The 72,089-nt window shown below is 30.7% G+C and overlaps 2 protein-coding genes across 8 annotated transcripts; one reads left to right on the top strand and one right to left on the bottom strand.

The window, feature by feature from the left end:
* Positions 1-13,498: 13,498 nt before the first annotated feature.
* Positions 13,499-41,805, bottom strand: LOC143048192 (coiled-coil domain-containing protein 81-like). 6 transcript variants are annotated; one of them, XM_076221725.1, is made up of 17 exons: positions 41,601-41,805; positions 40,172-40,233; positions 38,695-38,851; positions 32,482-32,738; positions 32,040-32,119; positions 31,324-31,610; positions 30,810-30,839; positions 27,107-27,281; positions 26,607-26,675; positions 24,965-25,238; positions 22,943-23,050; positions 22,509-22,592; positions 22,134-22,219; positions 21,930-22,008; positions 19,171-19,404; positions 15,263-15,483; positions 13,499-14,857 (listed from the first exon to the last, which is right to left on the bottom strand). In XM_076221725.1, exons 1-17 carry the CDS (start codon positions 41,674-41,676, stop codon positions 14,593-14,595), a joined length of 2,544 nt encoding a protein of 847 aa, XP_076077840.1. In that variant the 5' UTR covers positions 41,677-41,805; the 3' UTR covers positions 13,499-14,592. The 6 variants fall into 6 exon arrangements, with proteins under 6 accessions (XP_076077840.1, XP_076077841.1, XP_076077844.1 ...); XM_076221726.1 differs by lacking the exon at positions 30,810-30,839; XM_076221729.1 differs by lacking the exon at positions 19,171-19,404 and having other exon boundaries at positions 41,601-41,804.
* A 189-nt stretch (positions 41,806-41,994) lies between these two features.
* On the top strand, positions 41,995-62,272 carry LOC143048193 (pre-mRNA-splicing factor syf2-like). Of its 2 annotated transcripts, none has more exons than XM_076221731.1 (7): positions 41,995-42,117; positions 52,855-52,952; positions 57,846-57,971; positions 58,177-58,294; positions 58,609-58,699; positions 59,857-59,955; positions 61,291-62,272. In XM_076221731.1, exons 2-7 carry the CDS (start codon positions 52,869-52,871, stop codon positions 61,454-61,456), a joined length of 684 nt encoding a protein of 227 aa, XP_076077846.1. In that variant the 5' UTR covers positions 41,995-42,117; positions 52,855-52,868; the 3' UTR covers positions 61,457-62,272. The 2 variants fall into 2 exon arrangements, with proteins under 2 accessions (XP_076077846.1, XP_076077847.1); XM_076221732.1 differs by lacking the exon at positions 41,995-42,117 and adding an exon at positions 42,204-42,228.
* The last annotated feature ends 9,817 nt before the right edge of the window (positions 62,273-72,089 follow it).

Raw genomic sequence — 72,089 nt, 5'->3', positions numbered from 1 at the left:
TTTTGCTATTTGACTTCCTGCATTACATAAATTTCCTTATTTTCTGTTCTAATTTGATCAAAGCTAAACACAAAAAGACATACATTTATCTCCTGAACTTTTACTTTACTACTTCTTTCGAAATCGTCATCGGATTAAGATCAAACACAATCTTGGAAAATGCGTTTTTTAAGTCTATTGTGGCAATTAGGATTATTGTTTACGATCAGATGCAGTCTTCTCATTACTGGAAGGAATGATTGTGTCATAAAATTAGATCCTAAGTCAGGGATAAAAACAGCTGATTGCAGAAACAGAAATTTGACAAGCGTTCCATTAAACTTACCAACTGATATTAACATTTTGGATTTGTCCAAAAATTTAATAACATATATCAATTCTATGGATTTTAAACGATACATAGAACTTACAGAGATAAATATTAATAACAACGAATTAAAGTTATTAGACGCACATGCGTTTGATATACTTATGCTGAAAATATTACATCTGTCAAGCAATCATCTCAACGTATCTGATTCTTATTCAGGGAATGTGTTCCACTCAGCATCAGCACTTATCGAACTGGATATAAGTCGGAATATGGGACTTGATAATTGTAGTTACAACCAACCAGTTGATTATAGATTACCAGGTGACAGGCTAAAGCATTTACAGGTCCTTGCAATTGACTTAGTTTGCCTTCCAAAATTCAGCACTAGTTTCAGAATGCTTAGAAGCTTAAAAACGGTGAGATTCGATACTTGTTTCATCAGTCATATGAGTAATCAAACGTTCAGGAATTTCCCACAAAACGTGAAAGAACTCTATATCAAAAACTGTAAAAAATTCTTCGTGGTGGAAATTAATACATTGAAATATTTCCCATCTTTGCGTATTCTTGATATAAGCCATACCCATATCAATTTGATTCAAGCTTTAAAACTGCTTTATCCGTTTCAAAATAAGACCATGGATCTCATAAATTTCCACCATGTTACTGTTGACAATACTGAGATGTATCCGTATGACGTCATTTTGACCCCGAAGGTAATGGAGTATATATCAACGATCTGTATCAAAACTCTTGATATCTCTGACAATAATATATGTTCCATACGCAATAAATCGTTAATTCTATTTCAGTATCCAAAATGTTTTCAACAACTCATTTTATCTGCAAACAGTTTCGGGGTAGGACATTTTGTGGCCGATTTCGCGAAGTTCATTTACAGTATGACAAATTTAACTCTTCTAGATTATTCTTATCTTCCGCTGGAGTACAGAAATCCTCATTTTCTACAATACAGTCAGAATCTGACTACATACAAAGACGATAGTAATTATAATAATAGTTATGATGTTTACAAAACACCCAAAACTTTCTATATACCAAAAAATCTGAAACATGTGCGAATATCTCATGTAATGGCAAGAAATAAAATAGGTACTGTTTGTATTTCAAACTCGTCCCTTGAAATACTAGATGTTTCATATTACGATGTAGACACGTTCCCTAAAATCACCTGTGATGGTTATTGTAATCTTAGATATCTTGACATATCAGGAATGGATGCAACAAGAACATTCGGGAAATTTCCAATTTTACGAAATCTTACGACTCTAAAAATCGCGCACAGTAAATTATATAAATTGATTCCAAAAAACGTGTCAATTTTTAATTGGACAACAAACTTGACATTGTTGGATCTGTCACATAATTATTTGTGGTACGTTGGTAATAAATCTTTCGATGGATTACATTTTATGAACTCCTTAAATATATCACATAATATGTTTCAAACGGTACCACGGGTCATCATGTCTTTTGTCAAATTAACAGAATTAGATTTAAGCTACAATCTACTTTCTTCGCTAGAAGATTACTTTACAATTTGGATAAACGCCCAATATAAACAATTCGGGAGTTTCAAACTCTACTTACAAGGGAATGCCTTGCTATGCGCATGTGACACTGCACATTTTTTGGCTTGGATATTTGTTACAAAGGCAAGCTTAGACATGGATAGAAACTACACATGTCGTATGCATGACGGGGAAAATAATTTCACTGCAAATATAATAAAAGACTATCATACTTACTTCGCTTCTTGTAACAGTGAATTATGGATGAAAGTGGGTGTATCTCTTCTGACCGCAATGTGTTTTTGTATCGTTTGTATAACTTTATTATATAATTTTCGATGGAAAATAGTTTTTTACTTCCATCGGAAATTTCGTAAAATCGTTGAGAAAGGTCTTGAGGTAAATTTCAAGTATGACGTCTATTTATCATACTCCGATGATGGAGCTTCATTCATTAAAAAAGTATTACAACCTACTATTGAACGTCGCTGGGGATTGAGAATGTGCTGTGAAGATCGGGACTTTGGCGTTGGTGAATCAAATGTGGACATTAGAGCTAGTTCTATTCAGAAAAGTAGACATATAATATTTGTCATTACACCGTCTTTCATCACACGTGAATGGAACCGTTTTGAAATTGAAAGAGCAAAGTATGAGAAGTTTGCAAAAGATTTACAAAAAATCGTTGTTATTGTATACAAGACATCGCTAAAGAATACTCCCACGGAGCTAAGTACGATCTGGAACGATGTGTGTGTTATTGAATGGCCAGAAGAAGGAGGCGAATTGTTTACAGTTTGGCAAAAACTAAGACTATGGCTCTTTTAATATTTCTGACTTGTTTTTAAAATAAAAACTAATACAGATTCTATATAGGCTGTAAATATATAGAACCACATATTCGATTCGATTTAGAAAAACTTTTCACTTTGAAAATATCCTAACTATTTATCCAATTTACCAGGGTTAGCATAGACATATTTCATTGTTATAATTATTAATGACATATTTCCCAATGTGCATAACATGTCTTAAAACTTTGCTATAAAAGACCCCGACATAAAACATATGAAACAATTCAATTGTGAAAACAAACGGCCTTATTCATAACAAATTAATATTTATAAAAAACATATATGACAAATATGAACCAACGACAACTACTACAACTCCTCATTTGGGATATACATAATACATAATGTATCGGGGTTAACATGTTTGAGAGCGCTCAGCCCTCCACTAACCATGTACAGTGGTACAAAAGTAAAACATGAGAATAAACTATAAGTCAGTATAAAAGAAACAGAGTGAACGTTGACGGATACTCATACACCACCACAACAAAAAGACACTGAGAACAGTTACAGACAGGTAGTTCAAAGTCAATAACAACTAATACAAATACAATATGTATCTAAGACTAAAATACCAACCAGTACACATTCAACATACAATAAAGTTAGCAAAATTCGTCATTGACAGTCAGGTAAAACATGACCTTAGGCAATGCCTAACTAAAAGTATCGACAGCCTATTGTAGTACCGTAAAAGTACATATGTGTTATATCTAGTATGGTTTTAATTTACTGATATAAAAGAAATCAATATTTCTAAAAAAAATTTTAACAATAAAAACAATGTTCAAAGATTTAATTACAGTATTGAAAAAGTACCTTTTTAAAATAAGTTTATTTAAAAGATTATATCTAATTAATCGGGCTTGGTTTATAACATCACCGTAACATTCAGGATGTGCTATTCCTTTTAAAATAAGTTTTCTACAGGTACAGCCAAACTTTCAGACCAAATGTTTGTATCTTTGAAAGAATTTAGTAATAGTTTAAGTAATTTTTGGTAACGATAAAAGCAAGGATTTTTATAATTGTAAATAAAGCAGAAGTACTAATTTAGTTTGAATATGAAACAACTTTCCAACTAAAAAAAACCACATGCATTTGAGTAGTTATATAGGCCACCGGCCTTCAACAATAAGCAAAACCAATACCGTGTAGTTAGTTATAAAATGCAATAACATGGCAAAATATGAAACAAGTACAAGAGTGTACACGCTGAAATGTCTCATCTGCTTATAACTAGCTATTGATTTCATGTTTAACATCTTAAGTGCTAATCTGCCTAAGAATCAGGCAGTGGTGAAAACATGACAAACAAAAACCCACTCAGGTTGACATTAATTTATGTTCAAATTGTATAATGGTGCACGAATATAACATTCGTTTTCTTTTCTTCTTCTGGTAATTCAAGATATAATTTGGTTGAAATGCACTAGAAAATAAAAATTATGGGGAGCTAACTCCATTATTTGCTATCATTCTAACCAAAAGTTATCTGGAGATTTCTCGAATTACCAGACACGCAGAAACAAAAGATCTGCCATTTCTAACTCAGGATAAGGGCAACTTCAAAATAGGATGGTTAATGTCGGTGGGTTTTTTTTCGGCCATGTTTTGAAATTTTTCTATTTTGCCTGATTCTTACAAAGACTAGCACTTAAAGATAAAAGTTCTACTTAAAGTATCAGACACACTTAACAAATTTATAGATCTATGACAATGAGATCAAGGTCAGATAAAACAGACAGACATAAACCCCTTTCTTTATTTTTATTCACCTAATATTATTAATCTATTGCTTATGGTTATTGAAAAACAGACCAAAACACATAATGTAACATAGACGAATGAGCAATAAAATTAGGTCAAGGTCAGGTGAAATCTGCAAGACTGACAAGTACCTATTACAATCATACAAAACACCACATATATCGGTGGTTGACCTACTTTTTACAATGTATGTCAGTTGAGAAAAGGACCTAATCACATAACCTAAACCTTGATCACTGATCCATGAAATGAGATCGAGGTCGGGTAAATCCTGTCTGAAGAACATGCAGACATTCCTCATAACAAGTGAGAAATTCAAATGACAAAAAAGACAGTTAGTATTTTTTTTTCAAGCAGTCGCCTAACCATGAAAATGAGGTCAAAGACAAAGGACACATGACAAATGGAAACTTCATAATAAAAGGTATCTATATTCACGATATGACTCATACAAGAATCAACCTTCTCAAATAATGTATTTATACAAACGGTTTGCATCGCCGCCACCGGATAGTAACACTTACTATATCTTGCATAATGAGACTTTTGTCAGTAAATAGATCATGTGAACTTGTTTTATACAGATGATCGATTCATATTTGGATCGATTGAAAAATGTAAGTGTAAACGGGATCTAAAATATGTTTTTCGTCTCTTTTCTTCCAAAGTTTTTCTCAAGATCCCCCTTCTTTCGTTGAGCTACATTGTGTTGTTCTTTTAACTGATCATATTGTTCATATCGTTCTAATAACCGTACATACTAACCTTATCCTCATGATCATGTAGTGATGTAATTGAACTTGTTTTAGAACTTTATAAAAGACAAAAATAAAGCCTTTAATTCACTTTTAGGTACATTGATGATATTCTGTCACTCAATAACCCACAGTCCAATAAGATCATGAAGGCTATTACTAGACGTATATCAGAATAAACTTGAGATTAAGGATACTACCGAAAGTAGAAGGTCGGTTTCAAATATTTTTCTGGATATTGACACATCTGACGTCTTAAATTTGAATAGATTCTATGCAAACGCAATGATTAAAACTGTCAACTTAACATTTCTTAGTAGTATCATCCCCTTCGACCATGCATCTTATGGCGTCTACATACCTCAGTTAATATGGTAATCTAGAGCATGCTTACACTTTGCTGACCTAGTAATAGGGTGTGCCCATTACACAAATCTGTCAAGCAAGGGAACCAAGAAATCGACATTACACTAGTATTACGGTATACTTCACAAATTGTCGGTGTCTTAACTCACTGTATATATCAGCTGTTTTAGATCCTTAGTATCAGATACCGATCTCGCTTTTATTTTGGAGAGTCCCTCAATTTTTTATTTTTTTGTTTCTGTGATTTATCTCTTCTTAATCATTTTGCGAGATTTGACAGTCAAGAAATTACTGTCGCCTTGTTTTTAAAAAATAATAAATTAAAATGCAATTGTTAAATCATCAAATGTCTGCACAAATCTGGCTTTCAAATATTAAAGTCATATGCAAATTCCAATTCTAATATCCATGCTTCTTTGTTGATTTTTTTACAAAGGTGACAGTCAATCGGTAAACTTCGGCTTTAAAACACAACCATCAATTAGCTGCCATATATATTTTCACATCAACACTGACCAAGTGAGATATTGTTTTGACGATTATACGGTATGTATGCGTAAAAAATGATAAAATCGTTCACACTAGACTACATTTTATGATATATGCATGCATTGGTTTAAGAATTGGGTTAACATTATTTTTCACCAGTCACTCGTTTCATATGACTTTAAGGCGAAAGGCGTTGATGATTAAGGTACATCAAAAAAACCACTTTGGACGCACGAATTATTTATATATTGTTTAAAATCAAACTTGTGAAATATTTGTGTATCGTAAAGGCTATTAAAACTATGAAAATAAATCAATAGCAATGTCTAAAAACCGAAAAAAAAATATGTAAATAGAGTTGCAATATACAAAATGAAACGTTTTGTAACAGCAAAAAATAAAATCACAAAAATACTGAACTCAGAGGAAAATTCCAAACGGAATGTCCCTAATCAAATGACTAAAATCAAAAGCTCAAACACATCAAACGAACGGGTAATAACTGTCCTGGAGGAAATGGTGGATTAAACCTGGTTTTAAGGTTAGCCAAACCTCTCACTTGTATGACTGTCGCATCAAATTCCATTATATTGATCAGTACAATATTATTTCTCCTCAACACCAAAACATACATTGTAGACCCATTGGTGGCCTTGTGCTGAAGCTTTAGTCGGGTTGCTGTCTCTTTGAAACATTCCCCGTTTCCTTTCTTGATTCTGTTGTAAAAATATTATTTATGATATTTTTAAAAAAGGTAACGATAGACATTTGCATCTACTATGTACAGTTCAAAATATATCCTAAACATTCGTAAAGCTCGAACTAGGGTGGCATGTGGTGGTATATCTCGCATGTCACATATGTCATCTTGATTATTGTCGACATGTCATACTAAGAGACTATTAGTTTCTAAATTTATAATTAAATGAAAGGAAGATGTAAGATCGGGACAAGGGAAACTGCTAGATAACTAACTCAGGAATAGTATACCACAATTTATTTATTTCATGTAAAACAATGATCATATCAATAATTTGATAAACACCCATTGAAGATAAATGGTAACACTCTCACACGAGATCAAACAATAGTTACATGTTGTACCTAGTCAGGAGGTAAGATTTGCCAGATAAGCGATTTCTGCATCTTAAGATTAAATATTAGCTTTTTTAGTATTTGATTATATCAAGGATGTGTAAAGAAATATAATAACTTCATAAAAATTAAATCATGAGGCATGTAATGCTGAATTTCTTCCTGTTATCAACAAAAGGTATGTATTCCCATTCAGTGGTCCATTGTAAAATAAAAATCATTTCTATTCACCCTGGTATCAAATGTATTTAAATAGGAATAACGTGTTATACTTGAGAAATTTCCTCTGAAATTCCCGTTAACACTACCAGAATCTTTTGATATCAGCTCATGTAAGAAAATACTATTTGCGAAAATGATTTATTTAAGTATAGTGATGAACCTGTGTTTATTATATATGGTCAGTTGCAGTTCCATAGATACAAAAGAAAAATGTACTATAAAGGTAGATCCGGAGTCAAAAAGAACAAAGGCTGATTGTCGAAACAAAAACTTGACGAGTGTTCCATTGGATTTACCAGCTGATATCAATGTACTCGATTTAGCGGGAAATTTGTTTACGTTTATTGGTAACTCTGATTTCAAACGATTTGTTGTACTTTCAGAGATCAATTTGAACAACAACGAAATTATGGCTTTAGATACGCACGCGTTTTATTTGCCTTTGCTAACGAAATTGCAGTTGTCAAACAATCATCTTAATGTATCGGATTCTTATTCAGAGAATGTGTTCCACTCATCATCAAAACTTAGAGAACTGGATATAAAACGGAATATGAGATATGCTAGCTATAGTGAAAATCCATTAGATTATAACTTACCAGGGTCCAGCCTTATAAATTTGGAAGTACTTGTTATTGACTTAGTTTGCTTTCCCAAATTCAATTCAAGTTTTCAGAAGATGAGCAACCTACAAACGCTTATATTCGATGATTGTTTTATTTGTTACCTCAGCAATGAAACGTTCATGAATTTTCCTCAAAACGTGAAAGAACTACAAATGAGGAGCTGTCAATATTTCTTTGTGGTTGAAATTGATGCATTGAAATATTTTCCCGTGTTGCGTATTCTCGATATAAGCGATACCCCAATCAGTTTAAGTCAGGCGTTACAAATGGTTTATCCATTACAAAACACGAATATGGATCTCATCAATTTCCACCATGTTTCTGTAGAAAATTCACAAATTTATCCTTATGACGTCATTTTGACTCCGAAGTTAATGGAGTATATATCAACGATCTGTATCAAAACTCTTGATATCTCTGAAAATAGCATATGTTCCATACGCAATAAATCTTTAATTCTGTTTCAGCACCCGCAATGCTTTGAACAATTGATTTTATCAGCAAACAGATTCGGATTAGGATATTTTATCTCATATTTCGTGAGCTTCGTTTACCGTATGACGAATTTAACTCTGTTTGATAACTCATATGTTCCGCTGGAATACAAGAATCCTCAGTTTTTACATGATAGCCAAACTTTAGATTTGAGAGTTAAAGACAGCCGTATTTCTAAGGGTAATTTTGAAAAACCATCTTTTACGTTTCATATACCTAAAAATCTAAAATATGTTAGAGTATCTCACGTTATGGCAAGAAACTACGTACAAATAATCGATATATCAAACACTTTGCTTGCAACACTAGATTTTTCATATTACAATACGGATATGTTTCCACGTTTTATATGTAATGGTTTTAACAATCTCAAATATCTTGACATATCGGGAATAGAGTCAACAAAAACATTTGGTCAGTTCCCAATCTTAAAACATCTTAAGATTCTTAAAATGGCGCATAGTCAATTATATAAATTAATTCCACAAAACGTAACCATTTTTAATTGGACTACATACTTGACTTCATTGGATGTGTCGCATAATTATTTGTGGTACGTTGGTGAGAAATCTTTCGAAGGATTAAATTTATTGACTTCGTTAAACGTTTCAAATAATATGTTTCAAACTATTCCGCGGGAAATCATGTCTTTTGCTCATTTAACTGAATTGGATTTAAGTTTTAACCTACTGTCGATGCTGGAAGATGACTTAACAGTCTGGATTAATGTTCAAAACAAACATTTTGGACATTTCAAACTCTACCTACAAGGGAATGCATTTATATGCACCTGTGAAACTGCAAATTTTTTGATCTGGATTTTTGATACAAAAGCAAACTTAGACATGGATAAAAACTACACATGTCGTCTGCCTGGCGGTGGAAATAATTTCACTAAAAATGTGACAGAAGACTATCACAATTACTTTGCTGCCTGCAACGCCGAAATATGGATAAAACTTGGAGTTTCTCTTCTTACTTCAATATGCTTCTGTATAGTGTGTATAACTTTAGTTTATAATTTCCGATGGAGAATACTTTTCTATTTTCATCGAAAATTCCTCATTATCGTTGAGAAAGGTCTTGAAGTAAATTTCAAGTATGACGTTTATGTTTCATACTCTGATGATGGCGCTTCATTCATTAAGAACATATTGCAACCTACTATTGAACATCGATGGGGATTGAGAATGTGCTGTGAAGATCGAGACTTCGATGTAGGTACATCCAATTTGGATGTTAGAGCTCGGTCCATACATAAAAGTAGGCATATCATATTTGTCATTACACCATCTTTTATCACACGTGAATGGAACCGTTTTGAAATTGAAAGAGCAAAGTATGAAAAATTTACAAAAGATTTACAAAAAATTGTTGTTATAGCACACAAAACCTCGATACAAAATACACCCACGGAGCTGAGTACGATCTGGAACGATGTGTGCGTTATTGAATGGCCAGAAGAAGGAGGCGAATTGTTTACAGTTTGGCAAAAACTAAGACTATGGCTTTTTTAATCTTACAGCATGTTTTCGATTTTGTTTTGTTTCGGATAGTAATACCAGATATATCTTGAATACAAAGTAAAGTGGAAAAAAATCGGAGATCTCGATTCTGTTTGCGTATTTAAAACCATTAAGCACATAGTTTGAAATAAAATGTATCCTTCTATTTAACTTAACAAACTGTTAGTTTAGACATTCAAATAAAAATAAATGTTAGTTTAGACTTGTTTCACCTATTATAGTGATTGATTGTATTCTATGTGTAACAATTTGCTTCATATACATGATTATACATTTGTTCACGCAGTAGAGGAAATGACGATTACTTGGTGTTTGTCGATTTTTAATATCTATAATTAGCAACAGTATATACAAAATTTATGGAAACACGCACAATAAAAAAAAATTGATAACAAAAATGAACATATATATAGTTGTATAAGTGCAAACAACGAAAAAACAAATGAACCACAAATGAACCACCGATCTAAAAAAAATAATATCTATAAACTAATACAGAACAGACCAACAACATTAATATAAGAAAACAAAATGTTGACCGCTAGAAATAGTTTGGTCATGTTTGTATGTGTTCAATTTATTCATATTTTGTGTAAGAAACACAAAGGTCTGTGCAAGAGTGAAAATAGAGGATTTTGATATTAACAGATAAATTATTACAACCTTTCGTGTTCCTTTCATTGATATTTAGTGTTGAATATCCACTTTTTCCTCTCGCTTATTAAATTACATTCTGCAAACGTTGTTTGTTGCTTGATATGGTAAAATATCTTGTTAGAATTTCGAGTGTAAGAAGCATGAATTCTATATTTGCAGATACAGAATTGCACCTAGTTAGGTTTCGTATTACTATACCAACATTTATTATGGTATTATCATATACTGTTAATTGTTTTGTTATCTGTTATACTGTACATTTTAGTATCCCACATCAGAAAGAGATGATTACATATCATCAACTTAAATGTTCTTAAGTTACAAGTCTGAAATTTGTCGTGCTTAATGTTAGTTCTTTGTTAATTTTTTGGTAACTTAAAAACGTTAAAAGAGGGACGAAAGATACCAAAGGGACAGTCAAACTCATAAATCTAAAACAAACTGACAACGCCATGGCTAAAAATGAAAAAGACAAACAGAAAAACAATAGTACACATGACACAACATAGAAAACTAAAGAATAAACAACACGAACCCCACCAAAAACTAGGGGTGATCTCAGGTGCTCCGGAAGGGTAAGCAGATCCTGCTCCACATGCGGCACCCGTCATGTTGCTTATGTGATTACAAATCCGGTAAATAGTCTAATTCGGTAGGTCAAATTCATGAAAGTCTGTTAATCATGTTAATGGCATATATGCATTTGCTAGATTCTTTTAAAACAAAAAGACAAGCATTTAAGATCTTGACCAACATTTGGGTATTTAAAAACAACGAAATTAAATCACAGCGATATTTTGTTTCTTATTCAATAAACCATTGTGAAAGAGAAATCATTTATATGTATTCTGTAATCACATGTGTTTATAACATGGAAAACACTTTTTACCTTTAAAATATTTCCTTGATTCTACTTCCGGAATCTTTCAACATCAAATCAAATCCGCAAATAGAAGCTGCAAATTAACGTTTCCAAGTGTAGTGATGCAGATGCGTTTGTTATTTATGGTCAGTTGCAGTTCCTTAACTATAGATAATAATTGTAATATAAAAGAAGATGGTCGGGCTTGAAGAGCGTTCCATTGCAGAAAACATCTATCAATAACTTTGATTTCAAACGATTTGTAGTTTTTCATCACACATGAAATTGAACCGTTTTGAAAATGAAAAGGAAAAGTATGAATAATTTACAACAAAAATATTTTGTCATATAAAGATTATAAGACGATGTGGTATAACTGCCAATGAGACAACTTTCCACCAGAGATAAAATAACATCGAGGTTAACAACTTTATGTCATCGTACGGCCTTTAGCAATGAGCAAAACCCATACAACATAGTCAGCTATAAAATGTCCCGATATGACAAATGCAAAAAACGAGAAAACTATAAAGGCCTGGACTATGTAAAAAAAACATTCAACGAAAAACAAATATGACAAACAGCAATAAACGATAATCAGGCCGCGACGATGTTTGACTAAAAGTTCTGGTCATCATTCTATCTATAGAAAAAGATGACCATCCGAAATATGAGGTATATATATATATATGCAACCAGCGTTGTCAATCAGATATGGATTCTTAAATATTTACTGCAAACAATACAATAAATGTTTAAATTTTACTTTTTTGTCAATTAACTATAACCTACACAAATTTTTTTGTTGGCGCCTTTGTCAAATTTACTATCAACTACACCATCCTTGTTGCCGGCTCCTTTGTTAGATACATTTGTGTGTTTGTTTGAATTCAGGTTCGTTGCATTTCTGTGATGTATGTTTGCACATTTTTGGCTGCTGGATCCCAATTGTTGACACATCAATAAAACCTGCATAAGAGACCACCTGTATTATGCAAAAACCTGTTAAAAGACCATCAATTTAATATACCTCTGTAGTAAATTTTATATAAATTGAACCTGTATTCAAAGACCATCTGTCTTAAGAGACCACCTTTTTGCTCTCCCTTAAGTGGTCATTTAAAACAGGTTTGACTGTACCATGGAGTTCTGTTGTTGGTTATGCAAGTTTTTTTTAGCAGATTACTACTATAACCTTGCTTGGTTGGAACAACTACCTACCTTCATTATGGTATTAACTAGTACTTTTAATTGTATCCGTGTTGTAAAACTTATGGAAGTGTGATAGTTAATGTTGAGAGTATTGGGTATTGTTTTAGAGCTTGACAAACACTTTTGACATTTTTTTTTATGCTTATTTATCCTTGGACATCCAAGCCAATACTTGAAGATGTCTTCTTTGGTTCATGGTTTAATTGTGTATTTGGGAAACTGTCATAGGGACATTTCCATATATTTTTCCTTTTATTCATATCAAAGCTGGATGTGTGATAAATTTTTAAGGTCTGTGTGTGTGTGGTTACCTCGTTTCGGCTAACTTATAAAAGATAATATATAGTCTCTGTTCAGTTCATAAGCTCTTTTACTTTGGAACTTGTATTTTATGGCTAAATATTTTATTGAGAAAGAAATAAAAAATGCTTTGATTTTATTTGTTTTGTGTGCTCCCACATAGACTGTATCAAATGAGCATTTTTCTCCAGAAAATAATAAATACTGAACAAACATAAAAAAGTTATGTTTTCAATATTTGTCGATTTAGACTTCACTTCACTGGTAGATTTAAGATTCAAATTCAAATTTGACTATCAACATAGAGGCTGCATGACCCAATAATATTCCCCGTAGAGACACTATGGCACTAATTTTGAGGGAATCATAGTAGTTATTTCTTTGTATGTTGGTATTTCACTTGCATTCAAAAGAAGAAGAAAAAAACATTTCAAATTGTTTATTTGAAAATGCCTAATCATAAAAGCAGTTTGTATATTCACTTCTTATACATGATAAAAATATCTCCAATAACAACACATTCATATCACAGAATATCTTAACAATAACGGTATACAAAAATACAGAGAAAAATGATGTTACACAACTTTACATGGAAAAAGTTTTCTACAATATAATTTAATAATATTTGTGATGTAATTGAATATCTAATTCTTTCAAGAACTCATTAATACAACTTTCCATCTTTAGATATATAACTTTATAACTTCATATCTGTTTCTCATATCTTATTGATAACCAGCTGAAATAAAGGTTTTTGCTCTGGTATCATTTATTATTCTAACTTCCTATGTAGCATTCACAAAAACTTATTCTTCGCAACAAATAATTTAAACATTATTAGGGTGTAATAAACATGCTTAGTACAAAAAGTTAGTAAACTCTTTTAAGATTACATTTTGAATTCTTACAGCAGTACAAGAGTGGAATATATATATATAAAAAACCCAATTAGACTTCTATTGCATCAAACATATCACAGATTAATTAGTACTAAAGACATAATACACATATACATCACTTTTAAAATGTACTATGTGGAATCTGTCAAAATAAAATAAAATGCAAAAAAGTGCTATCACATTGCTTTGAAATATGGCTGCAATACTTTCTTTACATAGGACATACTGGCTTAACACATATATAGTAGATGACTGGCAGCTAAAAACACACAGCAATCAAATACTGCAGTTACATGACATTAAATTTATAATAATTAAAAAATGAAAAATCTTTAAGCTCCAGTTACAAAGAAATTAAAAAAATATTTAAAATAGTGTATGAATTTATAGTGTGCTGAACGATAACAAGCCTTAAATTTATTTTGTTCATTAATCAAAAGACAGTACAAGAGTTTTAAATAAACAGAACACATAAGATGACTTAAAACCATAGATCCTATCCTGATTTAACATTTAAGCTTAGTGACTGTGTGTATGATTAGACATATAATACTGACAATTACACAATTTTTCCAAAAGATTGAAAGTGTGTGATTAGAAATTTTATAGTAAGTGTCTAAACCATTAGCCTAGAGCCTGGAATGTAGCGTGATTCACTCCAAATATTAGATTCTCCGCAGTTTTTCATTTTGCGTTTACACTGTCGACATCTGCTATATTTATCACACTGTTCGTGAAGTAGGAGGCTTGGACTTAATGCATGTAATCGATCTTCCATTTCTTTCTCTTTCTTTGACATGGCAGCTGATCTCCAATCCCCTTCTAAATCTTTCCTCTTTTCAAACCTACGTTTATACTTGTATGATCGATCGCCCATAAGTCTACAAAATAAATGTTATTAAAGTATAATCTTATGAACCTACTAAATAAAGACAGAACTATGTATGTGAATGAGGAAAACTGTCACTAACAATGGAAGTAAATGAAATAAATCTTACGTTATCCGTCTGTAAAGCTGACTATGAGGTATGGGCTTTGCTCATTGTTAAAGGCCGTACAGTGACCTATAGTTGTTAATTTCTGTGTCATTTGGTCTCTTGTGGAGAGTTGTCTCATTGGCAATCATACCACATTTCCTTTTTTATATTCATTACATAATGAATAAAAATCCCTTTCTCAATCAGATAATAAAAGTTTATCGTTGTTTTCTAAGGATATTTTATTTACCAATAAATATTTGTTTTTAACTAAATAGTCAACTCTTTTAAAAATTATGAATGACTTACTCATTCTTTGTTGCTTGTAAAATATCTTCTTCCTCTCTTTGTTCCTGAAGTCTCTTAAGAATCTCTTCCCGCTTCTTTTGAGCTACTAAATCTTGTTGTTCTTTAAATAGATCGTACGCTTTTCTTCTTTTTTCTGCCATTTTCTCGTTGTTCATATCATGCTTACCAAAAACTTCATGATCAGGTTCTCTTGGTGGTACTTGAACTGGTTTAAACCTCAGCTGAAAATGTTATATATACAATTTGTAAAATACTTTGATTTGTGAAAGCTAATAAAATGCTGTAAATAAAGCAATAGAAATGTTCAGAAAACCAATTAATCGTTAAAATAAATGGCAATAAGCAGGTAAAAATGCTTTGTTACAGAAAATTCAATATTATTTCATCATTTGTACAACACTGTGTACATAATTGATAGGAAGGCTACCAATTAAATTGAAATGCATTTTATTTAAACCAAGTTCTCTTTACTACACTTCTTTTCAATTTCAATAAAACATCAATTTCAATTCTATTATTCATTAACTGCAAATGGATGAGAGATCTCAAAATTATCACAATATCGAATAATACAGTGTATTTAAATTAAATTGATTGATTTTTTTTCAGTTAAAATGTAAAATTTGCTTTTATACACAAGACAACTGAATCATTTAAAACCAGGAAAAAAGTAGGTCTTGCAGAGATTGTTCCTTGTCTAGTTCAATAATAAACTGCAGACAAATCCTTCAACTTTATATTATTTAGATAATGGAGACAACTTAAAGCAAACATTTACATTGCTCTGAGTTTACTCAGTGTTCTCTCTTTTTCAAAAATTCCAAAATTACAGTACCACTTTTATTACACATTTATGATATAGCCCTACTGTCCTATCTATACTCTTCAATACATGCCAGTTATACACTATATAATATAACTAATAAACCCCAATATGGGATCAATACTTTCAGGGTGAAAAAACAATTCTAAAGTAGTGTTACCTTTTGAAATTCATAAATGATAATACGGGTAAACAATACATATCTTAGCCTCAGAATAAACTAGAGGCTCTAAAGAGCCTGTGTCGCTCATCTTGGTCTATGTGAATATTAAACAATGGACACAGATGGATTCATGACAAAATTGTGTTTTGGTGATGGTGATGTGTTTGTAGATCTTACTTTACTAAACATTCTTGCTGCTTACAATTATCTCTATCTATAACAGTACTTTCTGTGGAAAATGTTATTGAAAATCTTCAAATTTTAAGAAAATTGTTAAAAATGGACTATGAAGGGCAATAACTCCTTAGGGGGTCAATTGACTATTTTGGTCAGACTGACTTATTTTTAGTTCTTACTTTGCTGTACATTATTGCTGTTTACAGTTTATCTCTATCTATAATAATATTCAAGATAATAACAAAAAAACAGCAAAATTTCCTCAAAATTACCAATTCAGGGGCAGCAACCTAACAACCGATAATCCGATTCATCTAAAAATTCTAGGGCAGATAGATCGTGACCTGATCAACAATTTTACATCCTGTCAGATTTGTTCTTAATGCTTTTGTTTTTGAGTTATAAGCCAAAAACTGCATTTTATCCCCATGTTCTATTTTTAGCCATGGCGGCCATCTTGGTTTGTTGGCCGAGTTACCGGACACATTTTTTTAACTAGATACCCCAATGATGATTATGGCTAAGTTTGGTTAAATGTGGCCCAGTAGTTTCAGAGGAGAAGATTTTTCTAAAAGATTACTAAGATTTACGAAAAATGGTTAAAAATTTACTATAAAGGGCAATAACTCCTAAAGTGGTCAACTGACCATTTTGGTCATGTTGACTTATTTGTAGATCTTACTTTGCTGAACATTATTGCTGCTTACAGTTTATCTCTATCAATAATAATATTCAAGATAATAACCAAAAACAGCAAAATTTCCTTAAAATTACCATTTCAGGGGCAGCAACCCAACAACGGAATGTCCGATTCATCTGAAAATTTCAGGGCAGATAGATCGTGACCTGATGAACAATTTTACTCTGTCAGATTTGCTCTAAATGCTTTGGTTTTTGAGTTATAAGCCAAAAACTGCATTTTACCCCTATGTTCTATTTTCAGCCATGACGGCCATCTTGGTTGGTTGGCCGGGTCACCGGACACATTTTTTTAACTAGATACCCGAATGATGATTATGGCCAAGTTTGGTTAAATTTGGCCCAGTAGTTTCAGAGGAGAAGATTTTTCTAAAAGATTACTAAGATTTACAAAAATGGTTAAAAATTGACTATAAAGGGCAATAACTCCTATAGTGTTCAACTGACCATTTTGGTCATGTTGACTTATTTGTAGATCTTACTTTGCTGAACATTATTGCTGTTTACAGTTTATCTCTATCTATAATAATATTCAAGATAATAACCAAAAACAGCAAAATTTCCTTAAAATTACCATTTCAGGGGCAGCAACCCAACAACGAAATGTCCGATTCATCTGAAAATTTCAGGGCAGATAGATCTTGACCTGATGAACAATATTACCATTGTCAGATTTGCTCTAAATGCTTTGGTTTTTGAGTTATAAGCCAAAAACTGCATTTTACCCCTATGTTCTATTTTCAGCCATGGCGGCCATCTTGGTTGGTTGGCCGGGTCACCGGACACATTTTTTAAACTAGATACCCCAATGATGATTGTGGCCAAGTTTGGTTAAATTTGGCCCAGTAGTTTCAGAGACGAAGATTTTTGTAAAAGTTAACGCAGGACGACGATGACGGACGACGCCGGACGCCAAGTGATGAGAAAAGCTCACTTGGCCTTTCGGCCAGGTGAGCTAAAAAAGAGATGACTGATGAATGTCAATGAAACAGAATCCAAAAGATGAAAGAAGCCATGTACAGGTCAACATTAAATTATTGGATATTGAACTGATATTTAAAACCCTGAGTAACCAAAAAATATAGCCAATGATGTCCTCAACAGCATCTGTTGCATTTCAAATAATTGTCTTGACAGTAAACTTCTGGTTAAGTAGCATGTGTCATTTCAAATAAGTATACTGACTATACATCTAAATATCTTTTTGCTATATAGCGTAAACTTTATGTAATGACAACCAAAATTTTCCAAATTGTTGAAGAACTTTGTATTTCTACAGTAGAAATAGTGTTAAAAAGATCATAGATGTTGTAAAACTGAATTATAGGTCCTAAGTGGCAAGTATAAAATGTAGGTAACAGTGATATAACTGTTTTTGAATTGTGATAAAACTATAAACAGATCAGAGATGAACATTTTAAAATGCAATATAGGTCATAGTGACCTCATTGAAGAACTGGTTGATATATGAAAGAAGACGGTTCTTTCAAATAATGCGACTTTTAAAAGCAAGAGAATTTCTGTCAAAGTAAGTTATTGTCTGGAACCAATGAGGGAAATGGATGAAGACTACCGGCATGTACAAAACCTTATTAACATACTCATTCACAATTAAATGAATTCAAGTGTGATCCCATAGAACCAGAATTACAACTCTGCAAACATGAAGGCAAAAAATGATAAGATTAAATTCAATATATACTTGCATAATTTAAATATTATAATATTTTTAGAATTGCTATTCATTTATACATCATGCTGTTGACCAAATGACATTGATACTAACCAAAGAATGAATATAGGTAAGATTTTTATGAGATTGATGAAAAACCATTGATATTATGATGAATAGTATATGAGAGAGCAAATAGGTATCAAGTAAACAGATGAAAGATAATTTGAAGATGATACATTTCATCCCCGAGTAAAAAAAGGTCAGACAAAAATTGAAAAAAAGAAAGTGAAAGATATCATGTGTTCAAGACAATCTTCACAAAAGACTTGAATTAGAAATGTATGGTAAGAAATCCAGAATGCGTTAGTTACCCGTCTAGGAGAGGGTTTAACCATGGAACAATCTGGTTCTGAGAATGGACGAATAACTTTAGGAAGCATAGGTAAAGAAAAAGGACTAATGTTGCTGAGGCTGTGTATAGGACGACGAGCTGTGGCAAATATATCAGCTGTCAGAAGTCGCTTTGGTTCCTGGACAATCATGCTTGGTGGTTCTGGTGAACGGAGCAGTCCATCTGGTTTCCGGAATAAGTCTCGGATAAAAATCTGAAATGTTAGTTAGTACATTGTTTAGAGAAAGCAAAAGAAGAAAGGTGAAAAGAATGCAGAATTTTGGAATCCAGATAAAATTAGAAGATAGAGTAAATGAAAGAGCAGCGTGTGTCAGTCAATAGCTCTTTAAAAAATGTGGTGTCACACATAGATATGTGAATAGAATAGATGTTTTATATGGTAGAAGCAATGTGATACAGCCATATGAAGTATTTATCATTGTACTACAACATAAACAACTTTATCTGCTATAACTATTCTGATAATAATCATATAGAAATGTGCCTTATAATTCTGACTCTCAAAGATAAAATGAAATTGAAATTCAATGAAAAGAGATTTGTGGAACACCAATGAAACACCAACCTAACCATAATGTAAGTTCAGCAGAAAAAGATATTTAAAAATCATAATAATTAACAGAAAGATACAATACAGAAATATTGGAGAAAGGTAAAGTCATACGACTGGCCTTAGAATTATCTTTTTTTTTAAATTTAAAATAGTGTTGTCAATTCGTACAGTTTTGCCTAACCGGTTACTCAGATGATTGTTTTTGACCGATTAACTGGTTAACCGGTAGTTTAAGATGATGTTTGAAGGCCTTATCTAAAGTGGTGCGGGAATTTCTCGCTACATTGAAGACCTGTTGGTGACCCTCTGCTGTTGTTTTTTGTTTGGGCGGGTTGTTGTCTCTTTGACACATTCTCCATTTCCATTCTCAATTTTATTTACCCTACATAAAGATATATTAAGAAGTTGTTGTATGAGTGTCAATGTGACAACCTTCTATGCAAGTCATAAATTTACGTTTTTATAATACCATGAATTGAAGTTTGTCCTTTGGCATTAAAAGGCTTATCTGTGAAGATTCATGGCGAAGTTTGGCTTTTAATAATCAAAAACACGGTATCAACTATGGTGTTTGTACTAAATTCAGATTAAAAAAAAAAACAAAAAAACTTCCTGATCTCGCAGAATTAAATATGACTGAAAGCGATGTTTCTTTCATTTTCTCTTGTTGTCTCTGAAAAAAATGTGGAGTGTTGCAATTTGAAATGATTGAGCATGTTACTCATACTATCAAGTATACATTGAGTACATTCACATTGGTAAGCATTTCACAATTCCTGAGTAAGCATTTCGTTTAAAGTATGACAAAACCTTACACGACGGAGGTTGCACATTTAAATGTAGGTCTTCACAATATTAGATCAAAAATGAAATAATGAAGTAAATCTTAAAATTTAATCATATTACTGATTTAAAGTTACTGTTAAAAAAACATGTATACATGTACTAATTATGTTTCCTTAAGATCTTGCCCCGAGCTGAGAGACAAGTTCTAATTAATTTTATGCTTTTTGGAATAACAATTGCAATCAGTATACTGGATAATTGATATGTCAAATTAATTACCACGAAGACAATTTAAAAAAAACATAACTATTTAATGATTTCAATACAAATAAACTCATCATAGATACCAGGACTAAATTTAGTTTATACGCCAGACGCGCGTTTCGTCTACAAAAGACTCATCAGTGAAGCTCGAATCCAAAAAAGTTAAGGCGGCCAAATAAAGTATGAAGTTGAAGAGCATTGAGGACCAAAATTCCTAAAAGTTTTGCCAAATACAGCTAAGATAATCTATGCCTGAGGTAGAAAAGCCTTAGTATTTCAAAAAATTCAAAAATTTGTAAACAGTAAATTTATAAATAATTTATATCAAATCTATTGAAATTGAAAAAAAGTTCGGTTAACCGAGTAGCGTATTCGGTATTCGGTCATACAAACGGTTTACCGTTGACAACACTAATCTAAAATCATTTTGAAAATTAAGATTCCATAAAAACTACTTCTAGGTGATTCCAAAAGATGTTAATCTGTAATAAATAATTATGGAATAAATATCTATATCATAAATAAAATATTTCCCAAATTCTACTGGTTACCTCTATTTCTTTTCTGATTAAAGATAGTTGAGACATCTGTTTATAAGAATGAGTATCATACATTATATATAAGACTGTAAAGAATAAGAATTATACATCAAGTGAGAAAATAAGCAAATAGTTAAAGGGAAATAAACTCTACAATTTGAAACTTTTAAACACTGCAATTTGATTGTACTGCTTTGATTACAGGGATCTGACACCTCATTCTACTTTCAGTTATGGTAATCATTGATAATCAGTGTTTAAAGTAGACAGTAGAACAGATCATAAGACAAGGGTATTTTGACACAGGGAAGTTCATGCTATCCATAAAAAAATATGAAAAAATCACACTACAGCAACTGTTGCATTATACGAACATAGATTAGCATAGAATAAGATGATGTGCAAATATGAAAAAATTGAGAAAGTTCACATACTGAGTATTTGACAGTACTCTTTAAATAAATAGTATGTTTTACTTTCAAAATTTTTCAGCTATCTTATACTCCACAGAAAGGAAATGTGCTTATAACAAATATGAACACATAAATTATATAAAACTAATAATGAAAATATTACCTGAGTTTCCAAAGCATTCTTATACATATCTTGTTGTTCAGCTTTCTCTCTTAAGAACTGCTCCCTCTGTTTGGCTAAACTGTAAAGATATAAGTATTAAATTTAATATCAGGCACAGTTATGAGTGTAAAGAGTTTCACAAAAACATGTTTGATGGACAGCCAATCAATGCAACACGTTTGACATATATTTTTTCATACTTACTCTTCTGCAAGCTGAACTTGTTCCAATCTTTCCAAAAAGTCTTCATCTGCCTGTCTCTTCTTCTTTGTATCTTCTTTTTGGTCGACCTGAAAAGCATATTTAAATCTTTAAATATAAAAAAGAAGAAGTCATTCAAGGAACTAAAATTCAGAAGTAATTGACTGATTTCATTTTACCAATTTTTGACAAGGAGAAATAATTTTTTGACAGGTAGAATTTTATATTAAAAAATTGCCTGAGCTGATGTTTTTTTTCATAGAGTACTACCTGGGCACAAACCAATGCATCTTTTTAAAACACTTTGTCTTTGCTTTCATACACATAGAGATACCCTTTTTTCATGCAATGTTGTTTGACATTTAATAAAATACAGACCTGCTGACCAAGATCTTTAGAGTATTCTTCTTGTTTGAAAATTCTAGGAGGTGTAAGTGGCCGTCTCTGGAATATGTATGATTTCTGAAAAAAACATATCAATTATTAGTGTGGTAATCTTTTTTTATGAAACGTATACATTAACACATACATGTCTATCCTCACCTGAAATGTAAACCATATATTTCTTGTGGTATTATTTTTTAAACAAAATTCAGGCAAAATGCTTTACTATACATTAATTAATTAATTAATTAAGAGCCAGGGGGGTTTGGGGGGTTCAGACGAACCCCCCTTGAAAACAAATAAGCACTGTTAAATACAATGTTCTGTTTGAATTGTGACTGTTAAAGTCCAGTTCTATGAGTCCAAAAAACCCCTTCTTGGAAATTCCTGGCTACGGGCCTGCATAGTATTATTTATGCAATACATACATGAAAGTCTGTTTCTCTAGTTTTCTTTTTATTTTGAACAGCTTCAGCTACACCTAAGTTGAAGGCAGCCATTTTCTGTAAGTTGTGTCTCTTTGCCAAATTGTTTTCCTGTAAAAAAAAAACCAAGTATTAATTTCAATGAAAGCTGACATAACTACATACCAATTACTGGTTATGTGAACTTGCTATTTCTAATGAAATGTTCAAATATTTGTAGCTATTCATCATAAAGAATCAGTTTTACTTCAATTCACTGATTCTGAAACTTCAAGGAGTAGTTCTCTTCTCCAAAATAATCAGAGCGAAACCAAATAGCACAACAGTGTTGAAAGTGGGGTTCAACATGTATCAATCAATCAATCAATCAATCAATCATCAAGGAAACAATTGTATTCTAATTCACTAGCATAATTGCAGAAAAGATATTTAAATTAGTATTGTTTTAAACTGACTATATATATTACTTTTACACTTTGCAACTACCTAAAATTCCATTACATTGATTCTTTCGAAAGAGAGAATCTGTACTTTTTTATTTAGTTTTATAATGTCAGTACAAGCAAAACCATTACACTGATCTCTGATATTGCAATAAATACAATATCTTATTACTTTTTTTCAAGTAACTCAATTAAAATACAATTATACCTGACAAAAAACTCTGGTTATTCTAATATTTAGGCTTTAAAAGTGACAATAGTTTATTCTGAGAGCTAATTGTTTACTCCTTTATACACCAAACATTGCTTTGAAACTTATAAAAAAGCATCACCAGATATGGGTTAAAAATGTATCACTTACTTTAGCATCAATACCTATAGGAGGAAAAATAACGGCCTTTCTCCAATCTAACCCATGAACATGAAAATGCTTATATCTAGACATTGTTAAATAGTCACTTCAGCAACAATGTAAGTAATTCTGAACATGAAAGGTCGACCCTTAGTAACAACCACACATAAATGAAGGCATATATTATACATGTATTCCCAATGCTGACATATGTAATTGATTCTGTATGGGGTAATGAAGTTCTTAGCTACTTGGAGAAACAATTATACAGAACAAACAAATAACATTTTATGGAAAAAAATATATTACTTTTACTGCATTGAACTTCTTCAACTTTTTATTCCTTTGTTTTAGGCCCATGCATTCTGTATAAATTAGCATGACTTAGAATCATAAAAAAATAGTACCATTAAAAGATATCTTGATTATCTGGAGAAATCAATGTACAATATTAATTATTCATGCTTTAATGGTAAGTTAAGATAAGATTAACTCTATCAATAATGCTATAAAACAGCTTTTATAGAATTAATTATTTAATGTTGGATTAATGCTATACTATCTTAAGTGGGATGTATGCTTATTTTGAAAAAAGAGTTCTTTCTAGATTCTAGCTTTTTAACTTGAGAAAAACTTGAAATTTAACCATTCAAATCAATACTGATCGGCTGATATATCTTCAAAAAGAAAAAGGAAAGAGTTAAAGCTTTATTTTAACATATGAACAGCTTTCAAATGGTTTTATACATATATGCTTGGTAGGAAAATCCGATGGGGCATAGAGGCCAATTAGAAATAGGAAAACATATCAGTATAAGCAACAACAAAAAAATTACCTCAACATTTCAATTTAGTCTTATTTTTACATTAACTTTTAGGTGAATTACACCACATTTTCTTGCAAGCCGGGATCAGGCCCTGATGCTTTACCAAGTATTGTTATATAAAACACTGAACTGTAACTGACTGTGATGTTCATTTGTTTGAACAAAAAGGATTCATTAAAAATTCTAATAAATAATCATATAAAGGGAGATAATTCAATATATTCACTTATTTGTTAAAGGAAGAAAATCTGAAGAAAAAAAAACAATTTGTAAGCAATATTTTGAACAATAAAATTAAATTTACATTTTCTGCAGTTTAAAGTTTTGAAAGAAGATTAGGTTGTCTGAAACAAAATTCCTAAAAAAATATCTGAAGGAGAAGTTTCCTCAAAGTTAAACAAACCTGTTCATCTAAAGTTTCTTCAGCATCTTTCATCTGCTGGAATTGTTTTAACAAGGTATCTTCTTCTTCTTCTCTCCTCTTCCGTTCTTCATTAAAAGAGACAGGTATGTTTCTACGACCTCTCTGGTGACAAAGGTAACAAAGTTCTTGACCAGCATTAGGATGTCCACAAGCAGACATAGGTGGTGTTGGCACATTAAATTTGACATGGTCTGCACTCTGTGCTCTTTCCAAAGGTCGTAACTTTGGTGACAAAGAATTGGGCACTCCATGCCTGAAATGATAAAATCTTTATTTTTAAAGAAATCTTTTTCATTAATATGAAAGATACAAAAGTAACATTCAAACTTATTAGAGGGAATTCTATGGAAAAAAAAATCATTAACTTCTTGAAACTGGCAATACAAATTTGAAATGACATATATAAATTATTAAGATTAAAAATTAAACTGAATATTTTCAGTGCAAAAAATGTATAATAAAAAGATAAAACAAATGTTTTGCAAAAGGGGCAAACCAATTACCCATTTCAAGTTATCCCTAACAAACAAAAGAGAAAGAGAGTTACCTCCCTTCAATATCAAAATTCCATAGAAGTATTATTTGAGTTTCCTGGAAAGGAAAATAACAAAACTACTGCAACAATTTTTAAAACAAATTAACTCATTTAAACCATATTACATGAAATCAGTCAAAACAAGTTCCTTGGCATATATTCATAATTTGATTCAAATTTGAATCCTTGCAAAATCATTTCAACTTTTGAACATAAGTGTTTGATTAATTTAAAACATATAAAAATAAGGTGATATAGTATGATTGCCTGCGTAGTTTTAGTGACTATTTAATGTATTACTGTGCAGCCTGGTAAATATTAGGAGAATATTGAATCAGATACACAATGCAAGCTGTTTTGTTTCTCATGCATAAAACAAGCTGTTGCTTAATTTTCTGTAATAACTTGTGACTTCTTTTTTAGGGTTTATATATAAATATATAGTGGAATTTTAACAAGATCACTGAATATTTAACTGTCTATTTAGTGTTCAAAATTGTTTCTTCTAATGTGGTAATAATTTGTTATTCAAGGAACAGACAGTTCTGTGTATTAGCCTGTATTTTCTTATCTCTTCTTTTAGTATTTTTTGTCCGTCAGAAACCTGTCCTTTTATGAACAACAATTAAATCAGATGATCTAAACTTTGGGTTAAACAACAGTGCATAATTCATTAAAATGTCTAGAGCTATAAAGCCTATATTGTGATTCACAACTAATATTTTAAGATATTGAAATGCAAAATTCATAATAATCATAAATTATGAAAAGAATTTTATGAAATTTTATATTCTTAACTTTCCATAATTCTCAAAATACCATAAGTATTACTTGTGTGCACCCAAACACTTTGAATCACCTAGGTAAAGATGCAAACTCAAATGATTTTTTTGTGAAAGCCAAAAAATACCAAATTTGAATGTGATTCCTCCAGTTGCCAGTTGTACAGTGGGGACAACATAAAATTGTACTTTTTCCAGTGTAAATCAGTTTATTTGGAATATCCATGCACATTGTGACACAATACAAAAGTCCCATGCCTCATTCAGTGAAGTCCTCCCAATGTGCAATTTACAAAAAAGTTACCTATGAGAATTAAGACTAGATTGGTTTGAAAAACTTTGACTCCTATGTAGATTTGTACCTCTTATAACACTGAAACACAAGTATTGTATTCCTCTTAATTCATGTGTCATGTTTATATAGAATTTCAGAATAATAGTAAAAAAGTTAAAATGCAAGATAAACTTATATTAATATATTATTCCATTTACTAGGGTTTCAGTCAATTTTATTTCAGATGAATGTGCTAATAAGTCTTCAAATTCAATACCTGTCATTTCTGCCTTTTTGTTATCATTTGAGTATTTCATTTGTCAACGAGTTGTTACCTATATTAACACTGGAGAATTTTAAGGGAAATTGAAACTATTTTCAGTTTATGCAAATAAATAAGCTGGTTTCAATTTGAAAATTTTCCATCTTATAACAATAAGAAAAGAATAATCATTTTTTTTTTTATTCCAAACCCAATGTTATTAAAAGACTCAAAAGATTGTAATATAAAGTAAAAGGTAAAAACTTACGTGTCATTCAATGGATTTAGACTTGATCTGGCTAGGTTGTTAGGTGATGGAGCTGAGTGAGGAGACTGGGTGGACAGTATTAAGTCGTCCAGTAGACTCACTCCAGTAGCTTTAGCCATAGGCATGGCCATTCTGGAGCCTGAGCGACTTGGAGCCACAGGAGCCTTCTTCAAATCTGCAAAAAAAGTAAATCCCTCCATAAAACTTGAAATTTCAATTTAAAAACAAGGATCACAGATCACTTTAAAAGCCTCCAAATTTAAACATCTCAAAACATTATAAATCTTGTAATTATAACGAGACATCAGTCTGTTGGTTATCAATAATAAAACATACAAATCTTTTAATTCCTTTATTTGGCTATAAATTTAAATTTAGTGCACTCATAGACACTCATTTATGACATTTTCTCTTTAGATTCATGTATAAACAACAAAGCTTACTATTTTATTTTATATTTTAGTCCAATGCAAAATTTGATTGTTTATCTTTTGGGAAAGGCTGTTACACATATTTAGTTTCATTCATATAAGGATCAATTTTAGTCATAAACATAATAAATTATAAGTTTATGACAATACTTTTACTTTATCATATTTTTGAAATATGGTTCAATTTATAAGAACATTAAAACTAAAAAGGATTTTTTTTTTAAAAGATTAATATATAAAGTATTCTTCAAACAAAAATACTGATTTTGGTTGCAATAACAACCCTAAAAAAATAAACAGTCTTTACTCATATTTTTTTGTCTAAATAAAGATATGAATCTCTATATTACTGGTCAACAATATCCCTTTCTCAACTTGCTAGACAGACTGTTATGAAAATCCCTTAAAACAGAAAAATTGATATGAAAACAATTTATCTTGTAGCTAGCTGAATTATTTTTGAAAAAAAAGGAGATTACAAAAATAAAAATATCACATGACAAGAATGCAAAAAAAAAGTATTGTGCAAAATTAAAAAAAAAATAAATTAAAAGACAAATGTTATTAACTTACATGTACGCCTTGCTGTTGGAAACATTCTTACTTAGTTCCTTAGTTACAGACTACTAAGTTATGTCGGATGCTTATTAGTTTTTTGGGACATAATATTTTATTCATATATCCATGACAACTTAACACATTGTCAACTGAAATATTAATGAAAATAACTGATGGTGTGAAACTTACATGGATAAAGATCAAAGACAATGATCACATTCTTCATAATTAATGGGTGAAAGATAGATAATGGAATTCAAATTGTAAATAATATAATTATCATGGGAATAGACATAACTTTCAAAGAACTATTCGATAGGAATCATTGGAAAAATCTAGGATATTTTAACATATGGGGGCGGGCTAGCCAAATAATCATATACCACTACAAGTACCGACAAATGATAATTAATTGTAATATTTCATCATAGTATCAATTTGCTTTTCAATGATCTGATTTCTATAAAAAAAAAAATTGTATCCATTAACCAAAAAGAAATTTTAGACAACTAAGATGAAGATTATCATAACAATTTTTTTGAATTTAAACAAAATTCTGTGAAAAGGTTTTTGAGAAATGCCAATTCTTAATTATTTTTTCCCTTGCTATTTATGTACATGGACATTCTATGCATTTGTATATCAGTTTAGCAATTTTTTAACTGATTGTATATCTATCAATGCAATAAATATTTTTGGGATCAACAGATGCAGATCATAAGTTCTAAATTTAGGTAAAATTTCAGAAAAGAATCCTTATATTTTGAAGTTTTTTAAAAATAATTTGAAATTTCATCTAATGGGTGCATGTTTTATTCAATAGATTCCATTATTGAAATCTTCCTTTTTAATGATATCTATCATGGGAAATAAGTCTAAAGATTGGTGTTACTGGTACCTTATTATTTATTCATCAAGTCAATCATATATATAAACAAATAATTATCTTAATCAATCAACTGGTCTATCATGAAATAAATTGCTGTTTCACACGAACAGATGTGCTTAGTATATCTATGTAAAATAACTTTTCCATTTTTTCAAGATAAAAATAAGTTTTAAAACAAGAGAAAAACAAGTCATGTTTTCCTTGAACAACAAGAAAATTAAATGAAATATTTTTGTCTTCAAGCTATTCAGTTGCTTTCCCAGTTGTTTAAAAAAAATATTCAAGTCTCAGTGCTAATTAGCACTAAAATATTTTTTTTTCACGAGGTTTAAATTGCATGGCTGGTGATTTGTTGCATATGTATGATACAATGTAAGGAGTACATGGACTCTATACAATGTAAGGAGTACATGGACTCTATACAATGTAAGGAGTACATGGACTCTATACAATGTAAGGAGTACATGGACTCTCTAATACTTCACTGATAAGCCACTGCATGAATACTAAGTATCGAGGACCTGAAGCAGAAACTTTCTCAAGCTACATTACTTCTTACATCGGTGAAAAATGGAAATGATACTTTATATTATTGACTCAACTAATGCTGTTATAGGAATCCAATTCTAATTAGTTTGTTTGATTGTCAAACATCATTAATGTTTCTAGTATTTGTTACAGTAATTGAAATATCCATTTAACTCATCCAATTCAAACAGATAAGATCTAAATGACTTTATGTCTTCTTTTTCATTAAATAATACAAAGTTCAGGAGAGAATATATATTGATTTAAAAAATATTTTCAACTTTCAATAATTCGAAGCTTAAATCAAATTTTCATTAATCACTCCATAGGATTTCAAGGCCTCTCTAAACAAAAATGTGTTCATAGTACACAGGTACACAGATGCACCCCTCGCACTATAATTTTCTATGTTCAGTGGACTGTAAAATTGCGGTCAAAACTCTAATTTGGCATTTAATTTATGTATATCCTATCATAAGAAACATGTGTACCAAGTTTCAAGTTGATTGGACTTTAACTTCATCAAAAACTACCTTGACCAAAAACTTTAACCTGAAGCAGGACAAACAGATGGATGAATAAACAAACAGACACATAGATCAGAAAACATAATGTCCCTCTTCTATCGTAGGTGGGGAATAAAAACACATTTTTGTGTAATTCGTGAGCAGTATATCCTATAGATGCCAAGTTATTTTAAAACAGGAAAGAAATTAACACTTTGCAGTTATTTAATGTATGAATTTAAAGCAGAATGTTTATTACATAGATTTTAGTGAAGTCGGAAGGGATGTGAGTTATATTAACACAAAGTATTAGTGCAAGCATGGAACAAACAAGGTATACATGTAAGTTAATGCAGACCTTTTAATTCAATAAAAGGTGTAAATTAAAATAGACAAAGCATGAGTTGTTACAACATATTTTCCACAACTCAATTTCAACATGAAAAAATAATGTCTAAGATAAAAACAAAAAATAATAAGAAAAATAATTAAAAAAAACCTAGAGAAATAAAAAAAAAAAAGAATGAAAAGAAAATATCAAATTTATTATAGTTTGTGAAAGTAAATACTGTTAGGAAAAAAAACAACATATAATTTTGAAAGAATATTCTTGTATTTTAATAACTCCCCATTCCCATAGTACATTTTATGTAGTTAGGTACAAATACGAGGATATCAAACACAATCTTTGGATAAAATGTAAGGTTAATTTAAAAACAAATATTATTAAATCACTTTAATATGTAGATATATATATATGTGCTGAACACTAATTAACATCGAATACTTACGACCATCAATCGCAGGTAAGTAACTTTCGTCTAAGTAACGGAAATAAGAGATGTTAACCATTATCTTTTGATATCAATTTTTGTTTTAAATGTCACTGATTTAATGTGTTACAAAAGCTTTACATGCAAATGAGAAATGTGTAGACACAGGTTAATTAATTGGAATGACCAATGATTTCAAAAATTTTATTCAAATATTAATATCACTTGCTTTTAATCTATTATTAAGGAAGATTATTTTGGCTACTGTAGTTTAAGTTCATTAGCTGAAACAAGAAAAACTGGAGGCTATTAAGATTAAATATGGGAAAAGAGGTGGTGTGTGCTGCGAGGCACTTTTTATAAGGAGCTCTAGAATTATTTTTTTTTTATACTACTAACAAATTCTATGTTTTCTATTTTTTCTCTCTAATGATACTTATGATAGGGACAATGAGAAATCACTACCCCACAGACGTTTACATATTTAATATAGTTCTGGCCAATTTAATGGAAAGCTTTATGCGACACTTACCATCAATAGTTTCGAAAGGTGGAGCAATATTGACTGGGGCATATTCCCCTGGGAGGGGTTCATCCAGACCCTCTCCTCTAAACTGAATGTGTCTTATTGCTGCATTTGTAGCTTCATCACCAATGTCCAGCCCCTCCATTCCCTCCTCTGTCAAATCAGGTGGACGGAGGAACATACTTTCTCCCTGAGGTTCATAACCATTCTGCTCCTCTCCATTAAACTGAGGTTCATCCTGTTCAGTGACTGGTGCAAGTCCACCACCATTGGCTATATTGGAATTTGATATTCTAGAAAAAGAGATGTGGCAAACTTATAAATAGAGTAACTCAAGAAATTGTGTAATGGAATATTTCGATGAGATAAAAAAAGGCATTTCAGACAAAAAATTCTTCTATGAAAAAAGGTGCATAGAAGTATGGATTCAATTATTTATATATGTTTACATATGAAAATTAAGTATTAGATATTTTCAATGACAGTAGTTTGAACCTGCATCATTTGTATTTTGTCCTAATTTATCACTCTTGTTTATAATGTATTTAGATTGCTCATTAGTTATAATTCAAATATATTTGAAAGTAAAATTTAGTTCTTTTTCCTGTTGATTATTCCTGAATTATGTTGTATAATTAAAAAAAATAAAAAAATATTGTACAAGTACAATATAGAATATTTTATTGTTCTATCTTGGTAAAGAATAACAAAACATAGCTTACTTTGGTAGGACTACTGTAGCACTAGATCCAGCTCTAGATGGAAGTCGGTCAGACATCACAGAATCAACAGTACCTGGACGCTGTCAAAAGAAATATTTAAAGTATTACAAATCATAGTTGCAAAAGATTTTTTTTACATTTAAACAAATGAATATAAAGTATATATGTCATGAAAGTTGACTGTTGGCTGCAATATAAATGATACACATCATGATTTGTCTGCTCCAGTAATTCCTATGTTAATTAATATAAAAGCACAGAAATTCATGCATGAGAGTGGCTACCTGTTAAAAAAGAATTACATTCAGAATGAAAATGTTAAATATTGTATCTTTTTGTTCGTTTTGTAAAAGCAAATTTTGTTGTTTCGGAATCCTAAATATTTATTGCTTGTGTATCATAATACTGTTTAAAATAAATCACAGAACATTTGAAATCTTACGTTTTGCATGGAGTCCACCATCTTTCCTGAGCCATCCATCTGATTGATAAATTCTTTATAAAACCTCATTTTAACTTTTGAATCTCTGATTGTAAGTCTTCCTATTCCACTGAATGTTAGTTCTAAATTCCTCTTTGTATTGACAGCCCTGTTGACAGACCCAAGAATTTCTTTCACACAACTCTCCACTGTATCCCTGTCAAAAGGACTCTCATGTGCCATGGAAGCAAAGTTTAACTGTACAACTGGTATATTACCTAAAATTGAAAAAAAAGATGTTTTGAGTTGACAAAATGTAATGTTAATTAAATTTCATATTTTCCATAATAACTTCCTCCTTTTTTCCATAATGGACAAATGAGTAAGTTTTCTACAGTTAATTGAATGGCACAGATATTATATGGACAACTTGGCAATGTGGCAAGCAATTACTAGCATATCAATATAAAACATAAGATGTTGAAAGACTGTGCATGCAATGAAACAACTCTGCACAAGAGACCAAATGACAGAAATTAACAACTATAGGTCACTGAATGGCCTATAAGTAATAAATCTGTAACCAATGCAAAGGCAAGGTATACATCTTAGGATAAATAAGGCAAATATTTCAAGTTACAACAAGCTGTATCTATACAAAAGTGTTTCAACTGTCAATAAGCTTGTCAGTTAACTGTTAGTTATGCAACATTGCACAACTTAATTAAGACATGGTTGGGTTGAGTCAAGTTTCAATTAACCCTTTACTCCATGGATATTTTTTTTTTAAATACTTGATTCGCATATGATTTTTTTCCGTAAAAAAAAATCATCAGGTTTAAAGTGTTAATGCATTGTGAAAAACTAATATTTCATCAATGAAATTCAACTCAGATATTCTCATGAATCTCCTTTTCATATTGGATACAATTTTTTTTAAGTCTGATGCAGACATTTTGGAGACATAGCGTTTCAACTGAGGTACTACACAGGCGACAAAAGGCGTCATTATGGAGTAAAGGGGGTGGTGTCAAAAGGCGTCATTATGGAGGAAAGGGTTAATAAATATTGTGACTTTTAAATGATACAATGTTTGACTAAACATTTGGAATCTTGGCAACTGACAATGATATTAGATTGATCTATTTTTTTAAATTATACATACTTTATTGAAAACTTTCAAATTAGATGAATTTTTTTTATAAAAAATAAGGGTTCTGTCCTACCCAAATTAATAAAATTGAGAAAGGAAATGGGGAATGTGTCAAACCTATATTATAATGATAACATGTACATGATATGTCACAGAGAAAAATGTGTGTTTGAGGATTTTTATGTCAATAGACCAATAATACATATGTTTTAGTTTTATATTCATAATTCAAATGTAATCATAAATATGCACTATTCCAAACAAGAAGCCAATGATTGTCAGTTGGCCTAAGTTGTTCATCAGTGATCATTAGCCTTTAATGGAGAAGACAGAACTAAGTTGAAAAACTTGTGTCTAATCCATTTGTTTTGAACAATAAAATATGTTTAAACTATTAGCCTGTCAATAATCTGGTAGTGAGCGTGAATCCCAATCCGTCTGCCTCCACCTAGGACTAACTGGTCCTCATGAAAGTGACATTAAACACCAACAATCAATCGATCAACCAAACAAGAAAATACTGATTTTGATTTAATTTGAATTTTTATTTTGATTATTGTGACTATACATTGATAAAGAATTCATTAAAACTTTAATTGACCAGAGCCAGAGAGTATTGTGAGTTATCTTTCAATATTCCCAAGAAACCGATTTAAGCTCATTAAAAAGACATTAAAATTTTCAACTTGAAAATCATAATTCACTAGAGAAAGTAATAACATTTAGAGTTACCTCCCCTAACCACAGTTCTCATTTACACCAATAATCCAGTCATAAGTTTGTAAAATTTGTATAAATTTTTCATTAATGTCTTTCTGTTTGCATTTACTCCATATATATCTGATGAGCTAACAGGAGTTCAAGTTTACAAGGTTATTCTCAATTATTTTTCTTTTTGTCAGATTTAGATTACTTTACTGACAGATGAATGATATTGCTAGTGCCATCAGATTAAACAGACATTAACCTTTGAATTTAATAATGTTTTAGGTACATGTATATAATATAAGCATCTTCAGAAATATGAACATCTTATGCAGCATTAGGTTTAAATACTTTAAAAAGTCTTATTACTGTAATACAAATAAAAATAACTATTTTCTAGAATCATATAAAGATACAGTGAGAAAAACTTCCATTTTAAAGCAGTACCAGATTTCTATTGAAAAAACAGAAGTTGAATTGAAAAACAAAAATCATATATTGGACTTATCTAACAGTATGTGTTAGGTATCAAATGCTACCTCCAAAAACATATTTTGTTCCTTAGTTTTTTAGAATTCCAGTAGGTAACTGAAAGATTTTTTCAAATAATTATCCTCATTTTCATTTAAAGACAATTAAAAGCAAACTTTCTGGGGGAAATTTGAAAAAAATTGTGTTTAGAATTTTAGGCAAAATTATAAAATCCATATAAAATTTGCAAAACTTATTAATCATCAAAGTTAAGCCTATCAAAATTACAAATGTTGAATATTGGACCTAAATTTACAGTTTTACACATAGTTTTTTTGGACAAAATAGACACATATTTTACAAATCGATATCTTTGTAAAACCCATCTTTTAACGATATATCCTTTTGAGTAAAGAATTCAGCTCCTATTTACTGTTTACATGTAGATATTTTTAAACAACCTAGTATTGTGACGTCATGTTATTATGACGTTAGAGTATTATGATGTCATGATGTTTCCAAGGACATTTATTTATAACATCTTTTCAATGTTTGAAAAAAGAAATGTCAGCCATGTAGTTTAGAGGAATAATAAATAACTGAAGAAGGCCAATGGCCGAAACGTCTGAACAATTGGTTTATTTATACAATCTAAACTGGTTAAACCATGGGGCTGTTTTAGACATTTTGGCTCGGAAATATGTGTCCAGTCCAAGTGCAAAAAACATAACACACAATTAAAATTATAAATACAACGTCACAGTAGTAATATCTTTAATACAAAAATCTAAAGGATTTTATTTGGTAGGACTTAATCTATAACACTAAGGCTACTATTATTTCCCCTTTACATAAAATGTTTTCTGCAATTTCCAAAATAATATGTTAGAATTCCTGAACAATCTTTCAATCCATTTATAGCTGTATTTGGTTTTATCTAGATTTCATTCTTAAACAATAGTTCTATGTAACTACCTCAACTCGCAAACATTTTTCAAAATAACTTATTAAAGGAACATCAATTGATAAACAGTAATTTTTACAACAACGAAATCATTTGCTGACAAATAAATCAAAGCATTTAAATCTTGTCCAAATAATGTTCCCGATAAATTAAAATAATAGTTAACAAATATGTACATAAATAAAGGTCTGATAATGAGCATTGTAAATTCAAAGATACACTGTATACAAAGTTAAAAGGCCCACTTTACATTAGTCTATACTGAACTCAATGTTTACACAAAAATGTATTGAAATGTATGATCATGTGGTTTACACATATTGTCAATTTTCTTTCATGGCATATAGACATGTATCTCTATTCAACAGGAAAATTCTATTAAAATTAATTTCATATGACAAAAATTGAAAGCATTTCAAAAAAAAAAAAATTCTGTAGCAAATAAACAGAGCAAGGCTTATCTGACCTTTTTATTATTCATTTTCTATGTATTAGATTACAAACTTTTATTCAGGTAATAGAAGGTTATACTGTTATAGTAAGCAGTGGCAGATCCAGGGGGAGGGTTCTGGGGGTTGGATCCCCCCTTTTTTTGGATGATCAATGCATTTGAATGGGGACATATAGTTGGAACCCCCCTTTGTCCTGGGTTGTATACCCCCTTTTAAAATGGCTGGATCCGCCCCTGGTAAGTTTACCCCTTGCTTACAAATTATTCTTTATTCATTTTAAAATCTAAGATAAATATTTTTCTCTGGATGTTAAGCAAACAAAAATATATAACTGTAGGTGAAAGTTTCATTTCTGAGAACTAACTGTTTAAAATATACTAAAAGAAACACAGATATTAATGTGCATGATAAGGGTACTTTAGAATTTACATTTGTACTTATGGTGTCCTGAAACTTCATAAACATAAATCAAAATTAATTACCTTTAACCAAAATAAATGGTAAAACACATTTCATAATCACATTTATTGCTAAAAAGGCACAATGTATAATTACTTTATGCAAATAAAAACTGTTCTAGAAACATTTACATTGTTATCAGTAAAAATTAAATCAGAAGATTAAACATTAACTTTTTTCAAATAAACTGTATAAGGTAATTTTCAAATCAAGCTAACACATGATATTTAACTCAAACTTAATCAAATCTTTTAGTTAAAGTTAGTTTTTACTTTCCCCCCAGATAAATAAACAGACTAATAAGAGGGTAGTAATGGGAGTACCTTATTATGAACAGGTAAAAGTTCTTGCCAAATGACATTAAGGGTAGTTTTTGATACAGGACGATATAATGTACATTTTCTTTTAGACAGTAACATTAATAAAACCTCTGAGAAATCACAATAAGGATATTTTGACAATTCACAATAAAATTTTAACCAATTTGACGCTAACGGTAGCCTAAAATGACGGTTTGATACCTGACGGTAAAGGGCATTCAATTATCCTCTAATAACAGCTACAAGCACACCCCTCATCACAGTTAAGAATCTACAACATCCTAGTGGGGGTACACATATGTGAAATAATAACTGAATTTAAAACATCTGTGGTATTCTTACTAAGCTTCAGATTAAAAAGTTCAGAATTGGTATAAATTTGTAAATGCTTGATTTGAATATTGATAAATATAATGTCTACCAAAGTAAGATTAGCAAAGAACATGCTATATGAAAAAGAATTATCAACTGTTGACCTTCTCTAAATAATAATGTACAGCTTGTTAAACTAACTTACATTTTATCCTAGGGCTCTTGGTCATAAAATTTAACTTGGTACTCAAAGTACAAAATTTTGCTCGAAACACAAGGACCAGAATTTTTATTGGTTGAATTTTGAGTCTGAATATCAGATAAGCATTTTTTTTTATGACTGGCTTGTCTGAACTATTTTCATGTCTTCTTATTGTTGATACATGCATACATATAAGGTACAATTTACCAGGCATCAAAAACAATAGTAAGTGATTGCTTCATCAAAAGTACATTAATAGATTAGTACAAAAACATCTCCAAATTACTGACAATGATATTGACATTGAGAGCAAAATATGAACCAGCTCAACATAACATTTAAAATCTGACGACATAATCTATTCTAAAGTTTTTCAGTTTGTGTCCTTTATTATCAATTTTCGTTTGTCTCCCACTGCTTATCTGGTCCTATTTTCTGCTGTTTCATTAGGCTATTGTCTCTTTAACACATTCAATGTTTACATTCTCTTTTCATTATATATTGTATTTCTGGATTAATATTTGCAACAAAAAAATTGTTTCTATGCATTGATTATTGTTTCCTAGGCAGTTGGAGTGAAATTCACCTTTAGAAAAATCATTTCATAGTAAACAGGGTCTCTCACTCACAAACTTTACATAAAAGTCCTTTAGACTTTATTTTTTATTCAGTTTGTGAGTTAATCGCCCCTGTTTACACATCAAAAACCTCTAAAAAAAATGTGTTTAATCCTAAATGTATATTGTCTTAAATTTTCCCAAATCAGTTAAAATGTCATACACCCACATATCATTATAAAACGTCTTGGTATGAAAGGTTTACTGCTGTTTGGTTGATTTCAGTAAATAAAAGAGTGGCACACTTACAAAATATATGTTGACAAATTATACATGTACAATAAATTAATATCTCAACCTTTTTACAATACAAGCAGAGATCATTAGAGGGTACTCTTGAAAAGAAGGGTCTGGTCTAATAAAGTCCTTTTGTTTTGAATGGGAAGTACTTCAAACTATATTTACAGTTGTATTTAAGACACTTGATATACAAATTGCAAACAAAATGTTTACATTTTCTCTTCGTGTTCAAAAGTAATCTTTATTTGAAGTCTTGTTGTAGTGCAGGTTTGTATTTATCTAAACTTACTAAAGAATTGTATAATATTTTACAAATTAATTTATAAAAGCCTTTCTTACCTGGGACATGATATTTTGTACTCTGTAGATTGTGAGTTTGAGCAAATCTTTCTGATAGCATGAAAATAGGTCGCTGCATCATTATAAACTTGTTATTGCCTATATCCAGTTTTTTTTGGGAAAATGTAAAAGTTCCAAGGGCTGCTATATTCACACCCTGAAAAGCAGATAAAATATAAATTTAAAACAATTTATATTCCAACAACAAAACACTTTGTATAAAAATAAAAATAATAATAATCTAATCTACAAATATTGAATGAAAGATCCCTGTTGAAAAATAATCAAAAAATGTATAATTGATCATGGTGTCATTGGTGATGAAATTAAAACACATCCAATATAAAAAGGAAGATGTGGTATGATTGCCAATGAGACAACTATCCACAAAAGACCAAAATAACACAGACATTAACAACTATAGGTCACCGTACAGCAACACTTGAAACCTGATACTAAATTTCAGGAAGATCTGCAATTCCGACAAAAATGCAGAGAAAATTCAATGGGAAAAATTAAAAACAGATGGAAGGACTAAAAGACATGTAAAGATAGACTTTATAATTTGTATCATTAACACTCACTACATGTCATAAATACATTAATACTGTAAGTGTTAAAGATACTCAGAATAAAGAAATTTTAGGATGTTGGGTTTTATTTAATTATGGCAAACAAGATTTATATTCTATAAAAAAGTAATTTACATAAATCATATTTCAATTAAAATTTTGTTACAATCACAAACAGGTTATATACATGTAACTTGTATATATATATAATATATATATATATATATATATGTAATGTAGATAAAAATAAATAAATAAATAAATGAGATGTGAGTTCAGTGAGCATGAGACAATGCATTACCATAACTAAGTTAAATGAATTGATGTACAGTAACTACAGTCATAAGAAATTAAAGAGATAATCTCGGCTTCAATTTCTGAAGAGGTACAACTTCAGCAAAAAAAATGTCACAAGTGGCAAGAGGCAATTTTTCTGGCTTCAACATTTTTTTGGAGCCTGAAAAGCCTGTGACTTTACAATTTAACAAAGTTTTCCTTTTTCATGCCATAACTTGGGAGTAAAACACAATATAATAAAGGCTGTTAAAATCTGGATTATTTTCATTACTTATCATGCTTATAAAAACCATTATTGTGATAGGAAGAATTTGGTAGGAACTACATGTGTAAAAGTAGGTACAATGGAGAGCAACCATCTGTTAAGATTGATCATGAGAGATCAAAATTGCATGAAGAAGACAATTGCCTCCAAATAAATACTTCTAATGGTCAATGTTCATGGGGAACGCTCTTTAAATTCAAAAATTGTAACTTTTGAAGAATCATGTTTTGTGTGTTTGCAAACGAAATTATGTTCATAGCAACCCTAATAATCCAACACCTTATCCCTGCTAATAACCAAACAGAAACTAAAAATTCAGTGTAAAGCTACTTGTAACACAAACCTTTTGTTGGTTCATCTGACTTTCAATGAATCTAGATACATTTTCCCACACATTTGTTAAATCTGAAATACAGAAAAGTTAAATATTAATAGAAAAATCCCAAAATTCATCCAATTTTAAAGTGCATAAATTGTGTTCCATGTTTTAAAGTTGACAAAATGCTCTGTAAGTACATACATTTGTAATACATGTACATTGAAGAACAAATTTATTAATTTTAAAACCATTTTGTCCCAGGTTAGAGATTTATTTTTATCAGTTTGGTGTGACCCAAGGCTGTACTCTGGCCCGAGTACACAGTTATCGTCCCTTGATTTCTTTTTTCACGAATATAGTCCCTAGCCCTAGTGTGGACAGTGTGTTACTTTTTTTTTTATACCCCTTCCAAATTTATTTATGTTTTATGCCTCAAGTAGCAAGAAGGGGGATAAAACTACACTGTAAAAAATTTTGATTCATGAATTATAATGTAAAGTAGTGATTTGGTCCAGTTGAAAAAGGTAAAAAATTAGCATTTCGGAAGCTGTCAAAAGATTTCAAGACCCCCTTCACATAAAATTGTCCATATTATGAGTTGGACCTGATGAAGTTTTCTATAATTTTGATATAATTTGTCCCAAAAGTAGTACAACACACTGTAAAAATATTATGGAGAAAGCGCAGGTGGGATTTTTATTGTCTAAAAGAAATGCACTACGAAATAACTGTGTACTCGGACCCTATGACCTATAATTGTTTATTCTGAATAAATTGTCACTTGGATGGAGAGATGTCCCATTGGCATGATTGGCACTCATACTACATCTTCTTATTTACATAAATAAAATAACAATAACAATAGGATGTACAATGTAGGACAGCACCTGCTTGCATACAAATGTATAACTATGAATACATACATATATTACAATTTACATAATAAACAAATAAATAAAATATGATGAAAAGCAACAAATAGCGCTGAATCATTGTGAATGAGTCACCGACACTGTCATCCTGGGTATTACATGTATATTATACTCTAAGAAAGTACACATAAAAGTTGAAATAAAAGTTCTGTTTATCAGGTAAACTCTCAAAAACTAAACGGGTACCCAAATTAGATATCAAATTCTGAATACTTTTCTTCCTTGCTAGTTAGATACCCTGGGTATTATTACACACATAAAAAATACGTAGGGGAACAATTTGATCAAGTAGAAGTACACATGGAACTGTCTTTATGGGCCAATGGATAAAATGAGCTGTTCAAGAGTTTGTCTCTATCCACTTTCATGATTATGTTTTGTGTTTGCCCCCTTACTTTTGTATGACTTATTCTGTTATGTTTGCCTATGTAAGTAAATGACAATCCTTGATGTTCAACTAAAGTTCGAGGCTGGTATTGTTGTTTGTATAGTTTTGGTTTTATCAATATCATTCAACTTACCGTCATCTGATAGAGCGTTTATGCTTGAAAAGCGATTTTTCTTTGCATCAGCAAAGATTCCTTGCATTTCTGCCATTACTGCAATAATTTTGTTTTCAAGCGATATCAGGCTTTCATTATTTTATCTGTTTAAATACATATTGAGTTCACATTCTACAGTGTACATTAGTGTCCATAGTATAAACGTTGCCAAGGAAAAGATATTTTGATTGGCTATCACCAAACATCACAGGCAGAGCTACTAAAAAATCCGGATAAATTTGTTTCGAAGAAATTTAGAAATAGATCATAAATATGTATTATTACCAATAATTTATCTTAAAATTAGTAAGAGAAATTGAAACCTTTAAATAAAATGAAAAACAAATATTTTATGTAATGCGAAAATATTACTTCACCATAGTCATTAAAGCGTTTAAGACAAGGTGAATTCATGAGTAAGTTATGTAATGAATAAATATCCTGAAGACTCGCAATACGTCATTTTCGTAAACAACTGTGTTTTTATTCGTCGAAGGTAAATGGATAGACTAGAGTTAAGATAGTGTCATTGAAAGCTTTAATCACATAAAAACTACCCTTCTATTCTCTTGGGGTGCCATAAAGATTATTTAATCTGACCAGATGGGTATGATAAATGATAAAACCACCATTTCAAAGTGTTTATAAAATTTCCAGTGTTAAAAAAGTGTAAATTAACTGTAAATTACAAACATTAAATTATGTATATGTATGCTTAAGTTGAATGTACCAATTTTGGCTTTAACTTGATAGGAGAGAGAGCGCCTATTGATGGCATACACCTTATTGATTGCCATTTGTCCGCCATTACTGGAAATCACACAGGTTCCCGTTAAATTTTGATGTCATAAAGCAAAATATCTGACGCCACAATGGAAAAGTGATTGTTGTGGGCGTCAAAAGGTCAACCGGCTGAGTCAGCCTGGATTAGCGATAAGGTGTATTGGAGAGCGGTTTGAAGCTCTTGTGAAAGGGTATGAAGTCTGTAATATGAGGCAGGCATAACCTGTGAAAGGGGACGAAGTCTGTGTGAATTATTTTTTTTTATTCAAACATGTTAAAAAAAGAAACGGAAATACTGTAACGTGTCCGAATTTGGTTCTTTTATTAGGGATTTTAGTTGTGACGTTATTTAAGTTATGACGTCAAATTCATTGTAAACAAAGAAACGCTGTCATTAGGTAACATGTTTTCTGTTCAAACAATAGGGCTCTTCACGGTTAGTTTGGCCATATTGGATAAGGGGCAGATTTATTAGAAAAAGGTGGAAATAGTATGAAAGTATTCAATTTCAATATTTTATTGGAAAGAGCACAATAGAGGCGTGATCTAAATACAGATAATTATAAAACAACATATAAATGAAATATAAAGATGCATGTAACAACAAGTTATAAGACAATTCTGTGTATGTCATTACATTATAAACTAATATTGATACCATCATAAACTTATACATGTTATACATCAGTTTTATTCTAGATTTTCATAAATTTACTTAAAACACACAATATAAGATATATATGTATATGCACGAACTACTGTAGAAGATTATTACCTGAGGCCAAATAAAAATATATGTGTGGTTCCAGTAACCCGACCGACCCTAGTTAAAACCCCCCGACCCTAGAACTTTTTTTTTCATTTCTGAAAAATAAATTTTCAAACGATCAAATTTTGAGGAATGTGAATTAAAATAATTAAATTCATAGATTTCTGTCATCTGAATTTCCATCACAAGTATCTGTTATGGCTAAAATGCAACAATTCATAACAGAATGCAACAAAATTAACTAAAAACGTATCATGACTGTTTATTTTACAACCAAACACATGTAAAAATGGCGCACTTCCGGTTGGGGCGTGTATAATACCGGAAAAAATTTCGGTAAACACACGATTTTTTTCCGGATTTTGACATTCAAAAAAAAAAAAAAAAAAAAAAAAAAAAATGCCGACCTACCGACCCTATTTTTTATGCAGTTAAGCTGCATTATGCGAGCACCCTAGATTTGTGTCCTACCCAATAAATGCTGAAATACTTGCCATTGTTATTATCTAGCTCGCTACTATGTTATATATAACTAATTGAACACGTTTTTAATACTTTTTATTCTGGATTACAAAAAATATGACCAGAAAAACCTTAAATGATCGTCGATTTATCCAAAAGTTTTGAAGTTACACATAGGAAGTAGTGCTTATTAAGAATCCTTGTGTAGTTCATTATGACTTGTGCTTTTAGCTAAGATGCCAAGGAACAATTGTATGAAATATTTAATCGCCGAAAATCTCTTAAGACAAGTAGTTTAGATTTCCCAAATGGCAAAAGTCGTAGGGATATTGTTTGTCATCAATACGTAGTACAATTACGTCAGTAGTCTATTATATAATAAGTTCAACTGTTCATGCTGTTGGCGGCAATTTCAAATTAGAAAAAAGAAATTTTCGTAGTTTCAATTTGGAGGCAGGTGTGCAAATTAGCGGTGGTCCGAGGTCCGCGACCTTCCACTTTTGCAAGCGGAATTTCGACTAGGATAGTTGGTTTTCTAGCTACGCCCGACGTAGTTACCTTCCACTTGAAAGAAAATAAGAAATTTCTTTGCAAACCTTCCATGCAAGTCACCAAAGTCTCCAATTAAACGAGCTAAAAACTTATTTTTATCATTATTATTCATGACAGCGATGTTCATTTTGTTCAACCGCTAGCTTTATACAGAAAATCGCCGACAAATATTGTATAAATTCGAGTAAAATCGTATCTGATTGACAAAAACAACATTGTAAACACTTAACAATGGCGGCCGTGAAGACAAAATTTTACAATATCGGATCCGATTCCGGAAGCGGATAAGGATAATTCCGGGTTTGGCGATCAATTACAAAATAAATCAAAGCAGGTGAAAAAATAAATCTATGCATGGTAAATGAATATAAACACTAGAATTGTAAACCAAAAGATATATGTAAAAGAAAGAAAAAGCAGAATAATATTTTATACAGAAAATCAAAATTACTTTTTGACAAATTTTAATTTAAAAATCCAATACAAAGTGACAGCTGGGAACAGTATATCTAACAATATACATGTTCATGGTCACAGTTTAAATTTTCTTTATCAGTGATAAATGATGATAATGCATATGAGATGCTTTTAACATACCTGCCAACTGTCACTATTTGCGGGGGATTTCCCCCATGGAGGCTCCAAAATTGAAATTTTGAAAGAGCAATTTTGTCCACAATTTAAACAAAACAATTAATTTTGCAATGACTTAAGGCTTATAAAAGTATGAAGAAGCAAAAAAAAACAACATTAAAAGGTATTTGAAGCCCCCCTAGAAGGTTTTTTTAGGACTCTGACATCCATCTTGCACGCAAAACCCCCATGGGGATTTTGAAAAATTGGCAGGTATGTTTTAAAGTGTAACATATTACTGCAATTTCGAAGGATTATTTGTTTTTCTCAATTTTGAAGGGTCAATTAAAGTAGCTGAAAGTTTCTTTATTTTCACAAATAATGCAACTATATTATGTATACCTAAATGTAAGTAAATCATATGATATATAGGTGGCATTCTTTGGGCCACTCTACCCCTCCTGTTTGATAACTTGGAAACGGTCGAGCTACCCACCCCTAAACCATATGAGGGGCAGATCCAGGATTTTAGGTAAGGAGGGCACAAACTTAAATTTTCGCCGAGCAGAGCGAGGCTAAAAAAAATTTGAGGTAAAATTATCGGAATATTCTTTATTAAGCTGAGAACAACCCATGCTCTGCAAATTTAAGGAGGGTGCAAGCCCCCCCCCCCCTGAATCCGCCCCTGCATATATATATATATTCAAGTATAGGACAATATAATAAATAAAATGAAATATAGGGGGAGTCCCTGGAGTTACCCCACCCCCTCCTGTTTGAGAACTTGGAAACGGTCGAGATCCACACCCCTTAACCATATATATTCATGTTTGTTACAATATGAAAAATCAAATGAAATATAGGAAGAGTCGCTGGGGTCACCCCACCCTTCCTGTTTTAGAATTTAAAAATGGTCCAGATCCCCACCCCTAAACCATATATATTCATGTATGGGACAATATAACAAATCCTAACCTCCCTCATATATGCATTGCTTTTGAAACCTTGATAACATATAAATTATTTGCCTTTTAAAATAAATAAATCATTAGATAAACATGAATGTACTATATATGAATGTTTAATGTTGAGGCAACATTGCCAGTTTTCATAATTACGGTTGCCTTGGTTTTTGGTTAACTGCCTTCAGCGCTTACAGCGCTTTGATTAAAAGTATGTAACTGGAACCACACATATATTTTTATTTGGCCTGATGAAACGGTATGGTGGTCTCTCAAATCAAGAGCTTCTTCAATATAGATACAAATAGATTTTAATTCTTTTTCAGACATAGGATTTAACATTTTGGTAAAATTTTCATCCAAATTATTTGAATTAATATCATTAATTTTATATTTAGATCTAATTTTGTTATATTGCGGACATTCAATCAAGAAATGTATCTCATTTTCAATTTTTCCTGTGCAAAATTTACAAAATCTCTCATTAGAGGGATGGGTTTTGTATTGGAAATCCTATTTGTGTTTTCAAGCAACTGCTCTGTTTTAATGATGTTTTCCCGTATTTTTCACACCATTTTTATTCCATTATGAAAATCTGCTGCCTATCCAATATGGCCGAACTAACTGTGAAAAGCCCTATTATTAAAAATGAATTGGTATTGAGTTCCTTCCTATATTTAACTAGACTGATAAATATATATATGTATTATTCAAAGTCTCATGCAAACAAGACCGGAAAAGGGAAGTAGATTTCTGCGCAGTTGCGGGGAATTGAAAAAAATCTGAAAAAAAAGTTAACAATTTTCTTTCGTAATAGGGGATTGTCCCCCCATATAATTTTTTTTTTAATTCAAACATATTTTAAGTTCTAAATCTGTTAAAAAAGAAATGGAAATACTGTAATGTTTCCGATTTTGGTTCTGTTGTTAGGGATTTTAGTTGTGACGTTATCTTAGTTATGACGTCATATTCAATGTAAAGAAAGAAACGCTATCATCAGGTTACTTTTTTCATATCAAAGAATAATTAGAAATGAAATTGTTATTGTGTTCCTTCCTATATTTTACTGAACTGATAAATATATTTTTCACTCAAAGTCTCATGACAAACTTACTGGAAGAAGGAAGTAGATTTCTGCACAAATGCGGGAATTAAAAGTGACCAAAAAAAGTAAACAGTTTTGAGTTTATTAGCACAATGAAAATTCCTGGAAATTTTCCCGATTTTTTTTTTTCTTATTGATTTTTCTGTGATAGGGGACGAAGCTTGTATAATTTTTTTTTTTTAATTCAAACATATTTTAACTTCATAATGTGTTAAAAGAGAAATGGAAATACATTTTTGTACCGTAATGTTTGTGATTTTGGTTCTTTTGTTAGGGATTTTCTGTGTGACATTATTTAAGTAATAATTTAATTTTGGATGTAACGCGTCTTCTGATTGGCTGACGTTATTTTGTTATGAGCCCATAGACATAATTTGGTCATGTGACCGTGACGTCATCAATGTTTTTTCATGGTTTTCTACGGTTTAAAATGGAATTTAGAATTAAATTATAAGAAATGACTGTAATATTTTTTCTGTCTATTCTAAATAACATAAAAAATGTGGTGCACACTGTTAAATAACCCGCTACACGCGTTATTCAGTGTGCACCAATTTTTGGGGAAAGACGGCTTCAAGCCGTCAATTCCCTAATGGGATTGGCCAGAGTATCATTCCCTCACGTCAATCATTTTGTTTTGATAGTTTGGAAACCCCCTCAAAATGTCATACTGAAATTGATGACAAGGAGAACAGATTGACTTTAAATACATTTTTTACACATTTCCCTTCTGTTTCTCATGAAATTATCGTATATTGAGCTTTCCCTTACACTATATACGTTTCTTTTACAGTCCGGAAAAATCAGTATTACGAAATATTCTAAATATATCTAACCTAGTGACGTCATTGTTGGAATGCCACACTACACAGGGATATCCTTTATTCATTATAAAAATCATTCACAGTATTTGTATACTAATTTTAAATTCGTATTTTTTAAATGTAAACCTAATGATGTTTGCTGTAGTGTAGATAATTCACACACCAACATGCAATGCTTTAATCTGAGGCTATAATCAGATAATTTGTAGGTCAACTTTCGCGGTAAACAATGTCAATAGGGATACATGAGATTGGGGAGGGAAACGGCAGTTTTCATTGTTTCTGTAAAGTTCTGTTTTTAAAATCTTCCTCCAATTCAGGAGCACCTTAATTGATGAGTAATTATACACTAAAATCAAAGTAAATGTTTCTGAACACTTAAAATGTGACATTTAGTATATGATAAGTAGTCTTCTATATAAAAAAAAATTGTGTTCCAACACAAGTATTGAAATGGTTAAAAAAAAAAAAAAAAAAAAAAATGTTGCTTTTTGTAGTTTATACCTATTGAGATTGGGGAGAGCAACTCCGGTTTTCATTTCTTTCTGTAAAATTATGTTTTTAGAATCTTTCTCCGATTAAGGAGCACCTCAATTGATGAGTAATTACCCACTAAAATGAAAGTTAATGTATCTGAACACTAAAAATGTCACATTAAGTATATATATGATTAGTAGTCATCAATTAAAAAATAATTTTGCGTACCAACATAATTATTGTAGTGGTCATTTTTTTCATTTTTTTTTTTAAATATTGCTTTTGTAGTTTAAAGCTATTTATTCATGAATTTTACAGATACATGTATATCAAAATGTGGGATCTGGAAACAAACTTCACACAGCTTATATCAATCATATTTGAATTTATAAGTACATGTATCCCTGTGATGAGAGTTGTAACTGGGAACTTCATCAATGGAAAATTAAAATTGAATAGATTTTTCAGTCCTCATTTTCTTGAGAATACTGTCACAAAAAATTGAGAATGGTCTTAGCCTGCCGTTCAGTTGTACATAATTAAAATTCTAAAATATATTGTAGTAGTTGTTAAATTCAATTGAATTTTAGATAATTAACTCCCAACTTTAATCAAATGTTTTGATTTAGAAGGTGCAGATCTCATTGGTCCAAATTGTCTCTATGATGAATTCTTGACTAAGGAAATGAAATAACAATAAACAACAATTAGTTTCATTATTGTCAGCCTTTCTATATGTTATAGCTGTTCTTTTGCTCATTCTTTGTATGTAGACTATCAAGAGATACCCCCCTAAAAATTGAAACAATGGCCGTCTTTTCCCTCAGAGCTCTTCAGCTCTTTGATTTTATGTTATTTCTTCATAGACAGAAAAAATATTACAGTCATTCCTTAAATGACTTCATATACAATGTAAACAAAGAACACTATCATCAGGTAACATTTTTCATATCAAAGAATTATTGAAAATAAAATTGGTATTGTGTTCCTTCTTATATTTTACTAGACTGATAAATATATATTACTCAAAGTCTCATGACAACGAGACCAGAAGAAGGAAGTAGATGTCTGTGCAAATGTGGGAAAATAAACAAGTCTAAAGAAAAAGTTGACAATTTTTTACAAATATTATTATTATAGGGAACTTTGTCCCCTTATTAACATGATTAACATCACTTTCAAAGTCTGTTAATTTGGAAGCATGCCAATTTCATATTTCTGGCCTTTCCATTCCATTTTTTAATTAAGATTCTAACACTTTTAAAAGAATTACTAATAAACATGTACTAAATGTATATGGATTACAATCAATCATTTGTTAGGAAAAGCAAATAAAAAATTGTATAACAAAATTCACCTCTATTAATGAATTTAGGGGACAAATTTTATAAATTATGGAAATGCTGGACAAGTTACAGTTTAATGGTAGTTACAGTTTTGCTATTATTGATATTAATTGAAAAACATATCCAAGAATTAAAGTCATATGAAATGAGTGACTTGTGAAAAATAATGTTTATCCAATTCTTGAAACAATGCATGTATATATATATATATATATACATGTGTATCATAAACATAATCTTCCTTGCAAGATTTTATCAATTTTTACACATCCATATCATATAATCGTAAAATGAAAATTCTCTGGGCCTGTTAAGGTGTGAAAATATGGCAGCTAATTAATTGTTGTGTTTTTGTAACCATAGTTTACCGATTGTCACCTTAGTTAATAACAAACAACAAAGAAGCATGGATATTAAGCATGTGTATAACATGTACAATAAGATAACAGTTTCAGTGACAGATCCATGCATATTGCGATCATCAGATTTTTACGAGAAATGTCATGCTGAGTTCTCTGCATATGGAAAATGTATCAGTGAATTGTTTACTGTAAGCAAACAATTAAAAAAAAAAGTAAATTTCCTCCAAATTTGGACAAATTATGGAATTTTCTTGTCAGATAAAAAAGTATATGTATATATATATATATATATATATATATATATATATATATATATATATATATATATATATATATATATATATATATATATATTTGAGTCTGAAAGATTGTGTAACAATACCGATAAATAGATGGAAAACAAAACACTAAAAAGTGTTGAATATCATTGCACAAAGATGGAAAAACTGAACAGATGATATAAATTATACAATAATTGCAAATATTTCGGCTCAACAAATGGCCTTCTTCGGTGACAAAAGTTTTAACAATAATGAGATATAATGTATAAGGTGTAAACATAGATCACTAATAATACAGGTAAGTTTTGGTCGATTACCAAATACCTATTAAGTTTACTGGTTGGTAGATTCTTATAGACTCTATATATATATATATATATATATATATATATATATATATATATATATATATATATATATATACTTAATTTTTGTATTAATAAAAAAGCCATTTAGTTATATAAAACATATGCATCAATTTTTTTCTAATTTGAAATTTCATACAGTATGACTTTAAGGTGTAGAAAAAACTAATATGCAAAGAGTGACTGAACAGTGAACAACATATTCATTCTTACTGTTGTTTGGTCACGTCACAAGTTGAATATTCTTTGATATTTTAATTCTTGGATTAATAAATACTTATTACATTGACCATGCACATTTTGATGGAAATAAAGAAGGAAATGAAAGGATTGATAACTTTGACACCAAAGGAGTGAAATTATCAGTAATTAGCTGCATACAATGTTCAATGATCTAATAAATATACATATATTCACCATATAAATATCTTTGAATAGTCTAGAGAAAAGTTTTAAAATGACTTAAATCTTAAAACTGAGCAAATGGCATTTGATACATATAAATATTTTATTTTTAATTTGGGATACATTTTTAAAAACTATCAAAACAATTTTTTATTGCTGTGAATGATCAATGAGTGTTGATTTTGGCTTTGTCTTTTTTGTGAATTCTCAATAGAATTAGTAACAACATTAAATTTGGTATGCATGTTACCATGGTTACCATCTAAAATATAGATCCCTGATTTGGATTAGCTCAGCATTATGAAATAATATCTGTATTTTAATTGAATTGGGACAGGGTGTGTTAAAATTCAAAATAGTCTACTTGGCATACATATATTCTTAAAACATGTTAAAATACATTTGAACTACACAAAAAAAATCAATTACAATCCTGTTGGTTACCTAGCTCTTGCTATTGATACATTTAATTTAATTAATAATGTAACTTGATTTGATTGATACATTTAATTCAGTAATCATGTTACATTGTCCTTAAATTGTAATTAAGTACATTCAGATGGGTACAGATCTAATTGTTTAATCAACAAACCAATTTACTGAGAGTGATTTAATTAGTGACAAGTAACCATGAAGATTATATGTATATTTTAAACGTGCATTGCATTTGCACCAATTTTTAAAAAAATCCAATCTTTCATTTGTGCCACAAGGTTATATTTCATTTGCGCCAAAATATAAAAAACTTTCATTTGCACCATTTCACAGGTAGTACAGGTAACATGTAATGGAAAAGTTAAATATTCATTGCTGACAGCTGTATCATGGATAAGATTTGTTTCTACAGTATTTCTCCTGGATAATTGTTCATACTTATTTCTAATAAAAAAAACCTGGGGTTTAGAATTATAAAGTGTTCACATGTTTGAAGTGTATAGATGGACATTGTCAGTTCAGATACAAACAGAGGGAATAAGTCTGTATTTTTTTAAGATTAAACATACGGTAATTTATAATACGTTGTAGCTTATCATATGCATCATATTAAAAATCGTTCAGGTGTACCATAAAACTTGCAAAGCCAGAATAACAACTGATATTGTCAGAATTAAAACTTTTCTACAGTGTATAATTCTTAGAACTGTCTCGCAATTTTACTCCTTTTTAAATAATTATGTTAAAAGTAACATAATCTTGTTTTAACGAAGTTTTAGCATACCTTGTAGGGTTTTATGATGACTGAGTTCGGAGGAATATGTAAACAAAAACTGTCTTTATCATGAAAAGTCTCTTTTTTTATTATACTAGTTACTTGTATTTACCTGAATTATTGGCGCAAATGAAAGGTTTTTTTTTTGGCACATATGAAATATGGTTTTTGTGGCAAATAATTTTTTTTGGGCGCAAATGAAATGCAAACTGATGCAAAAGCAAAGCACCGTTTTAAACATTCATATGCAAAAGATATGTGTCAATGTAATGTGAAACAATATATGTTATTAACAATATTTATTCAAAACACACAACAAGCAATGACAAAGTACAATAAATATTAAATTAAAAAAATACAACATAGATAAATTATATGAATCTTTATAAACAACAAACTAAATATACATGATTCATTGTATATATACTTCATTTGTACTTCAACTAAAATGTTAAATACAAAAAAAAAGTGAGATTCTCTTGTTATCTATGGTAATCACTGGTATAAATATAGTTTATGTACAATGTATATGCCGTTTATTATAAATATTTTTTGGATCTATAAAAATTTATATAGTTGAAATCTTTTTCTGAAACATATTAAAAAATTCAGATTTCCACATTCTGAATGGAACCTCAACATATATTATTGTATATTAATAATTTATTCATTATTTTAGCTAGTAACATACAGTTAAAAAAAGAAGAATTAATTAAAAGTTCTGGTGTTATCCATACATTTTTGTTTTAATTAATAGCTTAACAGTCCAACATGGCATCAGCAGAAACATCCCTCAGTGCAGGAACTTCTAAATCTGACAAAATGGACAGACTCAGAAATTTACAACTCAGAATGGTAAGTTTCATTATAAACATGATAAATGAATTATTTACTTTGAATGATCAAATAATTGCTGCAAATACTTTATCCCAGGTGCACTCACAAGGATATTTACAAGATGAAGTTTGTAATATCATGAATACCAGTCATGTAGAGACACAATCTTGCAACTTTGATCTATTTGGTAAATTTTAGATATGATCATTAAAATTGCTGAATTAAAACTGTTCCTGATAGATACACATATCTCAGCCAATATAATATGAATTGTGGATTGGCAAACTACTTACGCGACTTATAAACAAAATTATTTTTTTTAAATTATAACCCTTGTCATCATGTCATGTTGCTCATATTCTTAAGGGTTTAGCTATAGTCATTAAATTATAATTACCAATTGGATTGAAAAAAAAGATAAGGTTATAATCTTTCAAAAATGTCTTTAATTTCTCCATGTTATTATTTGGTAAAGCAGCAGTACAGTGTTTATGTAAATCTGTCATATTTCCAAACTTTTCTCTATTACTATTTTATTATCCACACAGCAAAGAAATAATAATACAGCAGTTCAGGGAAAGCTTGTTCGCGACCTAGAATTCTGAGTGGGTCAAGCGTTTAATTAAAACTCATGCGAGAATATATGAGATTTGGTTGAACTGGGGGCAAAGTCATATATGGTACACATCAATATTCGGTGTTTAATAGGCGTTTATTAGGACGCCTGCCGCTTTCCCGTTTACCTGTGAAGTCGTTGAGTGTCATCTGTTTTTTGTTTGTTTATGTTTATGTGTAATAAAGTAAAATAAGTAATATTTTGAAAAAATTCGGGACATAGTGTTTAAAAATTACGGGAGAAAATTGGAAAAGAAAATTGAAATTACTGCTTGCAAAAAGCCAAAACGAAATGTTTGATAAAGAAGGAACGAGGTCCTTCAAGTCCCTGTAAGCTGTTAAGAACTTTGAAGATCTTTGAAGAAGTTTATGTGCAGAAATATAATTTTTTGTTGATTGAGAACAATTTCCAAAAACATGCTGGCGTAATGGCATTAATTGCCAAAACAGTATAGCATACAATGGTGACACTACATAATTTATTCTCTTTAGCCTTTTTTTCGGGAGAATATAAACAATCTAAACCGTATGATTGTCATGTAAGACGGAGCTTTTTGAAAAGTTGTTGCTGGTCATAACACATAGTCGTAATGAATGATATTATGCGATGTATTCAATAAAAAATAAACATCATGGCTTCATAAATGTTATGTTTTCAATATTGTATAAATAATCTGACCGTTAAACCTTGGTACAGTATATACGTTCCTTGTTCAAACCATAATAAAAATATAAAGTTCCCATAAAATCAAACAGCTTCAGATCGTCATATGGAATTAAAATCTTAGCAAAAAAGCCGCACCCACTTATAAGATATATAAATGTCTTTACTCTGACATATATATTGGAATTAACTAGATGTTCTGTATACAATATTATGACATTGTATGCTTCACAATATATCAAAATAAAATGCTGAACGACCCATCTCCCCCTCCTTTCAAAAATTGTCAATATCCGATGCATTTGAATTAAGCACAAAGCATTTATGTAAATACACGCATGCAATCAGGGCTAGCATTTTGAACATATATTTTAATGGTACCTAACTGTCAGAACATGATTACGATTATTAAGGGTATATAAATTGTCTCTAACTGTCGCCTGGTGAAATTAATAGTGTAAGGTAAAACTTTATGATACCATATGGCCTAGGTGTTGATTGACTTTTATTTTTATGACCTAAGATCAGTTCCTCAGATATGGTAATGAAATAGCACCTGTACCTTCTTGAATATACAGACGATCTGCTAAGTGAACATCACAGCATGGATCTGTCCATTTTTGCGTGAAGGTAACATTCAAAGTCAGGTGACATATATCTAACCGTTCCTTTTGTAATTAAGATTAATTAACATAACGGTCAAAATAGTCTGTTTTAATATGTCAGTGGGGTCTTCAGCTTTAGAAGAATGTAAAAACTTTGTATTTATAAACGATATAAAGTAGTATTTGGTTTTGAAAGATACTTAGATTTTCATTGTAATGTATCTATATTAACAAAATTGCGTAGCGGCACACTTAGATTAAATGTTGAAGTTGGTCGTTATCTGAATACTCAAAGAGAAAATAGAATTTGTATATGTTGCAATATGAATGTTTTGGAAGACGAATATCATTTTGTTTTATCATGTCCAACGTATAGATCTGTGCGCATAGAATTTTATATTTATTCTGCTATTCTTGGCCAAATCGGCACAAGTTAGATAATTTATTCTAAATCTCTGACAGTAAAACTATGCATTCATTCAAATGCAGCCGCTTGGAAAATTAGATCACATATAATGTCATAATATTATTGTATACTCTGTAACTTCTGTTCTCTGCTGCCTTTTATTTGTCATATGTTGTATATATTTTCGTTTGCCATAGCATGTGAAAATAAATTATGCATATGACTACAGTAATAACGATGCCGATCTGGTAAATCAATAAACTGATAATGCCCCCAGTTTATCAAATCTCTATCTAATTAGTCGATAACGCAAAATCACGATCGATCTTGCACATGCGCATTGCTTCCCTGAACTAGAGTATTGTTTTACAGTTTTACACAGAGTGTTTATTTGTATATTATATTTTAACTGGACTGAAAAATACTATTATGCAATTTATTAGAATGGCATATGGACCATAATTTGGTATTAGGCCTTTGGTTTCTTTTTGTATCCTTTTTTATAAGTTCTAAAACTTTAACTTTTATTCTGTGGGTTGTGTTGATGTTAGAATAGTATTAATGGAACAATTGAGTTTTTCGAGAAAAAATTAATACATTTTGATTCACCGTTAACGTGACAGGAAACAAAACAGGAAACCAATCTTTATTTTCTTTATTTTGCACAATATATTTCAAAAGACATAAATGAACACCATTACTAGTGTTACTTGCTTCATGTTAATATTTAAAATCTATTTTCAATGTTAAATTAAAGTTTTTTTTAAACGCGACAGGAAACCATAAGAAACCGAAAGCATTTTTTTAGTTTTATTTTATTGCAAAATCTGCTTAAAATGATCTGAACAGTATACTTTTTCTTAAAATCCATCTTAAATGTAACAGTATTATAAAACTCCTAAATATGTGCTTGTTTTGAAAACAATTAGTACAATTTATTCAGGAATTTCCGTATTTTCTTCATTGATACAGGATACCATAATCGTTGTATCTTGATGTTTTAGCCAAAAAAATGTATTTATATTTGGTTTTGAAATTCCAGTTATATACAATTTATTCCAAATAATTGGTAATGTAAAATTCTTTAAATCCAGTAAAGAAAACAACTTTTAACTTGGAATTAGCATCTTTAAAATAGGCACCATGTGATATTTGTGACCTGTACACCATCTACATGGTTTCCACATTTTAACCTACTTTAGTGGGCTAAAATCAATAAAGTACTTCCTTTCAAGTCATGCATGGTAAAAGTTTACTTTTCCTTTGACAAGTTTATTGCGTTTCTGATAAGTGTTTGCAGAACATGAATAAAAAAAAATAATTAAAAATTGTGACAAAGATACCAACTTTGTACATTCCAAGTGTAACGGTACATTAACATGTATTTTTTATTAAATTATCTTTATTCACCTAAAATATCCAGTAATATTTACTGTTGAAGCTAAATCAATCCAACGAACATCGGCACCATGATAGGAGACGTAATTTCGATTGAATTTTCCAAGGACCCTTTACATCGTTATTGGGAAACGAAGTGTGTTAAAACGTCGGTCAAATCTGAAATCGATTTTGTCAAGTCATTGGGCATTTATTTTCACACAAGATCGTATGTAACATTATGCACATAGGAAAAATAATAGACCCCCGGCGCAATCTCTTTGAAAATTGTATTTTCCTTTTTTAAACAAGACGAAACAAGCCTACAGATTATGTTTGCTTACATCCCGTTGGAAACAAATACAATGTTTAGACCTAGTATTTCGTATATCCGGCTGTAAGGGCGTGATCACATGTTAGTCACATGTTTCACGTATGACCGGAAATGATTAGAACTTAACGACAAAAACAATTTTAATAAATAAATGGACTTCTGTTTCGTGTGAAATGTAACGCATAACGATAACGTCATTTTCTAACTTAATTATTACGAAGAACAAAACAAGAATGTAAATCATCTCTGATTTACCTGTTTGAACATCTCGCGAGAGTTCGTATTTGCATATTGTTGCAAAGAATTCTTTTACAACAAAGCAGATTAAACCATCTAAAATGTGCGTTACAAAATGGGAAACCAATATAACGACAGTGTTCTTATACACCTGCTACAGAAATACTTATAGTTCTCGGCATTTTCTTCTCACTATTCTTATTGGTCGATGTTCTTTGTTATTTTAAAGCAAAAATTACGAATTTGCCGGTGACGATTATCTATAAATTAGTCAGCGTTATGCACTTTGGACGCTAAAAGTAACGCGAGAAACGACACACAAATACGGTCGTATTATCTTTGAAATTTGTTAATTTCAATTTTTGTTCTAGGGAAGAGTAGCATACACTTGTATGTTGATAAAAATAATGGCATCTTTAGATGTAGTTACAACTTTTCTTACAGTAATTCACATTTTATCACTTTTCTATAGTTATAGGAAACGGAGCCCAATAGCAAATTATGGTCCATATTGTAATTAAGAAATATTATAAGATTAACTATTTATTAAAAGATAATTATAACAAGATCTTGTTGAGATTATAAGTAAAATGTATTAAAAAAAAACATTATATGTGTATAATTTTATTGTGATATAGAGTGCATCTTTATTGGAACTGACTCTTAATTGTAGAATGAAGCCAGAAAAATGAATCACCAAGAAGTGGTTGAGGAAGACAGAAGAAAGAAGTTACCAGAGAACTGGGAACAGAAAAGAAAGAGAGTTGAATGGGATGAAAGCCAGGAGAAAAAACGTAAAGTATGTAGCATGCAACATGTAGAAAGTAAATCACCATAATGAAATTTACGTTTAAATTCATGTGAGGAAAAATGACGAGTGTGTAGGTTAGTAAAAACCACACGAAACTAACAAATGATAAGCAAAGTAAAGAGCAAAATTTGAGATTTACTGTGACAGATATACATGTATATTGATATACAGCTGAATATTGCACTATTTTCAGGAATGTGAAGAAAAAGGAGAAGACTTTGACAGAGTAAAATTGTTAGATCTTGGTGCTGATGAAGCAGAAAAATGGGAAAGGAAGAAGAAAAAGAATAATCCTGATCCTGGATTTTCTGGTTAGCTTTTGATGAAACTTTGCAATGTAAACTGTAGATAATCTTCATTTGACATATATTGATTTCAGTACTTAACACTTATGGGGAAAATTATAGCTCTAGGTAAAATAAAATTGAATTGACTAAGATGCAGGATGAGTGAAAAGATTATATTTTGGGGTTTTATCCAAAAATGTATATATCAGTACAAAAAAATAGTACATTCCCAGAAAGTTATACTTAGTTCTTTAAACAAAGTAAAAATACAAGTGGCGCCCCCAATAGATGAGCTCAAAGGTAACATGGCTGATTAATGTTAATATATATATTTATAGATTATGCAACAGCAACCTATAGACAGTATCAAAGGAACACAAAATCTCTTAAACCAGATTTAGAGAATTACCAAAGACTGAAAGAAAAATTGTAAGATATGAATTATGTCAAGATGAAATTAACTTATGCCAAATTATTAAATATTTTTTAGCTCACCTGACCTGAAAGCAGCTATTGCCATCAAATAGTGTCAATCATTGTTTGTTTACTTTTCCCATTTCATCCTCTCCTCTGTAACAACCAGGTTAATTTTATCCAAATTTGACCAGAATGATGTATGAAGGTCTTCTACGAATTATCCACATTGTGTTATAATTTGAAGAAAGTCTTGGTTTAAAGGCATTTTCTGATTCTTATAAACTAAATTCTTATTTGAAATAACAAGGTATTATTGTGAAATTAAAAAGAATTGATAAATGGTTCAACCTCCTAATTTAATGTGTATATAAATAACACATAGCTGAGAGGGTGACAGAGCAGATTGTTACCCTGAAAAAACATTGTTAACCGCGGTGAAGCCAAGGTTGACAAAGCTTTTTAAAGGGGTAACAATCTGCTCTATCACCCTCTCAGCCATGTGCTATTTAATCTATGATACTGAATTTCCTATTGTTATTGTCTTTTACAAATTAATTTTATTTTTAAAGTATTTTCTATGTCACGTACATAACAATGTTACGGGTATAAGAAAATACAACAAAAATTAGGCAAGTGGTTTTATTTTGACTGTCAAATATTAAATTTTGAACCAAAACGTAGAACTTAAGCATTGTACTCAATTACTTGATGAAAATTCAATCCAAAGACCCATTAATTATTGATTTTTGATTGGTCTGAACAAGAGGATGACATTTAAAAAAAAAAAGGTTACCTGCTCAGCCATGTGATAGAGTAAATTCACACCCTCATATAAGCCAATCAAAATGTTGCATTTTAACTTGAAGTATAATAATATCTGTTGGCAAACATGGCAGCACTGGTGACACGTATAGGTACTTGGGGAAGGGACGTTTGTTTTTAACCCTCCCCCTATTTTCCATTATTTTTTTTGTTTTTCTATTAATGTAAATTATTTTCACGTTTTTTTGTATAGTATTAACATAAATATGTGACGGTGCTATAAATAAAGTTTATTCGCTATTTACGATCAATTCCAAGTTAAATACCAACGGCGGTTACTGATATATATTAATACCTGGATTAATGTACATGTAAAATTGTAGTCATACTTTTATTTATTTTTACAGAGGTGATGAAGTGTATGCAACAACAAGTACTTTGAGTACAGTTCAACATAAAGACAACCCAGATGCTGTAGATAAAATGGTTACTGACTTGGAAAAACAGTATGTATTCTCAACAGATTGGTTGTTTTACTTTATGTAATTGTTAATTGCACTCTCACAGCAACAAGCTATTTCAATAAACATGTTTCTAATTTTATGTTTTCTAGGCTCTTTTTTACCTTATTTATTGTCTTTCTTCAAAATAAATCATTCCAAAAATTATAATTGAATGCCATATTAAAATCTAGTTTAAAGCTTATGTTGTTTTGAAGGCCAATAGTGGTGATACAAAGCTTCTACATATTGTATCAATAATTTTCCATTTTAAAAAATCTGATCTTTTGAAAACACTGAGTTGGAATTTTACAAAAATGTTTAACACTCATTCTTTAAATATCTTAATTTAAGAATTCTAACAACTCTTCCATCAACTAAGCAATATAACCCAAGAAATGAAGAATGGAAGTTCTTGAAACTTCAGTGAAATTTCAATAAAAAAAGGTCTACTTAAGATATACACAATTTTTTTGCAAGAATGTTCATTACAAGATCTGCTTGTCCTTTTGAATTTACATGTAATTATGCTATTCAAAACCCAAAATGTCCACTTACTACAAAACAAAGTTAACTAGGACTGATTGAAAAAAAAGAATTAAAGAAAAGAACTGTTCAAGATACATTTCTTTTAGAAACAAACCTGTCCACAATCATTCTTGATTACAGTACGGTCGCCGAGAGTAAAGGACAAAGTATAAATATCACTAGTCTAGTATGCTGAAATTTAACTATGTGTTCTTTCATCAAACTATCAGGAATGGCCAGTATGTCGGCGACCGAAACATTTTACAGCATTCCTGACGCGATTGGAAGCAGTACCTCTGGCCAAGGGAAGCCAATCGAAATGGTACAGAATTGCTGATAAAATGTCGTCTATTTTGGGGAAGAAAGTTAAATGAAGATTCAGACTACACAACCTATACTGTCTGTACACAGCCTAACAACTTATTGTATTATCCTTTCCACGATGCAAGAGGACAAACACATTTTGGCAGAATCATTTTAACAAACATTTTCACAACAAAAACATTTTATTTTAATTTCTTTTTATAGTTTACTTACATGCTTACAGTGAACTTTCACTTGCTATTAATAACATTACTTACCATTGTAACATTGTGACTTCTAAATTTTTACAACTCGATTTTGTACTTCAGCAGGATTTTATGTATTGTTTTTATCCTGATGACGGTGCCTAGGCACCAAAACAAGTTGATCAATAAATTTCTGCAGCAGTCCCTAAAGTGTTGTTGTTATAAGACTCTCTACATATAAATAAATATGTTTAAACTAATTGTAATTAAACATGTACCAATTATTATATTTTTATTTTTAAAGAATTGCCAAAAGAGAAAAGTTCAGTAGAAGAAGAACAACAGATGAAGAAGCAGATATAGACTTTATCAATGAGAGAAATGCTAAGTTTAACAAGAAGTTAGAGAGATTCTATGGAACATATACAGCTGAAATTAAACAGAATCTGGAGAGAGGAACTGCAGTATAGATACAACATAAACTGTATATATTGTAACATTGGTTTTGATGGTTTTGAACAGAACTGTATGTTTTTTGATAACAGAGGTTAATTTATATTGTAACCAGCAACTGGTAAGAGTTTGAAGGAACACTGTATTTTCAGATTGTTCCCTGTATGAATTATAGAAGTAATTATTACAAATGATTATTAAATTGAAAACCTTCTAAAAACATTTTGGATTAAAGAGTAGCTGATTTCTTGAGGTAAAGAACTTGATATTGATATATATTGAGTAGTTTTGCCCTTCAGAGAATTTTGGAACCTCTTGATTATTTGTTTTTTTTTGTCAAATATTTGATAGACAGAATGATACTTCATATAGTATAGAGTTTTACGAAGGAAAAAAACCTGATATGGATGACATTGTTCATATTGGATTGAAGAAAATATTTTATAATTCAATTGTGATTTTTTTTATGATATTATTAAAAGTATGTACGGGTTCATGAAAAATAAAGCATATATTAAAGTTAGAGGTCTATTTCACTTCTTTTCCTGTGAAATCTAGTCTATAATTAAACAAATTTTGACTTACAACTTTAAAGTCTGAATTAGTTTAATTACTTTTTTATTGTTTTGTACACAAATCATTTAAAAATTGAAGAACAACAACATTTTGAGACTGCTTGATTTTAAATTAAGAAGAATACTGTTCGTTTTAATTTAGATAATACAACAATAAATTGTCTCCCCTTTCATGAACGGTAATTTACTACACAGACAATATAAACTTTTACGTACATGTACATAATGAATTTAAGATTTCATATTTAACATACTGTTCTATAATACTTTATTTCATTGTGAACTTTACTTTGCCATAGAATGCATACCTGGAATGACATGATATCAATTTGGATATACAAAATTATTAAAGAAGACAGGATTATTTAGATATATCAGAAAAACACTGTACACAACCAACATATAAAAAACTTATTAATTTTGGATTTAAGATTATAGTGTTAGAATACTAGTATAATCAAGGCTCCTTCATAAAAGATAGAGCACAGGTGTTTTTTAATTGAAATATCATATTATTTTATATACTAGTAACTGGGTGGAATCAGAAAAAATGAAGATTTTAACATATTGGGGCATATTGTTTCCCCCATTTTATTTAGGAAAGTAAATTAAATGTCAAACCAACAAGTTCAATACCAGCTAACTTGCAGCCAAATTTCATTTAGATATCTTGTACCAGCCAAAAGTTTTATTAAAAAAACATGTCAAATTTGTCAGGAGTGTGACGCTTTTTGTGTGACAGGATTTTTTTTTAATAATTTACATGTTGAGTAAAAATTATTATGATGAATGCATGTATATGAAGATGGTTTATAATCATTCTTCAATACTAGGTTTTGTAGATTATAGATTGGTGTTATCATTGCACAAATATTATGTAAATAAATATACATTGTGAAAAGGTATGTACCAAAAATTAATATTGGCAAAATTTGATAATTTCTAAATTAAAGTGTTATGGTTGTATTTTAAAGGAGTATTTGTGTTTAAAACTGGTAAGTATTTATTGTATACATGTATAAGCTATCCATAAAAGGCTATACAGACATCCTGAGGTGCATAATTCACATATTGGATTAACTTCTATACAAGCACCCAAAAATGTCAGGAGTGTGACAACTGTCTTTAAACATGTACCAAAGAATACATTAGACTTAAATATGTTCTTCTTCTTTATTTTTCAGTAGTGGCTATTCCAAAGAGAAGAAAAAAATTTATTACAACTGTGATATGTTTATATCATAGATGTGGGAGTGCATTATATATGTCAGGAGTGTGACGCTTTTTTTAAGGCATTTTCTGTCAATTCATAATTTCACAAGGACAAGTTCAACAGGTTTCTTTGTGTTAGAAATGTTAAAACAAAGTTATATTCCTATCATTTACCTCTTAAATGTGTTATTTATCATGATTGTTTTGACACAATAAGTTTTAATTAGTCATTTTTCTATTTTTTGTGCACAGTAATGCAAATTTATCAAAGGAAATAAGTGTGTACAACTATAAAATCATATAGGAAAGTGAGGAAATGAATTTTGTACAAAATAGAACAATCATTTTGAATTTAAATGGTATATTTAAAGATGTTTCAAGGATTAACCATTCAGATGTAATTCGTCACACTCCTGACATGAATTTAACAATTTAAGAAAAATATGAAAATTAGCTTTATTTTTAGGACAGATAGTTGAAAGACAGCTAGTAATTTAGAAACTTTTGGTAAATCTTCCATTCCTTAAAACATCCACTAGACTTGCTGACATAAGCCAGGCAAAATTATCTGGAAGAAATGATTCAAAGAAAGAGACTTGGAAAGAGAAAACCCGCAAATATTGGCTGAATATAAAATTAAAAAATTATCAGAGGAAGTTGGACAATCTTAAACAAAATAAAAAACTACAAAACCATGCTAACAAAAAAAGGCTTAAAGAAAGAAGAACTTTGAATTCCAAATTTGATAAACAATATAAAGAAAAACAAAGGCAGTAGCAGAAAAACAGTAGAAAAAAAGGAAGAAAGATAAAAAAGAAGTTGGGTTGAATAAGGACTTAGAATCGAACAAAAACAGCTCAAAAATTCAAATGAGAACAGATCTGTAACTTTGTCAGATTCCAGATCTACAGTGAGAAAACCTGCACAACACACAAGAAAACAACTGCCACAAAACCCAAATGCTTGGACGAGTTCTTTGAAACACATCATAAAAAATGCTACACCCAGAAGGGCCTTCTAGAAGGGATCATTTATAAGCATTTTTGTTTTGTGGCAATTGTTTTCTTGTTTGTTGTGCAGGTTTTCTCACTGTAGATCTGGAATCTGACACAGTCACAGATCTGTTCTCATTTTAATTTTTGAGCTGTTTTTGTTCGATTCTAAGTCCTTATTCAACCCAACTTCTTTTTTATCTTTCTTCCTTTTTTTCTACTGTTTCTCTGCCACTGCCTTTGTTTTTCTTTATATTGTTTATAAAATTTGGAATTTGAAGTTCTTCTTTCTTTAAGCTTTTTTTTGTTAGCTTGGTTTTATAGGTTTTTATTTTAAGATGGTCCAACTTCCGCTGATCAATTTTTAATTTCAGATTCAGCCAGTATTTGCGAGTTCTCTCATTCGAAGTCTCTTTCTTTGAATCATTTTTTCTAGAAAATTTTGCCCTGCTTATTTCAGCAAATCTGGTAGATGTTTTAAGGAATGGAAGGTTTACCAAAAGTTTCTTCATTTTACTAGCTGTCTTTCAATTATCTGTCCTAAAAATAAAGCTAATTTTCATATTTTTCTTAAATTGTTAAATTCATGTCAGGAGTGTGACGAATTACATCTGAATGGTTAATCCTTGAAACATCTTTAAATATACCATTTTAAATCAAAATAATTGTTCTATTTTGTACAAAATTCATTTCCTCACTTTCCTATATGATATTATAGTTGTACACACTTATTTCCTTTGATAAATTTGCATTACTCAGTGCACAAAAAATAGAAAAATGACTAATTAAAACTGATTGTGCCAAAACAATCATGATAAATAACACATTTAAGAGGTAAATGATATGAATATTACTTGGTTTTAACATTTCTTACACAAAGAAACTTGTGGAACTTGTTCTTGTGAAATTATGAATTGACAGAAAATGCCTTAAAAAAGCGTCACACTCCTGACATATATAATGCACTCCCACATCTATGATATAAACATATCACAGTGGTAATGATTTTTTTTCTTCTCTTTGGAATAGCCACTTCTGAAAAATAAGAAAAATAAAACATTTAAGTCCTTTGTATTCTTTGGTAGATGTTTAAAGACAGTTGTCACACTCCTGACATTTTGGGGTGCCTCTCTTTGTGTTTTTTTTAAATGGTCCTAAAAAGAAAGTCCTGTTCTATGGGTAAAGATATCAGAAATTGAAATCAATGATAATAGCAATGTGTTTAGTGATTTTTTGTGAAAGTTTAAAGCATTTTTCAATCTTTATAAAATATGTCAGGAGTGTGACAAAATACTGAAAATAGAAGGCTTTTTCTACATACAATTACATTAAAACGGTACAATGAAATGACATTTTGTTTTTTGCAAATGATCACAAAATCTCAGGGCTTTCAAAGTTTACTATTGTAACTGAAATATATTAAGATTCTTTTTATTGGCAAAAACTTCAATCACTAGTTACTATTATTTTTTTCAAATTAAGCTATTCAATTTGATTGTTATTATATGATTTAGCAGAAAAGATGGAAATTTTGGTTTTAAAATTTTCCTTTTTATATTGACTTTCATTTGGAAAAGGTCTGAGCAATGTTTTCTTGACTGTTTTATTACCAAACTTGTTTTTAAGTAGTATGGTTTCTGTTAAATATTTTTGAGATGTATGCTATTAAAATTTAAGATTATTCAATGTGTCTATTTCGTTCGGCCTGAAACTTTGGAATTATAAAATTTAAAGTATTGGTAATAGGGCAAGACAAAAAGAAATACAAAATATTAAGTTTGAAATTGGACCCCCCATGTCACACTTTTGCTTCATTTTTTCTGATTCCACCCAACTGTGTTACAGTGTTTATTAATTGTACAATGTTTTAATTATCCTTTTGTCAAGCTAATACTTCTCTTTGTATGTAAATATATAACTCTTATGGCTCCTGAATAAGGACATTTTAAAACCATTAATAAATATTTTAGATCATAAAAGATGAATTTTTACTACAGAGCCTCTAACAATCAGCAGTTTTATATCCATACATGTCTATTGCTATCTGTCATCTCAGTCTGTTATTTGTGATCAGTTACACAACTGCTTTATTTAGCTCACCTGTAAGCCCTAAATTAGTTATTTTTTTCAAAGGTGAGCAATATAGGCACAGTTATTCCTCATATTACTAGCTTCCATGAGGACCATGACCCAAACATTAATATATCCTTGACTATTGTAGCAATTTGTATCTCTGGACATAAGTTTGAATTTGCCAACTACTCAGTGTAAGTACACATAAAATATTTGAAGTATTGGAATTCTGGTCCAAGTCCTTCTGTGACCTATATGGAATAATTTGGCACTTTTGACCATAATTAGATATAAAAAGATGTGGTATGAGTGTCAATGAGACAACTCTCCATTCAAGTCACAATTTATAAAAGTAAACCCTTATAGGTCAAAGTATGTCATCAACATAAGTTGGATATCAGTGAAACATTGAACTGTAGTAGTCCTTCATCAAGGAATATATTTCACACGTTTGCCAACTATTTTCACCATTTTGTACACACTGGCACCAGTAATTTCTCAGCTCTAATAACCTCTTGATTTTTCAATCAAAAGAACTTGGGCAAGTTTAATAAATCTTGTTTTTTATACGATCTCAAAAACTGAAAATATTTTGGTTGTATATTGGTATGAAGTTGGTGTCGTCGTCGTCCGAAGACATTTGGTTTTCGCACTATAACTTTAGTATAAGTAAATAGAAATCTATGAAATTTAAATACAAGTTTATGACCATAAAAGGAAGATTGGGATATATTTTGGGAGTTATGGTCCCAACAGTTTAGGAATAAGGGGCCAAAAAGGGCCCAAATAAGCATTTTTCTTGGTTTTCGCACAATAACCTTAGTATAAGTAAACAGAAATCTATGAAAATTTAACATAAGGTTTATGATCACAAAAGGAAGGTTGGGATTGATTTTGGGAGTTTTGGTCCCAACAGTTTAGGAATTAGTGACCTAAAAAAGGTCCCAAATAAGCATTTTTCTTGTTTTTTTGCACAATAACTTTAGTATAAGTAAATAGAAATCTATGAAATTTTAACACAAGGTTTATGACCACAAAAGGAAGGTTGGGATTGATTTTGGGAGTTTTGGTCCCAACAGTTTAGGAATTAGGGGCCAAAAGGGTCCAAATTAAACTTTGTTTGATTTCATCAAAAAATGAATTATTGGGGTTCTTTCATGTGCCAAATCTAACTGTGTATTTAGATGCTTAATTTTTGGTCCTGTTTTCAAATTGGTCTACATCAAGGTCCAAAGGGTCCAAAATTAAACTTAGTTTGATTTTAACAAAAATTGAAATCTTGGGGTTCTTTGATATGCTGAATCTAAACATGTACTTAGATTTTTGATTATGGGCCCAGTTTTCAAGTTGGTCCAAAAATGGGGTCCATTAAACTTTGTTTGATTTCAACAAAAATTGAATATATGGGGTTCTTCAGTATGCTGAATCTTACCATGTATTTAGATTTTTAATATTTGGGCCCGGTTATCAAATTGGTCCACATTGAGGTCTAAAGGGTCTAAAATTGAACATTATTTGAATTTCATCAAAAATTTAATTCTTGGGGTTCTATGATATGCTGAATCTAACCATGTATTTAGATTTTGGATATTGGACCATAATAGGTAAATGTCCAATTTAAAATTTTTAAGTTTTTAAGTTTAAGTTCTTAGACCACATTCATTCTGTGTCAGAAACCTATGTTGTGTCAACTATTTAATCACAATCCAAATTCAGAGCTGTATCAAGCTTAAATGTTGTGTCCATACTTGCCCCAACTGTTCAGGGTTCAAACTCTGCAGTCATATAAAGCTGTGCCCTGCGGAGCATCTAGTTTTTAATTCATCATTATTTATGCAGTGCTCCATGTAGAAATTAAAAGGGACAGGGTGCCAGGATCAATTATGTGGACAGAAATCATTTTGGGCTTGTGTCTTATGATTTATCAAACATTGTTGAAAGAAACTAGATAATTGATTGTTATCTATATATTACATTTCATAGAAATACATACAATAGGGAAGCAGGAAGCAAATGAAAGAATGAAAGAATAAAAGTTCATTCTTTGAACTATTTTTGATAATTTTCACAAAGTTGAGATTAACTTTTAATAAAATTTTTATACAGTGTACCATCCAATCAAAGTTTTTTTTATGCCCCATTTATGGGCATTATGTTTTCTGGTCTGTGTGTCCGTTTGTCCATCTGTCCTGCATCAGGTTAAAGTTTTTAGTCAAGGTAGATTTTGATGAAGTTAAAGAACTATCAACTTTAAAACTTCGTACACATGTTCCTTATGATATGATCTTTCTAATTTTAATGCCACATTAGAGTGTTGACTCCAATTGCACAGTCCACTGAGATAGTGCGATTTGGGCATCTATGTACTAGGGACACATTCTTGTTAGTTTTATGTATTTATACTTTTTTTTCTTGGGAAGATAGGGGATGTTAATAGGAATCAACCTGACTGTCTGTTTGTTAATTTATCTGTTCCTACTTTTGATTCCTTTATTCACAATAAGTCAACTATTGTACTAGTACAGATTATGATGTGTCAACTCTGCAGCATAAAGGATTTTCCTCTGTACAGTATTTTCATAAGTATGCCCTTGAATTATTTTCAGAGGCAGATTTAGGGGGTGGCCTGGGCCCCCCCTTTTCTGTGAAAAATTTGGTTGATTATATAGGCAATCAATCAAGCATGACCAAAGCAGGCCCCCTCTTAGTCAGTCAGTGGGCCCCCACTTATGAAAATGTCTGGATCCGCCACTGATTTTTACGCCCATCTTAGGGGCATTATGTTTTTCTGTTTGTCCATCCTTTGATTGATTCATCTGTCCATCTGTCCTGCTTCAGATTAAAGTTTTTGGTCAAGGTAGTTTTTGATGAAGTTGAAGTCCATTCAACTTGAAACTTAGTATACATCTTCCCTGTGATATGATCTTTCGAATTTTAATGCCAAATAAGATTTTTTTACCCCCACTTTTTCAGTCCACTTACCGTTGAAAATAATAGAACATGTAGGGCATCCGTGTACTATGGATACATTCTTGTTATGATATTTAGCATGCATTTTCAGTGGTGGATCCAGGGGGGGTTACGGAGGTTGGAACCCCCCCTTTTTTTTGGCCGATCAATGCATTTGAATGGGAGCATATAGTTGGAACCCCCCCCCCCCCCTTTACTCTGTGTTGGGAACCCCCCCCCCCTTTTTAAAACGGCTGGATCCGCCACTGATTTTGCAGACACAACTACTACATGCTACATAATGAAACTATATTTATATTGTAAGATCCTAACTATAACATACTTATAGGCAATGCTGGTCCATGGACAAATCCAAGAGTAATGCCTATTAAGACTTGGGTATGTTGGTGCTATTCAGAATACACTTTTTGGAAGCAAGTTCTTCTGAACGCCCCTTTAGATGTTCATGAAACTTTGTATTCTAGAATACTCAAATAAGGTTGTACAAACAAAATGTGGAAGGTTGACATTATGTGTGTTAGGTTTGGAGGACGTGTTTTTCAGCAAACTATCGGTATTCCATGTGAACCAAGTGTGTCACTCCTCTTGCCGACTTGTTCCTTTATATTTATTAGGCTGACTTCATATAGGAGCTTCTTAGGAAGAAAGATAAGAAGTTAACAATATCTTTAAAATTTAACTTTACTTTCCTCTATGTAGATGATGTTTTCTCGCTAAATATAATTCTACATTTGGTGACTGTGTTGAACACATTTATCCCATCGAACTAGAGATCAAGGATACAACAGATACAGTTAAGTCTGTCTCATATTTTGACTTACATCAAGAAATTGACAATGAGGGTCGGTTGAAAACAAAACTTCACGACAAAAGAGATGATTTCAGCTTCCGAATTGTGAACTTTCCTTTTCTATGTAGCAACGCACCAGCAGCGCCTTCATACAGAGAATATATCTCCCAGTTGAAACGATATTCCCGGGCTGTATTTCCAATCATGATTTCCTTGATAGAGGTTGCTGTTCACAAGGAAACTATAAAACCAAGAGTTCAAAATTCAAATTTTACGGACGCCATCACGAGTTGGTTGACAGTTATGAAATATCCGTTTCACAGATGATATCGGATATGTTGCTTATGTTGTTCTACAAACCCGTTCCCTATATACGAATGTGACCTACCGAATAAGACTATTTATCGGGGCTTGTAATAACATGAGCAACACGAAGAATGCCACATAAGGAGCAGGATCTACTTTCCCTTCCAGAGCACCTGAGATCGCCCCCAGTTTTTGGTGGGGTTCGTGTTGCTTAGTCTTTAGTTTTCTATGATGTTTATTGTGTACTATTATTTGTCTCTTTGTCTTTTTCTTATTTAACCCTGGCGTTGTCAGTTTATTTTCAATCTGTGCGTTTGACTATCCCTCTGGTATCTTTTGCTTCTCTTTTGTGCATTGAATAGAAAGCAAGGGTGTACTGGTTCGAATTAAGGAACACGTGCGTAATAACATTTAGAATGTGTTTGTCTATTAGTCGTAGAAAGTTTGATGTTGAAGACAGGTCTATAAAGTATCTACAATATTAGTACTCTGCACAGTTTAAAGCTTGATTTATACTTTACTCTGTTGTTGATTTAAAGATCATTTGAGTTGCTGTCTCGTTAATATCTTCCCCTTATCTTCTTATTTCCGTACAAGTATTTTCTGACAAGGGTATAGATTTATATTCGTCGTAATCGTGAACTATGAAAATGGTTTATGCAGCATTGGTTTGTGACTTTAAATAATGAAGTTTCGTCCTATTGGAGATACAGTTGTATGATAATTGTGGATACAAATGCCTCCCAAAATCTATCATATACATTATATTCCATGTAAATATCTACAGTACAACCTCTTATATGTCAAAAATATGCATTTTCATATAAAATAGCCTCGTGCATCAAAACAAAACATCGCAAAAAAAAACAAATAATTTTATGCAAAAAGCAGGTTCAGTGTCCGTATTTGTCTTGATTAACAGGAAACAAGAAACTTGGTATGTACTGTTATCACAAGAGTTATATAATATAATATTCAGCATATGTTTTATTTCAACTATAAGATGTATATATATTCAATCAATAACTCTATATAAACTGTAGAATTGGCTTGATAACATGTAGTACAATCTTTATGCAATGTTGTACATCTTAGGATTATGTTCTACGCCTAGTTTCCCTTTATAATATGTTGTACATCTTAGGATTATGTTCTACGTCTAGTTTCCCTTTAATATGTTGTACATCTTAGGATTATGTTCTACGTCTAGTTTCCCTTTATAATATGTTGTACATCTTAGGATTATGTTCTACGTCTAGTTTCCCTTTAATATGTTGTACATCTTAGGATTATGTTCTACGTCTAGTTTCCCTTTAATATGTTGTACATCTTAGGATTATGTTCTACGTCTAGTTTCCCTTTAATATGTTGTACATCTTAGGATTATGTTCTACGTCTAGTTTCCCTTTAATATGTTGTACATCTTAGGATTATGTTCTACGTCTAGTTTCCCTTTAATATGTTGTACATCTTAGGATTATGTTCTACGTCTAGTTTCCTTTTAATATGTTGTACATCTTAGGATTATGTTCTACGTCTAGTTTCCCTTTAATATGTTGTACATCTTAGGATTATGTTTTACGTCTAGTTTCCTTTTAATATGTTGTACATCTTAGGATTATGTTCTACGTCTAGTTTCCCTTTAATATGTTGTACATCTTAGGATTATGTTCTACGTCTAGTTTCCCTTTAATATGTTGTACATCTTAGGATTATGTTCTACGTCTAGTTT

This window comes from Mytilus galloprovincialis, chromosome 10, assembly GCF_965363235.1.
Source record: "Mytilus galloprovincialis chromosome 10, xbMytGall1.hap1.1, whole genome shotgun sequence".
In the NCBI taxonomy this organism is placed as follows: domain Eukaryota; kingdom Metazoa; phylum Mollusca; class Bivalvia; order Mytilida; family Mytilidae; genus Mytilus; species Mytilus galloprovincialis.
This window is presented reverse-complemented; position numbering and strand designations above follow the sequence as displayed.

What these genes read in the sequence shown, in the direction of transcription:
- LOC143048192 (XM_076221725.1), bottom strand. Translation starts at nt 41,676, where the DNA reads ATGGCAGAAATGCAAGGAATCTTTGCTGATGCAAAGAAAAATCGCTTT. An exon ending in ACCTTTCGAAACTATTGATG is followed by an intron (nt 30,840 to 31,323) that starts GTAAGTGTCGCA and finishes TCCGTTACTTAG; the next exon opens with ACGAAAGTTACTTACCTGCG. An exon ending in AAGAAACTTTAGATGAACAG is followed by an intron (nt 23,051 to 24,964) that starts GTTTGTTTAACT and finishes TTTTTTTTACAG; the next exon opens with GAAAACAATTTGGCAAAGAG.
- LOC143048193 (XM_076221731.1), top strand. Translation starts at nt 52,869, where the DNA reads ATGGCATCAGCAGAAACATCCCTCAGTGCAGGAACTTCTAAATCTGAC. An exon ending in TCCTGATCCTGGATTTTCTG is followed by an intron (nt 58,295 to 58,608) that starts GTTAGCTTTTGA and finishes ATATATTTATAG; the next exon opens with ATTATGCAACAGCAACCTAT. An exon ending in GTTACTGACTTGGAAAAACA is followed by an intron (nt 59,956 to 61,290) that starts GTATGTATTCTC and finishes TTATTTTTAAAG; the next exon opens with AATTGCCAAAAGAGAAAAGT.